This window comes from Nannobrachium achirus, assembly GCF_963921795.1.
Source record: "Nannobrachium achirus genome assembly, chromosome: 9".
In the NCBI taxonomy this organism is placed as follows: Eukaryota; Metazoa; Chordata; class Actinopteri; order Myctophiformes; family Myctophidae; genus Nannobrachium; species Nannobrachium achirus.
In genome coordinates this window covers 30,982,747-31,054,835 of record NC_137818.1, presented here as the reverse complement: position 1 = coordinate 31,054,835, position 72,089 = coordinate 30,982,747, and the positions used below count along the sequence as shown (strand labels likewise).

The window sequence follows — 72,089 nt, the reverse complement described above, 5'->3', positions numbered from 1 at the left end:
GAGGAGAGGAGAGGAGAGGGACTGTCTTGTGTAACTGAAGGAGGGAGGGTTGCATGATGCCAAAAAACGGAGGTGTTGTTGTTGTTCTTCTTCTTCTGCTTCCATAAAGGGAGAGGAGAGAGCTTGTTGTCTGAAGCCGGAGGAGAAACATCGGGACCAGTAGGAGGGCGTGTGCACACCAGTGCTGCAGTCAGGGCATCAATTTTGTATAGGAAATGGCTGTTGAGGCAGCGCGGCAACGTCAGCTGTGGAGCACTTAGGCCGAGCGCACTTCTCTCTCTCCCCCTTCTGTAACCACGGTCTGAGGGGAGGAGGGTTCCGCCTTCTCTGTGTGATGGGGGGGAAGAGAGTGTTGGCAGTAGAAGCATGTCTGCCTCCGACTCGAGCGCTACAGGACTCATCTGTAACAAGGTAGGCTGATGCGCCCCTTTTTTCCTCGCCTCTCTCTGTGACTAAGCCTGTGGATCTGTCTGTCTGTCTCTCCATCCATCCATCCATCCATCCATCCATCCACTCACTGTGCCTATTCTCCATCTGTTCTGAACTGCCTTCCCCTCTCTTTCCATCTCGCCTTTCCTCAGCACCCACTTTCTTTCTCTCTCTCTCTCTCTCTCTCTCTCTCTCTCTCTCTCTCTCTCTCTCTACCACCTTGTGTTTTCAAGCCCTATTTGTGTTTTATTTACTTTGTCCACATCGTGCAGCACCACTCCCCTCTCCTCTCCAGTACCTCCCTTTTTCCTTCTCTTCGGACAGTTGGGGACAGTTTGTTAAACCTTCACACCTGTTTTCTTTTATGTTTTAGCCTCATTGGGAGGTACATCTGTTGAATTCTCGATGAAGTTTGAGCTCAAACAATCTGGAAGACACAGGAAAGGTACAAGCATTGATATATAGCTTACACGCTGATTTCATAAGCTTAATCAGTTCATGCTGGAGTTTTGCTTTGTAGTTTTCATGATTTCAGGGCCTTCAAGCATCCATTCAAACATGGAAAAGGATTGAATTGTCAAGTGCTCAATAGTGATATACATTGGGCAAGAACATGGTAAAAACCTGACTCTAGATAAGGATGTTCAGGCTTATAAGCAGGACAAGTAGATAAGTGCAGTTACATCATATGCCTTTATTAATCTTGCATGGTAGAAATTCCCCAGCTACAAATCGTTTCAACCTTACTGGGATTTCCCCAGTCAAAATCATTTCTCAAAAAACTACATTTTGTTGATTTTCAGGACAGGAAAGCATATTTGAAAAAATGAAATGAAAGAAAAAGCTGGATCTAATTAGATACACAGCTGTACACACAATTACACATGATGGTCAATTACACAACAAAATCAATCTCACACACTGTTACAGGGCATGTAAATAGGGTGAAATGGAATGACGGAGAATGGAAACAGGAGAGCTAAGTAGAACCAGGCCACCAATCATTGTGAATCATTCTTTGTGGAAGTGTTGTTATTATCTAATGTGCTGGCAGTTCACATTGGAAAGGCAAGTTGACTCTAATGTGCATGCTTCCCCCTGCTGGTGAACATCTGCAATCACTGAGTGATGCTTGTGTCAACCTCTTTGCTAAAAAGAGTTAAAATTAGGATTAATTCCTCAATAACTTATCTTTTCCTTTGTATGGGGAAAAGTGTAGGTAGTTATTACTAGTCTTGGAGAGTTGGTTACTGACATACCAATCAAATGCTATCGCTACATAAGAGTGCTCGTTTCTTATGACATTACTCTGTAGGCCTACTCATAGTGGTTAGCAATAGTGGTTTTAGTTCTTTCCCATGAGGCCTGTGTTAAAAGCAAATTCTTGTAGGTGATTGTGAAGTGCGATTTCTGCAATCTGGTGCCGTAAAATGTTACCATATGTTTACCAGTGATAGAATATGACCTTCTCTTGTGGGTTGAAAAGAAAGTTGTTTTATTTATTTTGTATTTTTTGGTGAAAGGTCAAAGTTCAGAGAAATGTGTATACAGGTGTTGATAATATTTGTAATTATAACACCAGAGATACCATTACACAATTCATGTGATGCACCCCGGCATAGAGGCTTGCGCCATCCAATGGGTATATAGGCCTGTAACAATTATTACATAACCGTCTTATTACAAATATTTGAGACAATCACAATTATTTTTGCACAATCGTCATTAGCGTTTCCATGTCGTGACACGTTGTAAGCTTGTAGATCTGCTTTTTCATCTTTTTTCATATCAACATATCGTATTAATCAGAATTGTTTGATGCTGTGGCAGGGGACTGTGGGACATGGGCAGTGACAAAGTGTGAGTGTGAGTGTGCTGATATGAGTGTGTGTGAGTGTGATTGCGACCGTAGGTCGCAGTTTACTATCAGAACCGTCACAGCTTGTATCTGTCTGTCTGTCTGTCCGGAAGACGGGTAACGCCTGACATTGTGGTTCCCCTGACACTGTGACATCACAGGTGACATCACAGTGATGTCAGATACTCAGAGCAGGGATCTCCATATAGGTAACATGTCCTTAGGTCAAACGCCCTTTGGTCCGACCACCAAAACCTAAACTTAACCCTAACCCTAACCTCAGTAAAACTATGCCTAAACCTAACCCTAACCCTAACCTCAGTAACCGTGAAGTGGGTGATTAGCTAACCTGCCGACGCTGGTGAGTAGCTAACCTGCCGACGCTGGTGAGTAGCTAACCTGCCGACGCTGGTGAGTAGCTAACCTGCCGACGCTGGTGAGTAGCTAACCTGCCGACGGTGTTCGACCCAACGGGAGTTCGACCTATGGGGCAGTCCCCCTCCATATATGAGCATAAACAGGTGACATCACAGTGATGTCAGATACTCAGAGCAGGGATCTCCATATATGGGCATAAAAGGGATTCTGTGAGGGATCTCCATATATGGGCATAAAAGGGATTGTATCCCAGATGATGCCCTGTTAGGAGAACTGTAGCCTTCCCTAACTCAGGCTGATTTTGGTCTAGAGGGGGCGGATTCACCGGCTGAAAACAGCCGGTGGATCCTATTGGTTCACGATCTGTGCCATGGCCCGCCTCCCACTTCCTATGCCAGAAATTGCAGCAGGCTACCCCAGGCTTTTATTTTTCTTCCTATCGCCAAAATAAAAGCCTGGGTTTCCGAGGCTAGGAGAACTGGTGCGCCTTATAGTCCGGAAAATACGGTACATGTCACTTACATGTTGCCTATAGCTCACTATAAAGCCCCCAGGTTTACAGAGATGGTTACGCCGTTGACACAATGAGGGCGTAGCAGATCCTCCTTCCTGTTATAGATACAGAAGATGAAGAAGGAAGTGATACACTGAACTGCGTGTCACTTGTCATTGATTGGGTGGCTGCACAGTATCCGGAGTATTAATTTAACTCTGATTGTACAAAATGGAAAAGGAAATGGAACAAATCGACCCTGATGTGTTTACATGTGTTCACTCTCAGTGTTAAATGTAACTAGCCCTTACCCGTTCAAAGATATGAGCTCCAAGATGATGTGCAGTGTGTGGGTTATGGGATGTGCACTGTGCACACAGTATATGAGGGATGGAAAGTAACTTTAACTGGTGCTTGCATGATGTACTGTAGGAGCATCAATGTAAGAAACCCGTTTCGTTTAATGGCTACAGAGATACTGTCCCCCCCCCCCCCCCCCCCCCCCCAGCCCGCCCGCCCACCCGCCTGCACACACACCCGCCTGCCTGCACACACACACACACACACACACACACACACACACACACACACACACACACACACACACAGAGCTGGTTAAACATTTTGCCTCAAGCTAGATGCAGAATAGATGTGCCTCATGCTAGATGCAGAATAGATAGTAGATACACCATAAAAATGCTAATATACAGCATATGATTTGTGAAAGTGACAAACGGGCTTCACAGTTATGTCAGGTGTGTTCATATGCTTATGGTGATGCGATTTCAGATCAATTGCTCCAGCCACTGAGGAGAAACGCTGTGACACTCAGACACTCAGACATTCGCAAAATTATAGTATAGATATTTCACAGTGATTCACAGTACACTTAGGCCCATCGCTCCCAGTGGAGCACAGGACATCTACGACTCTTCTCCATCCAACACAGCCTTCGGCTGACCTTTTGGCCTCGCCCCAGCTGGTTCCATGTCTCCTGAGCTCTGCCTCAGTATCCCGCTGTTCTTAGGCCGCCTTCTCTTCCGCTTTCCCTGGGGATTCCAAGTCAGGGCCTGGCGTGTAGTGCTGGTTGCCGGTTTCCTCAAAGTGTGGCGTATCCATCCCCACTTTCATCTCCGGATCTGCTTCTCCTCCTTCATCAGTGTGATAGAGTTGATCTCAAATGACTGTGACGTAATCTATTGACTGCACACACAGCACACACACTGGTTTTGTTACACAGGAACAGGTTCCGTGCATAAGTGTGACTTTGTAATTGTTTCACACACACAAGGAGTTTATTTTCCTTAGATCTTAATCTACAGGCAATTATTGTCACAATGTCCTCATTATATAGGTTGTACAACACATGTAAGACACAGCCCTTACATCAGCATGCAATATACAGTACATATACTGTATATGCGCAGATGATATGAGGATATTACAGATATTTCAGAGCATCATCTTCTCTATCCATCTACAGCACCCAGAGAAACGCTATCTACAGTATGCTTTAATTAGGCTTCATTACATCCTGTGGTACAAGCTTTTTAGACTCCAGCCTCCCTCTGGCAGGCTTTGATATTTAAATGATATCCACATACTGCACTGGATAAAGCAAACCCATTTTTTTGGTGTAAAAAAGGATGGCATAGATTATAAGAGACGGAGAGAGAAAGGGAGAGAAACAGACAAGGAGAAGGAGAAAGGTGCAAAAAAAGGCTGCCGTTGTTTTGGAGCTATATTTGGCAGTTTTGTGTGGGTGTGTCCATCTAGCAAGTGAGGAGTCTGTCGGCTTCACAGCCCAGTTGGGACAGAGTAGGGTCACAAGGGAAATGGAGGCTGCAGTGAGGGTGGTACAGTATAAGCCCATGTACATATTATTGCATGCTGTCACCTCTCAAAAGGTGAGCGGCCAAGCTCCAAAGAGCAGGTTGGAAGGGTTTTGGTATATACTGTATCATTGGCTGAAAGAATGATTTCAGTTTAGCTGGCAAGGACCAATCAAGGCTAGCATTTCTTATCCATATCAAAACAGTGTAGCCTCTCTGTTCCACATCAATTGGATTAGACGACACAACTTGTTACATCACTTGAAATCAAGGGCGGCATGCAGACGGAAACATGCTTGAGGTGCGCCCAAGCAAGGTGGTAGCCAAGCAAGTGCCCGTGCTGAGCAATGTGATGGCCATGCTGTCCACTCAGCGCTATCCAAGTTGTATACCGATGCTCATATAACTTGACAATGAAAGAAATGTAGATTATACAAGCTGAATACGATAGGGTGGATTTGCACACAACTTGACAATGAAGGTAAATGAGACTACGTTGCATAGAAATGTTTATATTTATGCTGTCCCTGGCTGCCATAATACCTCTAGAAACTCTTAGGGGCGTGGTGAACTCCAGGGATGTGCAGGTGGATTAAGTTGCAATGAGAAGTCCAAATAGTACCTACAGATCTTCTGATACAAATTGACCATATTCACACAGTGGCAATATACATACAGTAAAGGGTAAAATGGCCACCATATGATAATAGACAATAGACAATGTCAGTTCATACATTATAGCACATAATGGGTATCCTGAAAAATATGCATATCGTGCATGTAAGATTAGCTTTCGACATGACAGGGCAGATAGTTTTCAGGTGATTTTCTCTTCTAATTTATACAGAAGTTGAGTTCTCTCAGACTCTCACTGATTGTAGTTCCTTTCTCCAATCTACATGCTCTAGCCGTCTAACGGCAATATTTTAGCTATATACAGTAATGTAAGCCATTCCACAGTCAAGGCTATGGATATTTGGGGGTCCTTGGCATGGTAAAATGTGGGAACCACTGCACTATAACATGAAAGCATGACAGCATAGGGAGTGATTTCATTTCCTTTTCTGATCATTGTGTCACCACTTGCCCCAGCATTCTCAGGAGACCCGAGTCTAAGGGAACCTAAGAGAACAATATTAAATAAAGACAACAGGGATGTAATGGTGCTGGTACTTGGTGTTGTTGCTGTGCTCACGCCTGCACACACACTCCCCAGAGAAGGCTGCTTTGGAAAGCAGCAGGAATTGCCAGTCCTAGTTGGCAGGTTCACATGGCTCCAAGAAATGACAGACTAGTACCAAACCAGTGTAACCACGCAGCAATATGATCTGGTCATATTACAAGAGAGAAGACATGAGTGACAAAGGGGTCCTGGGTGATGTTTCTTTTTTACTTTTTTGTGGGGTATCGACGCACATTGTGAAGCCACTTGCCTGACGATAAGCAAGTGTCGATGCACTTTCCTTTTTTATAGGGTGGTGGGCGGTTACTCCATTATGGCTGATTGACTTCACTTTCTCCAGACGATAGCAGATTTCCGTCTCCTCTGATCTCACCTCAGCTGTCTGTCTCCTCTGGTCCTCTCGCCAGGGTTCAGCCGATTCCTACACTAGTCGACCCTCGGATTCCGACCTGTCCCTGGAGGAGGACCCAGAGGCGTCTCGGCGTGAAGCCGAGCGCCAGGCTCAACTGCAGCTGGAGAGAGCCAAGGTGAGAGGACTGCTGCGGGACACAAACACACACACACACACACAAACTCACACGTGCGTGCCTGCATGCGTGTGTGTGTGTGTGTGTGTGTGTGTGTGTGTGTGTGTGTGTGTGTGTTTGCAAGTGTGTGCGTCCGGACCTCCGTCCGTCCGTGTGTGTGTGGGCGAGTGCACGGTGCACACGCGCATGTGTGTGCTAATTTGATTTTGGTGACCCCATGATTTTTCTTGCACTTGTTTTCTGTTTTAAAGGCAATGTCAGTCAGTTCAAAACCCTTTGGTCTGGTTGTACGTACAGTAAGAGTACTGCGTCAAGGCTTTTAGACTGTAGTCATACTGTAAGGTCAGTCTTGTGAAGCAGACCCAGAAGACAAGATTAGTCTCTGTGATTATGGCTTTTGCTCTAATGTTCCTTAGTTTAATGTCTGTGCTTTTTTTCCTGTCTTTCACCAGTCTAAACCGGTAGCATTTGCAGTGAAAACCAATGTAAGTTACTGTGGGGCCCTTGATGAAGACTGTCCTGTCCAGGGGGCTGCGATCAACTTTGAAACCAAAGACTTTCTACACATCAAAGAGGTGAGCAGGGCTGCTTGTGACAAGCCTAGTGTTGAAACTGACATGTCATTACACAAAAACAACAACAAAACAACAACAACAACTACACAACCTTGAGTGCCTCCAAGTCAGTTTTGGGGCCTTACGTATAGGCAACTACTCATACCTCAGTAAGAAATGACCCTGGAGCACTGGCGGAACAACTCAGAACCGGGCCAGTAGGCAATTGCCACAATGATTGCTCCCCCAACCCAAAATGCGTCCGACCCGCACCGAGGACCAAACCTTATATTTCCCACCGCTTTTGCTCCTCCTTTATTTTTCTTTGAGGAAGCCACTGATTTACACTGACTAGCAAACTTGTTCTAATGTGCAGTGCATGCAGCTTATCTGCTTGTTACCCTTAATATGAATATTAAGCCACACTGCGGCTTAATTGTGAAAGTGTTTAAATAGTATGTTGATTATTAAATAATAAAAATAATAATGTGCACTGCACGTCTGGACTCGCTGGCTGCACACTCATCCTGTAAGTTTCTGCGTCTGGAAAATAGCCGATCTGCAAGCTCACAACACGTCACAGATACGAGGCGTTGTGAGCTTGTAGGTCAGCCACTTTTGGCACAGAACACGGCGTGACAACGAAGTATACGCCAGGATTTACTTTGTAATGTGTGTGTTGAACGGACGAGGCTTGCACATTGCACTGCACACATTCACAACCGCCACACACATTACATAGCCACACACAAGGAGTTGTGCGCTGCGCGCATCATCAGAGAGAGTGCATGAATGCATGTCATGAGGTGGAGCACGAAAAGTGCATCTAAATCCTAGGTCCATCATATGATCTGACGGCCGACCCGGGCCCCAGGAGTCCCGGGCCCGTAAGCGGTATTGTCTGAGATTAACAAGAACCTAACATCACCACTTACATTTACATTTATACTATAGTTTTTTTTTATTTGTTGTTATCCTCCGGATTTTGAGTGATGCAAACCGCTCATATTTATAGCATGTTTCATACACCAAACTGCGCTTGGTGTATGAAACATGCTATAAATACACTTTGATTGACTGACTGACTGACTCTAACACTATGGGTTTCAAAGCATGAAATTCATGGTGTTAGAGTGTACACATCATGTGTAACATCTGTTGTTAGCATTAGCCTTAAATCACGCTGATTTAACAGGTCTATGACAAGTGTTGTTTCCTGTGTTGTGCAGAAATTCAACAATGACTGGTGGATCGGGCGGCTGGTGAAGGAAGGCGCCGACATCACCTTCATTCCCAGCCCTGTCAAACTGGAGGCCATGAGGATAAAACAGGAACAGAAACAAGCAGCACGGTCAGAGCACAAACATGCTCAGTCAAATGATCTGTTCATTTAACCCAGAGAGTGTGTACACATGTAACCAAATGCATCCTTAAGGTTACTTGACCTTCTTGCACCATCACTGTAAAGCTGTGGGCTTTTGGGCAATAGGCAAAGCTAAAGGGACACATACAGTGCAAGACAACTCCCAGTACAGTATAATATCACCCTCACACACTCATATCAGCACACTCTATTTGTTTCTGTCTGTGTACGCTGCTCAATCTCTCTTTCTCCACATTGTATACTTTCGTTCCTTTCTTTCTGAAAAGACAAAAAGGAGATATGGCTATAGTTCAAGTTAGGGATGGGACGATATGACAATGTCATATCACGATTATTGTGACAAAAGAAATCACGATTTACGATATTATCACGATAATCAAAATCCATTATCCTGGGGCGAAACATTTGCCAAAAAATAGCAGATCTACAAGCTCACAACGCGTCACGTTGTGACGCGTTGTGAGCTTGTAGATCGGCTATTTTTTGGCCAAGACATTTGATAGAGAGTGAAAAAAAGACTTTATCAAGTAGGTACAGTATATTGTAAGTACCTTTTACCAATTATTGAGGGTTTAAGTGGAACCGGATATGCAGCTCGGCAAATAAAAGGTGAATTGATCCCAGTGCATGATGGAGGACGATATCACGATACATTTTATCTCCACGATAGAAATGATCGCAAGTGTTTTTTTATCATGATAAACGATAATATCGCGTATCGTCCCATCCCTAGTTCTAGTTCACGTGTTCCCACTGTGGAAGAGCTTGCGCCACTAAATGGCCCCCCGTGGGGATTCTTGCATAATGAACCTTGGCATTGTGCTGCCCTACAGGAAAGCAGGGAATGCTTCATCTGGAGGCTGGAGGTCAACTCCACCATCTGCAGGTATGTGGGTGCATCTGTATCCATCCCCCATTCTTTCCCTATAGCACTGGTTCTCAAACTTTTACATTTCAAGGTCTTCCCTTAAAGCAGTTTTCTGCTGACATAAGCAGGAATCATGCAATTGCTTATTTTATTTTTATTTTATTATATTCAGGCAGCTAACAATGCTCCCTAAAACAAATCTAGTCTCTGTGGCGCTTCTAGGAGCCGCAGTCTGCCTACAAACTATTATTTTATCTGTAAGAAGCTCTGTCATTAGCAGCTCATTGGTGCATGAACCAGCCGACCGCGACTAAAAGGATTGACAGACAGGTCAACCAATCTGAACAAGAACAAGAGGCAGTCCTGATTGGTCTGTTATTTTGGATGGGCACCCAGTTTAATCGACCAATGACAGAACTTCTCACAGATAAAAATAATAGTTTTGGAGGCAGATTGTAGCCCCAGGAAGTGTCACACACACAAAACTTCTTTAGGAAGCATTGTTAGCCGCCTGAATAAAATAAAATAAAAAAATATTTTTTAAATAAGCAATTGCGTGATTCCTGCTTATGTCAGCAGAAAACTGCTTATTTCTGCTTTAACTCTGACAGTATACAAACGGAATTATACTGTTAGAGTTACAGACTCGTAAGGGTCAATTTAGACCCCCCTAAAGGAACCTACAGAGTCCATGGAATCCACTTTGAGAAAAGCCATTCCTGGGCAAGAATTAATTATGGTTACATTTATGGACATGGATTTTGAGCTGCAAGTATTGATTAATGTCTTGACGATTATTCCATTGATGAACTTGTTGATAAAATGAATAAGCCAGGAGCATGTTTTATTTTTATCAACTGTTTTAGTTGTTCTCCCCAATTTAATCGTTCCTCCCATGTTTGACAGTCCCTGTCACCAACCCTAATCCTAGAATGGCTGATATTTTCAGAATCTATACAGCGCATGTATTCCATATACCGGTACAGCCGTAGAACACTGGAGGGATTCAGCTAAGCAAGGTTACAAGGTTAAAAGATGTTTTTTTATTTGTTCGTCTCCTCAGCCATTGTAGCAGCATTGGTAATTTGTAGTGCATTGGTTACGATTTCCCAACAGTAGCTGCAACGCACCCGGCATAAGTGTGCCCCATATACTGTATATGTATACTCATTGAAGGAAGTTGACACGTGGTTAGTGCTGCTGTGATTTCCGTCCCTTTGTGTAAAGAGAATGTGGTCCATGTGAATCTTGTGGGAAAAGTGAGGATATTTGACTAAATACACATTTTCTGCCATAACAATGGATATGATACTAGATGACAAGAGCTGAGATGAATCCCTCCATGAAAATGCATTGCATGTTCTATCATGGCCTTTTAAAGTCTGAAATATCAGCCGTTGTAGGGTTATGCCAGCCATGCTGTTTGGTCTGGGAAGGGTGTAGAGTAGCTCTACCACGTGTTTCCTCCGATACACATGGTCACTGCTGCTTCTTTCACCTGACAGCAAGGAGTTTCACTGCCTTTGTCTAAAATCAGCATGGCATGCATGCATTCTTTACTAATAATCTCTTGAGGACTTAATCTATGCTCAAATTCTGTCTTCTGAATCTATGACTTCACCTAAATGCCATAGCTTTCCTGTTAGCTTTTTCTCCGCTTGTTTTAAATGATTGTCCTTCTTGTTTCTGAAAGCCAAACAGAAGCAGAAACAGGTATGTTTGTCACAGTGCCTCTTCCGCTGTGCATCAGAGCATTGCAGTTTTACACATCGCTCAATAACACCATCAAATGTTCTTCACTTTTTTATTTTCAAAAAATATCAGAATGTTTGAACATTCTGATGTTTTATTGTAATATTGTACAAATTGTAATGTACATAGACACAGCAACTATCACTCATTTCTAGTGTATAGGTCTTGTGTGTTTTTCTGTGGGGTAGGGGAGGCTATGCAGGTTGAAGCCATAGAAATCATGTGAACGGATACATGTACCATATGTTGCAAGGAATATTGATGTTTGGATGCCAAAATCCAAATAATAATGCTGTATATAAATGAATACAGTAGCCTACAATATGGCTAAACAAGTACAAGATGTCTTATTTTTTTAACACATACTTGTGTTTATGGCCTCTCCAGACGGAGCATGTTCCACCCTATGACGTGGTTCCATCCATGAGACCGGTGGTACTGGTGGGCCCCTCGTTGAAAGGCTATGAGGTAAGAATCATTTGATGAGTGACCTATTTGTGGGTCGCAGACAGATTTTTATGGGTCCCTTTATTTTTTGTTTCCTAGATTTTGTTTATTATTATTATTATTCAAGATATTTTCAAAAAACAATCCCAAAAAAGCTTTTCTTTTCATGAATTATAACATTTTGTTGTAATTTCATGAAGAAAATTAAAAGAAATTCCATAAATTATCAGTAAGACTCCCTAATCGGGGGATAAGCGACTGTCAGGTCGCATACACAAACTTTAGAAGGCAATCGTAGCCAATCAGGAGGGAATATTGGAAATGGGACAGATCCATGTTGATGACATGACTTTAGAGATACTGTGTACCGCTTTGCGTGACTTTAGGCCAAAATCTGTAGGAGCAGTGTCCAAAAATGTGTTTAGCAAAAGTCGGCCTGATGGTAGCGCTGACTGAATGACTTTTTATAGTAACTGCGACCTGACGGTCGCAACAACACAAATGTTTAAGAAGTAGTGAAAATAGCTCAGAAGTGAGCTTGTAGATCTGCTATATATTACACTAGTTTGGGTCCCGGGCAAAGGTCTTTTGGGTCACAGGCTAAAAGGTTTGGGAACCACTCATTTAAGGAGTAGTTCACCCAAAAGATTATGTATTTTCTATCAATATTTTGCTTTTGTCACATTCCTAAGCCAATAATTTGATGACCGGCGGAGACTCAATTGGGTCTCCTACTGAGTCTACTGACCGATGACTCTGTCAATCTCCATGTATTGTGTATTGATAGAAAATATGTATTTTTGGGGAGTGAACTACTCCTTTAACCACTGATTTAAAATCTGTGCTATCATTGTCATTATCCTCCATGTGCTCAAAGGGGACCTTTATCTGTAAAAAAATTTGCTTTGCAGTTCCAAATTCATCCCGATCTGACCAAGTTCTCTCCAGTTAGATCAAGTGTGGTCATTTTGGAGTCATCTGGTCCAGCTTAACTTGATCATGTCCTACCTTTTATTTTCTTCTCTGTTAGACTGGTCTGCTCCGGTTTGATCTAGAGGAGTCTGGTCTGATCGATAGGGAGAAAACTCCCTCTCTGTTATTCCATTAGCACTCAAACCAAATGCCATATAGCCATAGCCTGATGAAATTACACCACATGCAATAGGAGGACTCTCACACGGTGCCACATGTTTGGGTCCAATGGCGATTTTGGAAAGTCATACTGTAGCTAGACGACCGATTACCGATTTCGAACGACTAGATATTCAGGCCTTCAAATCCAGTCCTATATTGCGCTGATAAGAGCTATGGTCACCGAGTTATATGGCCATTTAAAATGTTAGACACTGCTGTAACAAGGCTGTAGTGCCCCATATGTGTTAAATTTAGTTTTTTTGGTGACTATTGTCATGGCAGACCCCTGAACAGCATTTGTGCCATGTTTGGTGAGGCTGCCGGGCTGGTGTGACCATTTGCTTGCTATTCTGATGGAAACCCCCTGATAGTGCGGGGCCTTAAGGGGAGCAAATGCTCATTTCGTGCAAATCAGTCTAAAAGCGCCAAACTTTGCACAGATATAGCCCAGGGCTTGCTCTAATGATTTAGCTAGGGTGCCCGAGTTTGCAACCTTCGGGGTCACCAAAGCGGCCAAATCAAGTTGAGCCCCCAACGACTTTCTATACAGGAGGAAATTACCCAGAAATAAATCTGCTTTACAGTAAGTAGGATGTTAGGGGTCTAACTAGGGGTTTGTCATGATGCTGAATACATTGCAAGCATTTGTTTTGCACAAAAAACATTCCTTGGGCTACAAATGGCCCCACAAAACGATGGTTTTTGTGGGGCCATTTCTCGCCGACTCGGGAGCCGACTCGGGCGGCCTAGCTAAATCATTAGAGCATGCCATGGGTTACATCTGTGCAAAATTTGGCGCTTTTAGACTGATTTGCACGAAATGAGCATTTCTCCCCTTAACGCCCTGCACTATGAACAGTGTTGTCACATTTGTTAAAAAAAATCATAAAACATCGGCTGCATAATTGCTTATACTGATGATATTAAAAAAAGTCACATTATGGCCGATATATCGGTTTGGCTCTACAGTAGCTGTCTTATATATGTGTCTTAGATCACTGTTCCAAGATCTCAAATCATGACATTTGCTTCAGTCGGCCTGCAATTTGTTCATTTCCAAGAAAATGGTGCATATGAAGTTGCAGAAGTGTGTGGTGTGGTATAATTGGAATCTCAATGCTCCGACCTTTTTTTCTGCCTCCCTCTCTCCTCTGTGACTGCAGAGGCTGTGTGCCAAGCCGTTTGTTTTGTATATGAGGGTGTGTGTGTGTGTGTGTGTGTGTGTGTGTGTGTGTGTGTGTGTGTGTGTGTGTGTGTGTGTGTGTGTGTGTGTGTGTGTGTGAAATATTTATGCATTGCTCTGGTGATGTGCTTTGAGGATGCTCCAGTGGTGTACGCCAATATCTCTCTCTCTCGCTCTCTCTCTCTTTCTCTTTCTCAGACTATGGGAGAACGGCAGCTCTCTCCCACTCTGCCCTCCTCCTTTCTCTCTGTCTTTTTCTCCTCCTCTTCTCCTTCTGAGACCATGGTAGAGCAGAGGCCCCACAGCTGGCACTATCCACCATTTCACAACACATCTATTTTTCAGGCCTGCTTGAATATAGATCTCATCTCACACAAGTACACACGCACGCGCACACACACACACACACACACACACACACACACACACACACACACACACACACACACACACACACACACACACACACACACACACACACACACACACGTACGCAGATGTAGCTAAACGTAGTCTGGCGCAGGACTCTATCCATGTCATCCTCTGCCGTGCTCATTTCTATTTAGGTCCACTGTCAGATCTAGTCATATCACCATCACCACATCATCACAATGAGGGGGAAGGAGAGCACACACACACACATTCCACTGCTCCTGGAAGAGAGTTCCACAAACACCCTACTAGTTAGCACCCTGCATTTCAGTGAAACTTCAGAAAATAAGGTGCAGCATAATTAAGTGTTTAAGCTGTTCCTCATTTTGCTGGGGGAGCCCCTGGAACCTCCTCAAGGACTCCTGGGGGTCCCCACCACTTAGAGAGCCACTGGGGTGTGTGTGTGTGTGTGTGTGTGTGTGTGTGTGTGTGTGTGTGTGTGTGTGTGTGTGTGTGTGTGTGTGTGTGTGTGTGTGTGTGTGTGTGTGTGTGTGTCACACAGGTGATACCATTACTTGTCACTTGTAAAGTGCTGTCATTCTGCCCTCTGTCTCCTAGGTAACAGACATGATGCAGAAAGCGCTCTTTGACTTCCTCAAGCACAGATTCGATGGCAGGTGAGTACTGCAGATTACTGGGTATGATCCTTCTCTATGCCAGTGGTGGAAAAAGTACTCACATGTGTTACTTAAGTAAAAGTATCAATACGGCAATGTAGAAATACTCTGTCAGGGTGTCCTCACACCAAAATACCTATGAGAGTGGAATCCGCGTTCGGCCAATGCATTTCAATGAGAGTGAAACGGTTTCATGCCAGCAGAGGATTTCTGCAAAAAAACGCTCCCTTCTCATTGAAATGCATTGGCGGAACGCAGATTCCACTCTCATAGGTACTTTGGTGTGAGGGCACCCTCACAAGTAAAAGTCCGGAAGTACCTGAGTAAAGCTGGTTGCACACTGCTGCGTTTTTCAGGGCAAGGAGAGAGAGAGAGATAGAGAGAGCAAGGGACAGAGTGGTGCGCGAAACGGGCGGCAGTGTGCAAACGTGACTGACATAACGTGAGGTTGATTTTTTTATTCACGCGCTCCGAAATTCACTCCGATATTCGGCCCAAAAAACGCAGCAGTGTGCAACCACCTTTCAAGTACAAAAGTATTGGTATCAAAATGTACTTAAAGTGCCAAAAGTAGAGAGTATGAATGTCCCATTTCATGTTTTCAAATGTATGAATGACGTGAAGTAAAAATACAATATTTGGATCCGAGATGTAGTGGAGCAGAAGTAAAAGTATTGGAAATTGGAAATACTCAAGTAAAGTACATATAACTCAAAAGCGTTACACCACTGCTCCATGCATTCTCCAACGTACTGCAGCACTGACAATTGCCCCGAGAGGACTCTCGTGTGGATTGTGTTCCGTATATCATATTTCATGGTCAACAGGACACATATGACAGTGTATTTATAGATGTATGAGAGCGTCCATGGGTTCAGATCATCCTTTGAACTGGAGCAGTTGTGGAAGTGATGTGATAAGGCACCTCTTCTGCAGGATCTCCATTACGCGGGTGACTGCTGATCTATCTCTGGCCAAGCGCTCCGTGCTCAACAAGAAGGCCATTATGGAGAGGTCCAACACGCGTTCCAGTCTGGGTGAGTGTGGCATGACGTTTCTCCCAGGCCTGTCCTGGTGACCGGTGAATACTTAAAGAGTAGAAATATCCCTGATCATTTTGATAAAAGGTCTGGACTCAGATGAACACATAAGTGCTAAGATTCATCTTGTGTACTTGTAGCCCTTGTAAAAGTCCCCTATAAAGTACATGCTTTGCCATAATTGTTGTACAGTTCCAATGTTATTATGGTGTCCAACTGATGCATTTTATATATACCATTTGAACCAATAAGTAAAAAAAACACACTCACCCAGACTGGAGTCTATTGTCTCTCAATGAGCCAAGACCATTTCTTGTTGTCTGTAATTGTCGTATAGAAACACGTTTCCTCACACGAGCATGCTTTGTGAATATGATCTATTCTTGCATACATATCACAACTCTACTGTGTGATTGCAGCTGAGGTCCAGAGTGAGATTGAGAGGATCTTTGAGCTGGCCAAGACCCTGCAGCTAGTAGTCCTGGACGCAGACACCATTAACCACCCTGCACAGCTTCTCAAGACCTCCCTGGCTCCCATTATTGTCTACGTCAAAGTCTCTTCACCAAAAGTAAAACTCAAACTTCATAATAACCACAAAAAAACATTCCACACAATCTGGTTTATTTATTATACCCTATTTAGTACGGTTACTCTCGTAGTTATTTGTCATGGAAGTACAATGGATTGCATCAATTTTCCTGAAGACTGGGTTTCAAAAGTCAAAGTGTATGTTGGTCTTGCTGCCTACAATATTATGCATTATGGGGGGGGGGGGGAGTAAAGGACTTATGCAACACAGTGGAAATACACTTTTTGAGAATATTTTTTATGATGACGAATACAACCTCCATCTATCATCATCATCATCTGGCCTGATTTCTAAGGCTTGATTTATACTTAGTCGCATGCGGGTGTCACACACCATAAATAGCAGATCTACAAGCTTGTAGATCAGCTTTTTCTTTTGGTGTGTGACATTATAGGGATATTTCACTTTAACATGTTTGGGGTAATTTTAACATGTACCCAGGCTTTTGTGAGCACCCCATGAAGCTTGTTGTATTTATATTAATTTCATCATACAAACCCATATGCCTATAAAAACCCTAGACAAAGCCGGATGCACCACAGTGGATTCGAACCCACAACCATGGTAGTGGGCAGGGACTTTACCACTGCCCCACCCAAACACGTTTTTTCATTTCTCATTTCAAACACACACACAGCCCACATACTGTATTAGCAGGACAATATGTGTGACAAGTGAGTTTTTGATGGATCTATCATGATTAAAATGGAGTTTGAAGTTAAAATTGGTTTGGAAGGGGGCGTGTCTGACAAAGTTAATATCAAATATCTTGATACTGAATCAACAACTTAAAATCTGTCAGACGTTAAAATGACCCCAAACAATGTTTGAAAATGAAATATCCCTTTAAGCATAAATCAGGTGAAGGTGTAACTGTACTGTACAGTACGAGTTTTCTTTTGGTTTCTATTTTAGTTATTTTCATCTCTGGCTAATCTCACAGGTTCTTCAGAGGCTGATCAAATCTCGGGGGAAATCACAGAGCAAACACCTCAACGTCCAGATGATGGCGGGCGACAAGTTGTCACAGTGTCCACCTGTACGTCACTCTCCATAATCTAACCTGTATTTCGTCAATGTCGGATGGAAATCTTGTATGTCCAAAACCTTCCTTTTTTGTTATTATTTTAAAAACGAAGATAGCCGATCTACAAGCACACAAGGCGTTGTGTGCTTGTAGATCTGCTATTTTCACAAGTTTTGTGCGACAGTCTTGTATGATGAAGCAGGGCTTTACGTTACGCAAAAAAACATAAAAATCTGAAACTTGGAGAAACAAGGTTTCTGCCCGACAGTGATGATTTATATTGAAGACCCAGAACAGAGCTGTATAACCTGAGTTATACTCGAGGCGCTTGCACACAGAGTCAGATTCTTTTTTTTTGTTGGCACAAACAAATCGTAGACGGCTTTATAACAACAAAACAAAAAAATTATCTCAATTCAAAGTGTGCGTCTCATACGGAAGCTAAAACTGTATGCATGCTTCTGTCTCTCCTATTAGGAGATGTTTGATGTCATACTGGATGAGAACCAGCTGGAGGACGCCTGTGAACACCTGTCGGAGTATTTGGACATATACTGGCGCGCCACACACCTTCCTGGAGCCGCTCCCCTCAACCCCTTGTTGGACCAAAGTGTTGTCACCCCACCCTCAGCTAACTCCAGCCAACAGGCAAGTTGAACACTTAATTGAGCGCATTTCTTTAGAGAAAAGTGTATTCCCTATGCTGATAAACTGACCACTTAGTGTTATTATTATTATTATTATTACGTGACTATTGAACAAACAAGGACATTACTTGCGCCAGCAGAGCGCACCAGTAGGGTGATGAGGGTTGTCTTTGGGTGGGTATGTGTGTGGGTATGACAGCTATCATCACCCTACTTGCGAGCTCTGTTGGTCGCACTTGTCGTTTTCTTCAGAAAGTGACACGAATTACCAGACATATTTGGCTATGAGTGCACAAGAAGCAAGTTGGCACATTCTTCTTCTACTTCTAGTTTTCTTCTTTGATTAATGATTTCTAACACCTGTCTTGGTGTGTTTTGCAGTTCTCTGAGACTCAAGAGTTGATAGAATGATCACTACCACAGACAGACAGGTGAGACAGAAAACAATGTATGCTTAAATTCTCCCTCGATCACACAGCAGCGACGCCTCCGCCTGCTTGTGTTCCACTAAAATGTGTCCCCCGCTGCCCTGCAGGAGCAGCCTGTGTTGTGGGCTGGGGTCAGATTAGGAGGTCATAGTGCACAGGGACCAGGGGCCCACCAGGGGGCAGCAGCAGCAGCACTTCCAGCTCCTCCGTCCACACCCTCAAACAAGTGGCCCCGACTGGGGTTCGAGAAGAGAACAGGGTGAGCGCATCCTCGGAGAGAAAGAACAGGAGGCTGATGTCCTGGATGCAGAAGAAGAGGGGGGAAACAGAAGAAGAGACAAAGAAAGAGCTGACCGGTACAGCTGCAGAAGAAAGGCTCTCCACCCCCCCTCCCCCACGCCTCACTGCTGCCCCCTGGGCGAGAGCTCCCTGTTTCCCACCGACACGCGACTCAGGGCCGCTTCCTCCCGCTGCACACCTGCATTATTCACTGTAATCAGTGCAGAAACCCAGCCACTGACCGACCACTAGCATGCCACCCTCTCCCTCATCCTGACTCCAACCCTAATCTTAACCCCCGACCTCTACTGCTCTGAACATAGAAAACCACATGCCCCTACTGCCAAACCGCTGAGCCATCCCACGTTTGCCCAGACACCCAGGGCTGGTCCAGCTCTCAAACACACACACACGCACCCACGCAAACGCACACGTGCACACACGCACGCACGCACGCACGCACGCACGCACGCACGCACGCACGCACACACACACACACACACACTCACACACACACACACACACACACACACACACACACACACACACACACACACACACACACACTGTACTGTACTGTATTGTGGCACAGCTATCCTAATAGTAATGGGCAGTTCAAAACACAAAGGTGAGTAACTCTCCCTTTGCAGGGTTCCCAGAACTCCCGTCTCTCTGTCCCACACCCCTCCCTCTCTCAATATATAAACCTGGCTTCTGTAAAGGGGACAGAAAAATGTACACACATCTTCAGTACGTCTTCCATCACCGCACTTCTCTGTGAGCCGTCATTCCAGTCCGACAAAAATGTTCGCCGAAAGGCACACTAGGCTGTAGCAGAGTGGACACCTGCCCTTCGTGTTACTTGGGACACTCGAGGGAAATGTATGTTCTTGCACTTCCTTTATTGCTTGCTTTCTCTACTGCTTGCATTTCTCTAGCCTTTTCTTTTAAAACCACGTTCAACCTGGTGTCCCTATAGCCGATCCACAAGCTTGTAGATCTGCTATTTCCGCCGTGCGACGCCATCATACGACAAAGAATGAATCAGGCTAATTGTGTAATTGAGATTTTTTTTTTACTGTGTCTGTACTGAATTCATATCTAGGCTGTCGATTGCTTTCCACATATCCATAGATACTGTATAATGGTGATTCAAAACCCATGCATGAAAAGCACAAGCACATCAACAGCTATGGTTCATACTGTATGTACTGTACCTATCATAATTGTGAATGTATCAGTGCTTAGTCTGGTAGCTTAGAAAGCGTTGTGATTATGTTTTGGGCACAACCCAGGGCAAAACCCACAATCTGCTAATTGTTGCTCAGTACATGGTGGTTGATGGCAAAAATCCTATAACCTAGCTATACTGAAGATTCAATATTAACCAAATAATGTATTTTTGATAATTTTGATTCCCTAAGACAAAATAGCTTTTTTCAACAAATGACACCCAAAAGCAATACAAATCAAAGGCATAAGATGTCACATTTTGCCTCAAATAATAATGAAAGTTATAGGCTTGTTTGCATGCTTATGGAGTCATTTCGCAGGTACTTTTTTTGTTTTGTTTAAAACCCCCCCATCCGTTTAGTGGGAGATTCATCTAGCTTTAGATGTTGTAGGTTGTGTAACCAGAACGTATCAAGATCTAGCAAAATTATGCTGATTATGACATTTTCTTTATGGCCAAAAAGAACAATTTATTACGCGTAACAAATAAATACTCTTTATATATAAGTAGATTTCTAGAAAATGTCTAAAGTATAGAAATAACATAATCATACTATCGGCTCCCACACTGGGAAGCTTGCTCTTATCAGCTGAACAAAACACTAAATACTACAGTCCAGAATGTATTGTTGCATGCCTTATCACCATATCAGCCTCCTGTCTGTGGAAATACACTTTACAATCAAGTACTGCTACACTACAGCACTACACTGTCAAATCCTGTGTTCAAATGTTCATTTAACTATGACAATGTTGCAAATGTTAATTTGTCAGGCAAGCACACAGTGTTTAAAAGTGCAACAAACAAACCAACAATTATCAGTTCTTCCTTAGTAAGATGAAGGCGAAGCTGCAAATGAACACTGAGGATTTTACTGTGTACTGTACACAATGTGCTACTCACATTTTTGCTTTTGTTATAACCCCAAATAAGCCTTGTTTATAGTTTCATTAGCTATTATTAGAACTAGACTTTCACAAGGTTTGATCTGGTTTGAAGGACAGTGTTCCATGGCAAACATATAACTGTGTAGACGGCGACCTCTGGTGGTATAATAATGTATGAATTGAAATAAGATTTCAGTCCTTCAGCCACAAGCCAACAGTTTCAATGTTCTCATTGTCTGGTCATTGCTTTCCATAGTTTTTTCTTCATTTTTTTTTGCCCGCACCTTCTCATCAAATTGCAAAAAAGAAAAAAGAAGGAAGAAGACTGTCCAGGATATAATGTCTCAACAGTACACAATGAAAAAGAATTATATAAATTGACTGACAACACAAAGGTTTCATTCAAAAATGTGCATAGTTTTTATGCAATGTCATGGCTTTACAGTTTTGTCACAAGCATAAAACTAAACTACATCTCAGACAGTACAGCGAAAAGAACCACTAACTATTTCATTGTCCTCGAAAAGGTGCATAAATTCAGTAGTTAAAACAGCACATATACCGGTAGATAACATTCAAGATTCAAGAGGGTTTACTTGTCACTTACTCTTACAGGTAAAAGCAGTGAAATGTTGTTGTGGCATAATTGATGTGATGATCTATGTGCATAACATGACATATCATATTCATCTAACATCACAAGGGCTTATCGGGACCATCCCCACATGCGCTTGTCACCTTTTATTTAACCAGGAAAGTCATTAAGAGCAAATTATCATTTACAACGGTGGCCTGGCAAAAAGGCAAAACCTCTTGGTTTGCTCATAAATAAATCAGAGTAAATCAGTACGACTTGTATAGCCAATCACATGTATGCAGAGTTACTACTTATTTGTATTTGTATATATTGTATATTCAATTCTCAGTTCTTCCTTAGTAAGATCAAGTTGCACACAAAGAAAAAAACAGCGAATGCTGACAGTAAATTGAGAGGGTTTTGGTCACTGTACTGTAGGCTACATGTTTCTGTCTTCAAAGAAAGCATGCGTTTGTACATGTATGTATATGTAATTTTCTCTGTTTTATTGGTACGATGCACTGCACAATTATTTGGGACCATCATAAAGATTGCTTCCACTGACACTCTCATGTAGATCTGAAGGACCATGGTTTAAGTCAGGGGTCTTCAACAGGGGGTCCAGGAGTCGGGACCCCTAGGAATTCCTCAGAGTTATTACGGGGAGGTTGCCAAATCTTTGTGTAATGGGATTTCTTTATTTTTTACATTAAACACTTGAACCCTAGCATCCCTAATTCTGAGGGGAGCATTAGCCGAAAATAGCAGATCTACAATACAATAGCAGATCTACAAGCTCAGAACGCCTGCTGTGAGACGTTGTGAGCTTGTAGATCGGCTAATTTCGGCAAAGAGGTGAAGGGGGGAAAAGTACAAGTTTTCTAAACGTCACAAGAAAATACTGAATCCAACACAACCCTACATTGACAGTGCTCTACATTTGTGTCAAACAAGTCTATAAAACAATCTATGAAAAAGTTTAATCTGCAGCAACAATTTCATCTTTCAGCCTCATCTCTCTCTCACCTAAGGGGTCCTTGGTCTGAAAAACGTTGAAGACCCCTGGTTTAAGTTATATAACTTACAGTGAACGATAAACTATAAGCACATCAGCGGGTGCTGGGTAAAGCGCAGAACATGACTTTTAAAGATAGCACACGCACACCGACCTATAGGCCTAGTTAAGACTTCTTTATTAATCAAACAAAAGTTTGATCCATGGTGGATCTTTGTCTGTTCAGGAGTATAAATTATCGCTCGGTGTAGAGTTCTATCTTTAAAAAAGGAAGGCCATGAACCCTGGGCCTATAGCATACCTACAGTATTCTTGGGCAAACACTGCGAAAGCAGCAGATCTTCAAGCTCATGAGCATGTAGATGTTCTAGGTGTAGAGGTAAATTCTAGTGTCCCTAGTATGGAGCCCTGGGCGACCCAGGTTTAGATGGATAGGTTATTTAACTCACACACAACCAAACCGTCTGTCATTAGTACCAAAGTCAGCTCCTCCTATTTAACGATTAATTTCTCCTGCAGGAAATTTCTACAAAGGAATGGAAGTATCTTTGGACACCCAAAGCACAATTTTTTTACAATTATGATTTCCTGTTGATTTGGGTTTCACATGCCTAAATTATGTATGCAATATAAAGTCTAGCATCAACGGACACTAGCCGAGACTATCAAGATATCTCCTGTTATGACGGAGTATAATTGCACTACTTTAATTTGTATGTCTGCTTTGTAATGCAATAACTGCACTAAAAGTTATGCTGTACCCACCTCCAACACTGATTATGGTGTCTGGTCTCATGGTAAAGATGATGTCCATAAGTTCCATGGTTTCAAAAAGGCCAAAATTATATCCAACTATGTCTAATAATGTTGTGTACAGGGTGCATCTGTTGTCTATAGCACAGTTGAAAGGGGCAGTGGGTGAATAAATTGATAAACTATACATTTTACTAATGCTGTTCTGTCTTGTTTTTATCTGGGGTGAATAAGCATGAATCACCAAGACAGTTTATGAATAGACTATAAACTGGGGGATTCTGGTTTCAACCCTATTTGCACAGTAGTGTTATGTGGGGACCTCAGGTAATTTAGAAATGACCCCCTGGCGTCAGTGTTTTTTTATGGCGCATTCGCACTGGATAAGAGAACTCTGTATTTTACTTGAAATTACAGACATTAAAGGTAGGGTAAGGGATTTTCCTTGGTTAAAATAAGTGTTACATATTACTCTATATACTCTATATATACTGATAGTACTCATTGCTATAGGGTGTTTGTTCAGTAAGAGGAGTCTGCATGTCTCTCCAGCTCTTTATTAAACATAAAATGCCTTTTCCAGTCAGGATACCAATTTTATCCAACTAGGAAAGAGACAAATAAATACTCTCTCCTGATTGGCTCAATTGGACGGCGACTTCCAGTTAGCCGCCATACAAACCTCTTGAATGGAGTTCCCTTACGAGAGACCCCACGAGGAAGAAACTCCTCTAGTGGAATGGGCTTTAAGGCCTGCAGGCCGAGCCACCTTCGTACTATCATAAGCTAAGTGAATAGCTTCCACAATCCACCCAGAAAGAGTCACCTTGGTGATCTGATCTCTGTTTTCTTGGTGGACTTGCCGTGGGAGACAAAGAGACAGTTCAACTGTCTTCGACCCTTTGTCCTCTGACAATAGGCCCTATGCCTTCAACGCCCGGACCGGGCAAAGGCAGTTTCACAAAAGAATAGTTTTGTGTGTCTGTTTTTAGGCCAAGGAATGTTTTTCGTACCAAACAAATGCTTGCAATGCATTCGGAATCATTAAAAAGATTTTGGGAGGTATTTTTTTCCTTTATAGTATAGTGTATAGTAAATGATGGGCCCCAAACCTTTACCCCCTATAAAAGAAATTGCTCAATGCTGACAGGCGTTCAGCAAGTGGATTCATGATTGATATATAGACAATATTTTAGGCCAATAAAAAAAAACTATATACCAAATGTCAGACCCCTCCTCGGGGGCAGCCGGACTATTATGTGGCAATGCCTAAGTGGTATGCTTGGACCAGTAGGCCAGCTGGCCCCCCTGCACATGCAGCAGTTTTAAGGTTACAAGTTACAGAGAAGTAAGAAAAAGAAAAAAAGTAGGTCTACTGTTGTGAACAGTCAAAAAAAAAAAGAAAAAAGCAAGGAACAATAGAAAAAAAATATATATAATATATATATATATATATATATATATATATATAGTCTATATATATATATATATATATATATATATATATATATATATATATATATATATATATATATATATATATATATACATAAAGGGTTAGAAAAGCTAGCACAACAAAAGAAGGATACATAAAGTGTAAAAGAAAACATTCAGTGCTCATAAGTGTCACAACACACACAAATAGCAATACTTAATTCACAACTAAACAATGCAGCGCCAAACAAAAGTGTTCATAACAGTCAATGCTAGTCAGTGCAACACAGGTAACCTATCTCACCGCCATGCCAACACAGCAACAGCACTCAATACCAACACAACCCAATAGTGCAGGGCCAAACAATAAGTGTCCATAGTGAGTGCAAATAAATCAAGAATAAAAAATAAAAAAGAATGAATGTATGAATGTGTATTGCTGAACTTAAACATTGGGGGATATTTGTCAACAAGAGGCTGCTCTATGACAGATATGCCTACACAGGGGACATGTGATGGAAAGGCAGTTTGTGAAATTAGCCCCAGACACACAGGCAGACTCACCAGACCCATTTCTAGATCCAGCTGTTGTTGCCTCCCTCTTCCAACAATGTCCAAGCTACAATAAAGACATGCATTATAGTGTCCCGTCCGGAGCCATCTGCTGTAAATAACTTAATTGACAATGTCATCCCGTCCCAGACTCCAGGTATGTTCATCGTTTCATAAATGCAGACAGATTGTTCAGGATTAAAAGTGCAACAATGGTAACAAGTATTTGCATGTACTTTAACAACTCTACCAACAGAGGGCAGAAGTGCAATATGTACTACACGTGCTTGAAGATACAGATTCTATTTTGTAGTAAAAGCTCATCACACAGTTTGGAATGATGCTTAAAGCTTCCTAAGAATTATGTTTAAAAATTATTCTCAATCTATGTCCTCGCCCTGTCATTCACAGTGTTTTGAAAGAATGTTATGGAACCATTCTGGTTACAATGTTCCCTAGACCTGACACTTGCAGGCATGTGCACACATAGACATCAAAGGGGGCTCGAGTCCCTGCCCTTTCATCCATCTGTAAATAACTGCCCTCTCCAGATCATGAATTCAGTTTTTACTATTGTGAAAGAAATGCAAATGCCCTCTCTTTCCATGCCATACCTGTAGGCAGGATTCAAGAGAATTGCCCTGTCCAAACTCTCCTGAACTTGAAAGAATTGCCCTCTATGTGTAGAAATTCATACCGTTATGCCACATCTCCAGTATTGACTTGATTATGCTTAGTTCAGTGTGGTATCAAGTACCGAAAATAGCCGACCTCCAAGCTCACAACCTGTTGCATCTGCTGTTTTTTATGTTTTCACCAAAAGGCCCTTTTAGAAATGTCAGCCTCTGCCTCTCACGTTTTCTGCACGACCCTATAGTTGAGAGTGAAACAACATGAGCACTCTCATGTCTCTGTGTATACAGCTATGAAACCGCACCAAATCAGTCCATAGCAGTTAGCACTGTACTGTTGTTGGTGTGGTGTGCTAGATCCTGTTGTCCCAAAGGTACATATGCCCCTCATTCAGATTCAGCTTATGCTCTATTTCCTATCAGAAGCAGAGGCCTACTACCGTCCCTATGACCATTTCCTCATGATAACCATAGTGCCCCATCTGCCATTTACTTGGGAATGGCACTGCAGTCCTGCCATAATATGGCATGACAATATGAAAGAAATATTCATTTTTAGGAAATGCACAGGTCACTTGGATTCTCCAATGGGGATCCATCGATCGACTGAGTGACAGACCAACCAAGTGACCGACCGGCTGACAGAATGTAACCAAATGGACCCTTGGAGGTCATTTGTTACATTTGTACACTCTCAGATTTACAATTACACTATCTGAGGATTTTACCGTGTGTGATTTATGTTACTGTTGCCGATTAATTCTTTGGCATAAGAACAGAATATAATTGTGTTTTGTCACATGTATACTGTACTATCACTTTCCTGAGCTCACTTGAGTGCCAGTCAGGCAGTGTTGATGATTATTACAATCACTGTAACCAAATTATGTCAGGGTGTTAAAGGGTTAAGGTGTCACGGCTCCATCCTGACCGTGGTCACAGCTCGGTGACATCCCCTTCCTTCGCCCCCCTGGCCCATCCACCTCCTACTGTTGTGTCAGCCATATTGGAAGGTGTCACTTTATGCCTGCTGATTATTCACAGCCACCTGGCTGTCCCTCTCTGGCCCATAACAGGGGGCACTGCAGTGGTTACACAGGCATTCATCTCTGCACCACTGTGTTTCTGTTAAGGGTTAGCAAGAGTTCAGTTTCTTTTCTTCTTCTCTTCTTGCTGAACAATACCTGCATGTCCAAAAGTATATTTATTTTGGTCTGAACAATAGTACTGCTGTTAGGTACAGAGAAACATACAGTACCATGCAAGTACCCTATGACAGTCTATGATAGTCCTATCGTGACCGAAAGTGATACAGTTACCCAAATGTAATAATGTCATGGCTTCTATGTGGATCTTGGATGTCATGTTGATGATGTTATATTGACACCAATGATTGACCATATAAATACAGTTAAATACTTTCAACAAAATGATGCAAACAATATTCAGGCAATTATTTCATCTATTGTCAGAAGACATTTGGGCTTTGATTGGGCCAGTGGTTTGCATTAGCCATGTTTTTCCACCCTGTATATTGTACCTTCAATTGGTTGACTCTTGTCTCTCAGCAAGTATGGTAAACACCACATTGTAGACTGATGTCAGTACTATGCAGGGTGAATGATATGGACTGTCGGCAAATTACTTTTCACCAACCCAGGACAATAACTTTGCAAAGCACACTGATTGGTAAAGTTACGTAAATTAGCCAGCAATCTGCTAGACACTGTTGAGAGGTCTAGGATTGACTAATTGACATTTGTCTTTTAGTTCTCCTTTATCTGCAGTGAGAACCTCTTCCCATGCAGTAGTAATAACCTTGAGGCTGTGAGTCTCATAGTGTGTCTGCAGTGTCAGGCTTGTACCAACGAGAGGCATGACCTTGTGACCTCCGAATTGACCTATGTGTGTGGCCACTCGCAGGCTGTCCATCAGGGGGCCTGACTCTGACTTCCTGTGACCACACACCATCCCCCTGGATGTCAACATGGAGAACTCAATATAGGCTCTACTACAGGGGTCCTCAACGTTTTCAGGCCAAGGACCCCTTAGTTGAACTTGAGAGAGAGATAAAGCAGGGACCCAATCTTTTCATATATTCCATATAGTTTCATTGTTTGACAGCACAATCAACAGTTTATTTTGGATTCATGTCAATTTGTGTTTTCAGATATTTAACCACTTGAACCGTCAATAAATAAACTTGACCTTTCACTCTGTATTAGTCTGTTCCTTTTCCCCTCTACACACCAAAGCTCTTTCTGCGAGGCGTTGTGAGCTTGCATATCGGCTATTTTTGGCTAAAGTTCTCAGAATATGGACGCTACTCACGCCAGGGTTCAAATGGTTAATGGAGAGAAAAAAGTTTCTATCACTCAAAGATTTGGAGGGCCCCTTGTAATACCTCTGAGGACCCCCTAGGCGTCCTGGACCCCCTGTTGAAGACCCATGCTCGCCCATTATGCACATGTGATCATGGTTGTTGTTCCTTTCTCACTGTGGTCATAGGTTTGAACCACTTTCAATCTGGCGTCCCTTTTGTGGGCATTCAAACATTTTCAAAGGTTTTCACAAATTTTCAAAAAATGTCATTGCAATGCAAATTGTGAGCTTGTGGATCGGCTATTTTCGTATAATAACATTGTAATACAATGTATACAATTGGGTTATGTGGCTAATCCAATTTTTTGGACAGCTAAGGCATTATTTGCAATTAGTAGGGTTTACATGCATGGTCCCAGGGCGGGGAAATAGACCCCTAACACGACTGCCAAATACAGACAACACAGCTTCAATGCAAATTTGGTTTATGGCAGACTTTAAAATTGACAACCAAACAGTTACAAGATATTTCTGACTGTTAAATGTTATCTCTCTACTACTACTAACCATCACTGACAGAATAAAGTGAGACAAAGATACTGGTTGATTAGACAGAAAGGGTAAAATGAAAATGGAGTTGACATGACCCTGCAGATGAATGCACACCAATTAGTCTACAGAGGAATGTCTTAAGAGTCACTTTGTCCCTATAGCCCATGCTATTGATTTTTAGGGAACTATGTCAATGAAATTGACTGAGATTGTTGCAAGCTAAGCAATAAATGCAAGAGCCAACAAGTGACTTAAGTCTAAACTGAACGTTGTCTCTATCTAATTTATGGCAGAAAAACAATTTCTAATATTTATATTATTCATACTATATATCATATATTAGAGAATAAATATTACAGACACTTGGACAGAAAACATGTTATATTATGTTATACATAACACAAAGCTGAATGTAATTATATGTTTGTATAGTATGTGTGTATATAATATATAGTCTACTACACTCAATATTATATATGATATGATAATATAGGCTATATGCGCCTATAACTATCGGGATCCTGAAATGAAAAGACTATCAGTGAATCAGGCTATGATGATGATGACTCATCCTCCTCCACACAAACACAATACGTGTAATTCCCCGCAGGGATGCATTTGTTTCTTAAAATACAATCATGGTCACAATAACTTGTTTTTTAGACGACTGTGATTTCACGTGAACATGATTGTGAGCACAGTTAAAAGTGATCAAAGCCCGTGGAATGGAGCTCTCCCATTGGCCGCTGCTGCCTTGTATAAAGACCCGCAGTGGCAAATTCAATCAGATCATCCGCAGGCTTCCTCAGAGGAAACACTGGAACGCGTTCACACTTCGCACCGGGACGTTTTGGAGCGTTTCTCTGTGGTGTTGTTATTATTATTATTTTATTTTAACATTCTATGTGAAGCATCGGGACGTATATATTTACACCATGAAGGAAAGGAGGAACACGCAGCCGTTGGTGGTGAGATGTAAGCTGGTTCTTGTAGGAGACGTTCAATGCGGAAAAACGGCGATGTTGCAAGTCCTGGCTAAGGACTGCTACCCAGAGGTATGACCATGTTCCTCTCTTATCATGTGTGTGTCTCATTTATGTTATAGCCAGTGATATATAGGGAGGGGTATAATAGCTTATATATATTTTTTAAATCACAATAGTAGTAGCCTAGGCTATAGCTAGGTTGTATTATTCTGTTGTTTGTGGGCAAAATGAAGATGTTCTTCCCCCGGTAAGATGCGAGCCTATGTCAAAATGTCATTTTTGGCACAGAAAATACTCATCACAGCTCACAACGCATAGCAGCGCGACGCGTTGTGAGCTTGTAGATCAGCTATAGTGTGATGCAGGACAGGTGCAGGCTGGTAATTTTGATGCGCAATTTTAAAGATGTCATTATTCTGGATATAGGCTATCCTATTAGGCCTATGTGTTATTATTTTGCGCCATATAAAATGTTCTATTTTCCTTTCGCATCTATATGACATTATATTGTTTAGCCTATCTAGGCCTACTATCTATGATAGCCTATTTATAGTTGTAGAAATACTATTGAACAGAAATCTAATTAAAGGCAGTGCTTGTCAAACGTGCTTGTCAAACGTTTTCATGTCAAGGACCCATAAATTAATCTTTATAAATATTTGGCATTGCCATTTTCAAAGAATGTCAAGATGTTTTATAACTGATATATTTATATACAGGGCCATACCCCACTTTGGGAACCCCTGCATTAGACCACTGACCACCATACCTCTGAGCGTGTAGGGAACCAAATCATTTGGGTTAGGGTCCATTTGTTTCCCAACTATACATAATTTATCTGGGGACCCCTTGAGGTCCCCAGACTCCACTTTGAGAACCAATGAATTAAAGTAGTTAACCCCCAAAATGACTTTTTTCCCCTATTGATTGGTCACACCATGGAGACTTGAGTTCAACACATTTTTTTTTTGTATTTGTCGCATTCCTAATACAAAAATAATAATAATAATAATAATGATTATAGTAAATTTACCCCCATTGATTCTGGAAGGGGACCCAAATGCAAGTGCCTGAATGGGGACCCAAATAAGGCGCTGGATGGGGACCCAAATGCATTTGGGTCAAGTAAATTTATCCCGATTGATTCTCACACAAAGGCATTTGGGTCCCCATGCAGGGCCTTGTATTTGGGCATTTGGGTCCCCATCCAGAATCAATGGGGTACATTTACTATAATCATTTTTTTGTCTTAGGAATGCGACAAATACCAAAAGATATTATTGAACTAAAGTCTCCATGTTGTGACTAATCAATAGAGAAAAAGTCATTTCGAGGGTGAACTCCTTTAAGGAAGTGACTGTGTCGAGTAGGGCTGTCACGATTATGACATTTTACATGACGATTAATTTTCTCTCAAATAATTGCGATTAACGATTTAATTGTGTTTTTGTCGTTGACAATTACATTTCTGTTTGGCTTGTAGGCTTTGAAACTGCACATGGCAGATATGACACATAACCTTAAATATTCAATGAAATTACTGACATATTTGACAACTTTATACTTAGGGTTAGGGTTAAATAACATTGATAGTGGAAATAGCCGATCTACAAGCTCACAACGCGTCGCATTGCGACGCGTTGTGAGCTTGTAGATCTGCTATTTCCACTATTTTTGACTTTCTTAAAAATATATGAACATTTTTCAACATGGAAACGACTATGACGATTATGAAGAATAATCACGATTATGTCAAATAATCACAATTAGACGATTATGTAATAATAATTGTGACAGCCCTAGTGTCGAGCCCAGACGGTTATGTGTTGCTGCTACATTCCATTACCTGTGGCACCAGTGTGGCAGCCAAGCCAAGCATGTTGGCTGACTCTGAGTGACGCCTCTCAGCACTAATGACACCATGTTGCTAATTGTCCCACAGACGTACGTGCCAACGGTGTTTGAGAACTATACAGCCTGCCTGGAACTGGAGGAGCAGCGCGTGGAGCTCAGTCTGTGGGACACGTCAGGTAAAACTGATTCCACCGTGTTTCTTCTTGCCTCCCCGCCAGCCAGGGGTGTCGCACCAAATTCTGGGTCCTGGCTGGGTGCTTTAACTATTGAAAAATCACACCCGTGTGAACTGAGCGGTGGTTTACCCACCTCATAGATCATGTGTACCGATTTTTGTGACATTTGAAGAAAAAAATCACACCCGTGTGAAGTGGAGCTGTGTGTGTGTGTGTGTGTGTGTGTGTGTGTGTGTGTGTGTGTGTGTGTGTGTGTGTGTGTGTGTGTGTGTAGATCATGTGTACCGATTTTTGTGACATTTGAAGAAAATATGTAGGAAAAGGAGCAAAAGGTGTGTTTTGGAGAAAATTCAAGATGGCGGAAAATCTATCCTGGCGCAAATGGGCGTGTATATGAGGAGATGCGTCATGACCCAAGGAATCCAGGGAAAAGGGAATTTTAATTTTCCGACCTACGGTTCAAGAGTTACAGGCCGAAACGTAAAGTGGACTGTTATAGCGCCACCATGAGGCCGAGTGACGATTTTTTTTTTTTTAATCCTTGATATCATTATAAATCTCCTCTCCAAGTTTTGTAACTGTAGCCCCTATGGTTTGCGAGAAAAAAAATAATTGAAAGTGAGTTTTTGCCATTCCCATTATAAGTCAATGGGGAAAATTAATTCACTAATAAATTAATATCAATTAAACGATACAACTTTTCTCTTAGAAAAGTAATAGCACACGATTCCCGATGAAGCCGGTCAATTTGACATATGGCGCGAGTGTGTGGTGCAAAAACTGTGGGACTAGTGGCGTGCCGAAGTTTAGGAAGTTCAGGCTACATACACACAGACAGACAGACACACACACACACACACAGACAGACCCACACAGCCACGTATAGGGAGCCTGTGTTTCACACAGCTCCAAAAATGTAGGAAAAGGAGCAAAAAGTGTGTTTTGGAGAAAATTCAAGATGGCGGAAAATCCATCCTGGCGCAAATGGGCGTGGCCTATATGGGGAGATGGGGAGATGCGTCTTGACCCAAGGAATCCAGGGAAAAAAGAATTTTAATTTTCCGATCTACGGTTCAAGAGTTACGGGGCAAAACGTAAAGTGGGCCGTTATAGCGCCACCATGAGGCCGAGTGATGTAATTATTTTTCGATTCATTCTTAAAATCATTATGAATCTCCTCTCCGAGGTTTGAAACTGTAGCTCCTATGGTTTACGAGAGAAAAATACTTGAAAGTGATTTCTTGCATTGTCCCATTATAAGTCAATGGGGACAATTAAGCGTCGTTTTTTGCCGATTACGTCGGCATGGTAAGGCGGATCGGAACGAAAGGTAATAGAACACCATTCCCGGCCGAGCCGCACATTTTGATGTATATATTGCGCGAGTGGCGTAAATGGTGCGGCACTAGTTACGCGCCGAAGTTTAGGCTACATACAGACAGACAGACACGGACGGAGACCCACACACACGGCCACGTATAGGAGCGTTGTGACCACCGCTCAAAAATAGCAGATATACAAGCTCACAGCGCGGCACCGAGTGCCACGCTGCGAGCTTGTAAATCTGCTATTTTTGAAAAAAAATTGAAAGGTTTTTGGAAAAACCTAGGTTTCCATGTCAGTGGTCTGTGGTGCTCAAACCTTTTCATGTGAAGGACCCCCAAAATGATATGTATTTGGCCACAGACCCCCATCTCAAAATTATTTCCAGCCCCCCCCCCTGAAGCAAAATTTGAGTTACAAATGTTCGCTTAAAAAAATACATATATTCAAAGATTTGCACACCTTCACAACCTTTCAAAAATAGCAGATCTACAAGCTCGCAGCATGCACTGTGAGCTTGAATATCTGCAATTTTTCAATAGCTAAAGTATACAATAATTAAGGCCCCTCCACTTTGGGCCCTGGTAACTCAGTCCCACTTTTCCCCCCTTGTGACGCCCCTGGTCTCCCCAATGTCCGCTGTCTGTCTGTCTGTCTGTCTGTCTGTCTGTCTGTCTGTCTGTCTGCCTCCCTCCCAGACCCTGCAGCATGGAATGTAGGGATGCGCTTTGATCTGAGACGCATCTGTCTCCATCTCCAGCTGAGCTAGCAGACTGACTCTGATAAAGTCGCTTTGCAGGGTTGATGATCCAGTCTGGTCTACTAGGCCAGTGGTTCTCAACCTGTGGGTCATTTTTTTGGGGGGTCTCCAGATGATTGTGAAACATTGTTTTCTCACTCAACAGTGAACAAACCTACCGTAATTGCTGGACTATAAGCCGCACGTGAATATAAGCCGCACTAGCTACATTTAGAACAAAAAACAAATGTTTACATAAATAAGCCGCACCTGACTATAAGCCGCAGGTGTCCTTCCTGCTTCCCACTAGAGCGCCCCTGGTGGCTGTTAGCTGTACAAATCTATATATAAATCCTTGTTAAAGACCATTGTAAAACTAACTAACTGGCCGTTTCCTGTAAAAATCTTTATATTAGCCGCACCGTTGTATAAGCCGCAGGGTTCAAAACATGGGAAAAAAGCCGCGGCTTATAGTCCGGCACGTGTCTAAAGTGACAATTGAAGGACTTTTTAATTCCTCTAAAATGACAAATTATACATTGGTCAAATTGATATTAGAGGCTGAAATTGTAAAATTAGCCGATCTACATGCTCACAACGTTGCGAGGCGTTGTGAGCATGTAGATCGGCTATTTTCACAATAGAACCATGTTATACTAAATGTAATGCCTCAACTCTTACTCGTTAAAATGTGATTATTTTGGAGGTCACATCCTGAAAAGGTTGAGAACCACTGTACTCTACTAGGCCATGAGGTGAACCTTGAAAAAGTGACTTTTCCACATCTGGGCACTACTTTTTAGACCCTTGTGGATTAGGTTAAATGTTCTCCGCAAAAGTTCCTGCAGTTTTTTTGCCACGAGCCATTAATGTATTTAAATGTGAATTACAAAAAAATAATAATCTTTTGGTGATTGTTTTGCTTATAAATGTATTATTCATGTATATGTATTCATTGATGAAATGTATTCATGAAATGCATTCATTTTGATGACAAAATCTCTCTCAACCTGTAATTTACGTGTACCTAACATACTCGTGTACCTAACATACTGTATATGAGACAAGTATTGGTATACCGTACTCACATGGGAAATTAAACTATGAAATATAGCAACGCTTAAAAAAAAAGGCTTCAACTTGAGTGATTTGCACCTACAAAATAAAACATAACACATGGTAAGTCTTTCTCAACACACATGTTTCATACATTAAAAATGTCACTCAGAACCTACTGTGTAATAAGAGGAAGAAAAATAAAACAGTACACTTTGACCCCAAATGGCAGAAATCAATGAAAATGCTGCCACGCTCCCAAAATTTCAAATAATGCCAAAAATGTACAATACTAGAATAGATCCATTACAGCATGTACTCAAGAATGAGTACACACTATATATAGTCTACTATACAATATGTATTGCAATAAATCAATGTGTTAATGTCACAGCATGTCTCAGGAGTAGAACAGAACCCCCCCCCCCCCCCCTCCCTCACATAACTGGACAATTCTACCATAATTACTACTCAAATTCAGCCCAAAATATGGTGTGCAATTATGTGTTAGTATCACAGCATGTCTCATCAATAAATATATGAAATCATATCACCCACCACCCCTTCTCACCCCATCTCACCCCGCATCCCATTGGGTGCCAATCATGCAAGTCAAGTTGGTGTTTTTACATTCATGGTCTAAATTCACATTTGAGTACACTAATGCATCAATACCAGTCTCATATTTTAGGTACAAATATAAATGACAGCTTGAGAAAGATTTTGTGATTTAAAAAAATTATATCAAGAAAGCAAATCCAGCAGCATAAGATTTTTGTTTTGCGTTTATATATACATTTATGGCTTGTGACCAAAAACTGCACTTACTGTAACCCAAATTCCACGATGCCTAGACATGGAATTGAAATTATTTTTCTACGCAATTTTTCTTGGTCACCAGACGGCCTATAGAGACCTGATATGGAAACGGTGCAGGTGTGTGTGTGTGCGTGCGCACACTAGACCACATTGGTCAATTTGGAACAGAACACCAGGCATTCTGATGCAAGGTTAAGCTGAGCAGAGTTTGCTGTGCACAATGATTTTTAATGTTGTTTCTGGGTAGGCCTATTGGTTTCTGGGCCTGTTATGATATGCATGAAATGGCCCACATGAGTTATTGTGTAATTGTATGGTGATGTGCTCAGCTTTACAGTAGGCTACATGATCATCATCTTATTATCGTATCAATGCTGAGACTGGGAAATAACAGAGTAAGGTCAGAGAGCATGGACCCCAAGGCAGGAATCAATGGCATTGCTTAGACCCCTATTGTATGACTGTAGCCTTTAAAAACCCTTGAAGAGCAACAGTTTACAAATGTATACCATACAGAGGATATTTTGAAATGCACATTTCAAATGCAAGGTTTTGTGTTTGATTTGTCATTTTTCAAATGATGATCATGCTCATATAGGTAATCACCTTGTCTGGGGACGGTACTGGTGCTTTCCAAATACAGTAAAAACACGCACGCACGCGCGCACACACACACACACACGCACACACACGCACGCGCACACGCACACACACCTCCTACAGTACATCACCAAAGCTAATTTGAAATGACTTGAATGGGACGTTGAATGGGGAAGAATAAAGATCAAAAAGCACATTCCCTTCAGCAATTTGTGTGACTAATATGCTCCAATGCATGCTGTCAGATTGACACTGCTTCAGTAGTAATTATCTACTATCTCTAATTTAACATCATTTCTTTTGCTTGAGACTCTAAAGAGAAATTCTGCCTCCCCTGGACCCAAACTAGTGAAAAACAAGCATGTTGCGATGTGAGTTTGTAGATCTGCTATCTTCACCACTTCTTTCAATAACATTTCTTCTTTCTTTCTATTAATTGTATTAAAATGTTTGATTTTTTAAATTTAATTCAGATTAAAAAAATATATCTTTCAAAATAAACAAAACATAGGAAAGGGAAAAAACATATATTTTTATCTGCAACCCTTAAAAATGGGTCCACAGCCCAAAAATGGGTCCCGACCCAATGTTTTAAATAACAGGCCAAGGACCCCTTAGTTGAGAGAGAGATGAAGCAGGGACCCCCACAACCTTATCATAGATACCATATACCGGTAGTTTCATTGTTTGACAGCACAATCATCAGTATATTTTGGATTCATGTCCATTTGTGTTTTCAGATATTTAACCACTTGAACCATCAATACTTAATAAACCTGACCTTTCACTCTGTACTTTGTCTGCTCTTTTTCACCAAAGCTCTTTGCCAAAAATAGCCGATCTACAAGCTCACAACGCCTCGCAGAGCTTTTAGATCTGCTATTTTTGGGTAAAGTTCTCAGAATATGGACATTAGGGTTCAAGTGGAAAAATATAAAAGAAGAGAAAAAAGGTTTCTATCACTCAAAGATTTGAAGGATCCCTGTAGTAACTCTGAGGACCCCCTAGGGGTCCCGGACCCCCTGTTGAAGACCCATGGTGTAGAAGAAGGTCAGTGTGTCATGGCGGCTTGGCCCTGGGGTTGAGTGGTGTGTAGTGTACTGACCTGGATACAGTAAACCTGCGTCTGCTCTGCAGCACCTGTCTGATTCCCTCCATGCTTACTGCACATCAGACCCGCATCCTGTTCATCCCTATACAGGCATGCATGCTGGATGCTGCAAGCATCTTCACTAGGTCACCATGGCTGAGTAAACATGCCTGTGTACATCCACTAGTCTCTCAGGGCAGACGCGTTGTTGTCGGCCACAATTTTCAAAGCTCTGAAAACGAGTAGAAAATAAAGCAGACTGCCACGTCACAGACTGCCAAGTCGCATAAATAACTCCTGCTGGAAACCAAATTAGTCGAAGAGCTGGCTAGGCTTTGACTAGGCTTCGACTAGGTTTCGACTTCCGGAAATGGAAGTTCAGAAACCTTTTTATTTTACAGATAGCAGACAGCTTCCTGTTCTCAACTTCTACCGTGTGGAATTACAGACTCTGTCTGTAGCATTCGAAGATTGTGAAAGAGATATCCTAGCTTGAGAGACTTTTTATATCGTTGTTGTCGGGTGGAAACCTTGTAGGTCCAAAACTGTTTGTTTAGTATTTATCATTTTAAAAAGCACACATGTGTGCTTGTAGATCAGCTATTTTCACTAGTTTTGTTCGACAGTCTTGTATGTTGAAGCAGGGCTTTACTTTTACAAAAGAAAAAAACATACAAATTTGAAAAAGATTTCTGGCCGACACACAGTAAAGTCTACAGTGTTCATTCTCTGAGAGTGTATAATTGAAAACAAATGGACCCGTATGGGTCGTGGGAATTTTACTGTATGTATGTACGATGCTGGGCAACGCTTATGTGCGCTTGCATTGTGTGTACTGTATACGTGTGTGTGTGTGTGTTATGCAATGCATATTCATGTAAGTGTGAATATACTGTATGTGCATATGCCTGCGTGGGCGTGTAAGACCGCCTGCTAACAGCAAAGCCCTTATGTAACAGACTCACTTGTATGTGATGAAGCTGTTTACCATGCTCTCAGCATTTTCTCCATGACCTGAAAGTTGCAGCAGTGGTACTAGTACAACTCATGTAATTCCCTGACCAGACCAAATCCCCCCTGTTTTAAATCCCAGACTCTGGACATTTGGTCTGGCTAGCATGAGCAGGTTGGGCGCCTTGGGATGTGGGGAAAAGGCTGACAACAAGGAAGGTTTCTGGAGCAGACAGCGAGGCAGGAGATTCGGAAATGATTGTGACCTGCATTCCCCTCCATATGCTGCCCTGGGTCGGCCACACGAGCAGCACAATGCAGGGGATTAAGATTCAAAATGGGAACGCTGTGCTGTACTGGTGACTGGCCTTAAAGCGTTAGGACTGCTTCCTCTGTCCTTCTGTCGCTGAACATTATACACACTGCTCGAACCTCTAGTCATCTAAAAGTCTCTGGCATCATTTGCCATTCTTTTCTACAATCCATCCCCCTCTTGTCATTGTTTTTCCTCCATCCCCCTTTACTTTCCCTGGTTGAGGGGGGGGGGTTGCCCTCAACCAACCCCCTCTGCCTCTATCGCTCTCTGGCCTGTCTGGCTGACCACGGGGACCATATTGCAACCACCCCCTCCCCAAGTCTGCTGGCCGAGACGGCTCACACATCCCACGACACTGTCCCAGTGATGATGAATGACAGGCAGTAGGGGCTAACGGATGGTCACACACCATGCAGTTTCACCTTCTTACTATAATCTGCTCTAATTGCATGGAGCTGTGCCGCTGTGGGGCCCCACCATGGCGAGTGGGTCTCCTCGTTATCCCGGTTCGTCTTCATTGATTGGACTGACCTCATCGCTGCCCCCCCCCCCCACCAGCAGGCTGCTCTCCCTCCCCTCCCAACCTCAGGACCCGTGGATTTACTGACCAAAATCAATCCGCTGGATTTAATCAGCCCGTCCCAATCGGACATGCGGAGGGGGAGAGGGGACAGAGAGCAGTGGGGGCTGGGGGGAGAGGAAAAGACAAGGCAAGGAGGGGAACCTAAAGCCTGAGTTATACTAGCTGTGTACGGGTGTTGCGCACCGAAAACAGCAGATCTACAAGCTCGCAAGGTGCTGCGCAGTGCGACGTGTTGTGACTGTGAGCTTGTAGATTTGACGTTTTCGGTGTGCAACACCCACACGCAACTAACTATGCAAACTATGCTGTATGTCAGGCTTCACACTGTCCAGTGGCTGTAACTCATGATGGTGAATAATGCATCTTGTCACAGTATATTGTTAGGGAGTAATAAATACTAGTTTGAATGGACTTGCTGACACATGGCTTTGTGTTTCAGTCCATGCACATAAGGATTACTTGCATGATACATGGATGAGATTGATTTGGAATGAGCCAATATCCAATTTAGCTGATGGAACAATCTGTTCCAATCTGTAAAACAGAGCCATCATTAAAAGATGATGAAAAGCATCATGCTAATGGTCATATATCACATACTGGAACGGTCGCCTGGTTATAACCACCCGGGGCAGTATACTATTTATGTTAGTTTTAGCATCAGGGAATGCTTTAAAAAGGGTAAGCCTCCCTAGAGGAAAGGGTGTATTGTTATTAGAGAATAGAAGCAGCCACAGTGTGAATTAATGTCCAATCAACCATGTGGTCATTTGCAGTGTTATGGGCAAAAGAAGGCAAGGTGAGCAGAGAGTTTGGGACAAAGAGGGCCCATAGTAATTAACATTTATATTTCTCTTACCACAGCACTTTTGCCCTTCACACATTGACTCTGTGACAAGTAGTGATATTGCATTCTATCACGGCATGACTCCAAATGTGGGCAAGTTTTCACCGCAACCCCGTTCAATTCCATCATAAAATGTCATATTTCAAAAAGTGTAAAACACATATTTGTGTACAAAGTTTGGCACTCTTCAGTTCAGAGGTTTGCGAGATCATCTCCGCGCACGCACGCACGCACGCACGCACGCGCACACACACACACTCTTTCCGGGTCCTCACTGGGTAGTAAGAACGGGTACACACACACACACACACACACACACACACACACACACACACACACACACACACACACACACACACACACACACACACACACACACACACACACACACACACACACACACACACACACACACAGGCATTGATGCGGCTACCCTCTTGTAGTTGTGAAAAGTATAGAGTTGATTACAGGTTGGAGTTTAGAATCTAACCAGGTTTGTTTCAGCTTATGTTTTCTTAATACTCCTTTTTTGGCCAAGTGTTGTTTTAACTGATATTGTTGCCATGTTTAGCCCTTTGACTATGACTCACAGTTTACTTAACACTACTGCAGATTGTTTTCCAAATCATACTGTGGTTTGTTTGCTTTTCGAGGAAGACACTGGATTCCATTAAAACCACATCAACCCTATACCTATTCTGGTGCGAGCATTCGAAGCTCACAACACATCACAGCTGAAATGTAAGCTTCGGCTATTTTTGGAGAGAGATTTGGTGTAGAGGGAAATACTACAATAGAGGCCTGGAACGGGGGACCCCTGTCAACTAAGTATATAGGCAGGTATTGACACTAAGGCTTGCCCACCTGCCCCCGGCAGGTAAAAAAAAGCTTTGGGGCAGGTGGAGTTTGCTTTCAGTTTGCCCGACAGGGCAAGTACTTGTTTGATAGGGGACGTAACTGTCTATAAGCAAGATACTGTATCTGTCTAAACAACTGAACATGGCAAGAGCGCTCTGTCTCCTGGTCTGGAATGTAAAATAAGAGCACTGTTTACCTATAATGTGCTGTTTTCACTGTTAAAATAACCCATAGTCATATTCATAGTTATGTAGGTATTTTGCATACAAAATTAGGTATGACATTTTTAATTAAAGCACAGCCCCAGGAAGTAAAAAGAAAAGTGTTACATTGAACAGTAATTAAATGTTACCTATCATTTTATAATTGACGATTTACTTTTTGGGCAAGTGGGCAAGAACTTCGGGCAAGTAGAACATGACCTGTACTTGCCCGACGGGCAAGTGCCTCTGAGACCTTAGTGTCAACCCCTGTATAGGGTTTAAACGGTTAAACAGCATCAGTGACGCAGCAAGCAGCCAAGTAAAGTATAAATCAGGCGTAATGTAACGAAGAGTGTTTTTCTTTTGGATGGCCTGCCAGCTACATAGTTAGCATCTGCAGCATTAGTACAGCTCCTGGGTACAGAGATGGGGCTGCAAGCTACATATGTAGTTAGTACTGTAGCAGCTGCAGCACCAGTAAGGTCCTGGGTTGTGAGATGGGCTGCATGGGCTCCTCTCATCCCTAAATCTGTGAGTCATCCCATGTAGATTATGAATCTGTCTGACCTCTGCTTTCTCTCCACTGGAGATGTGTGATAATGATGTGCCTAATAAAAGCCTGATTTATAACAGCCTAAATCAGGCGCATACAAGCGCTCAATTCATCGCATTGTAGGTCTGCTATGTTCGGTGCACACCAATGTAGTGCGACAGAGTATAAATTTAGCATAAGGCATGTCATTTAGTTCATGTAGGGCCAGCAGTGGCTCAAGGGCAGAGTGGCCGGTAGAGCGGCTGATGGAAACCGAGAGGTTCCCAGTTCGATCCCGGGCCCCCAGAGCTAGTGTCCAAGTGTCCTTGAGCAATACTTTGAACCCATAATTGCTCCTGATGTGCAGGTTGGTGCCTTGCATGGTTTCCTCCACCATCAGTGTATGAATGTATGTATTTGTATGGGTGAATGTGAAGCACAATCTATGTAAACCCTAGCAGCAAACAATGTGGAATTGCCTGACCAAGAAAGTGAAGTAGATCTCTTGAAATGTCTTTACATGGCTTGGCTGAGACTGGGAAGGAGGAGGAAGTAAATGGAAGGGCTTCTCTGTGATGTAATGTCAGACTGCAGGGAGGGTGAAGGATTAATGACAGCGGAAGACTATGTGATCTGCCTCAATAGAGTGCATTCTTCCTTTCTCTCCCCCATAGCAGGAACAAGCTATTTCCTCAAGGATTTGAAATCAGGCGCAGGAATGTGGTGCCACTGCACCTGTGCCACTGCATCTCCGTGCGCGCACACGCACACGCACACACACACACACACACACACACACACACACACACACACACACACACACACACACACACACACACACACACTCTTTAACTTTGATGTATTAAAAAAATGGACAGAGAATGATTAGGCTTGTGTAGCCAGACTATATCACACTGCGTGGATATGAATTCGCTGAGGGCATTTTTTTTTGCACCTGCAAATTCGTCTGGTTCCAGGCTAGAGAATGATACACAAATAGAATTTTCAGCGTTTAAAAATGGAAGACAGAAGAAATTGCTTATGTGGTGTTGAGACAAGAGAAAAACAGCATGAAAGGTCTGAGATACCCCCCCCCTCCACTCCTTGGCAGGGTGACCAATTTGTCAGCTTTAATTGAAATGGCCCCCTCTGGACCCTTGTGTGCCTGTCCATCGATTTGTGCATTTAGATCAGTGTCCATTTAATGCAGAATCACACCCGGTCTCCTGGCTGTGTGATGCCCCCAGCCAGGCAGGTACCACTGTCTGTCTTCTCTCTATCTCTCTGTCTTTCTTTAGCTTATGTCTCTTTCTCACTGATGAGAAATGTGTTCAAGAGGTTATGACCGTGCTCTTTCTCCCCTAGTTGAAGGTGCAAACGGTGGTGGTGAGACATTCAAAGGCTGGTGAATTGTGCTATCTTTACGAGGGAATAAATGTTAGATGATTGTTCTTAAACGCATTGTTTGGATAATTCATTCCCTACAACAACAAACATTTTTTTTCCCCCAAAAGCACAGAAACAGAGATGTGATGCAACAAGCGTAAACCTTTGTTCCTTCAGCGGCACTGTTTACTTCCTTCGTTCTGGACATTGAGCCCTGAGGAACCACAGCTTGTCATTAACGTTATTCCACTCACGACTCCCCAGCAGCTGGCAAATTCAATTTTACCCTTTGATAATGTAGAAAATCATTAACTATTTATGAAGCTGATCTATATGCACACATGGCCATGTTGTATGTTGCTCTTTTTTTTTAGGGTAGCTGCCATATTATTTTGTCTGATGCGATGTTCTTTTTTCTTCTACATTATAAATCAATTAGGCACCTTATGTAATATCTGATGAGTGATTACACCGTGCGGTTGTTATCCATAGCCACATAGGAAAGATAAATCCCTACTGAGACACGTATGGAACCTGAGTAAACATGTTAATCCCCCTGAGACACTGTTACTCTTTCATGTGAACCAAATATGGTATTCATCTCTGGCTGGTGCCGAACTGAACCAGACCGGGGGTTTTGCTGCGGTGGTGGGTGAATGGTGATGATTTGGCTGTACGTCTACAGTCTCCACCCCTGTTGTTGAAGAGAGGAATGTCCTCGGCAGTAGGTGGGCGGGCACTTTGCGGTGTAAAATGATTGATTGGCAGTTAAGGCAAGCCTTTATAGAGGGGTGGGAGGAATGCTTGATGCAGATGGTGGATTCCAAGGCTGTTGCTGTGGTAACAAAGGGACCGGAGGTATTGCGCGCGGCGCGCGGAGGACTTTAGGAGCGGGGGGGGGGGGGGGGGGGGGCTTACTTAAGGATTCTGAACATGAGTGGGAGCGTCTGCCTGCCGCGAGCCCCACTGTTCCACTTGCGTAATCCACTGCTAGAGACGATCAATGAGGATTTAGTGCTCGATTGTCATCTTCTCCCCCTTCCGAAACGCCAATAGAGGATAGAGGAGCCCCGGAAAGGACAGGGCCGTTTCAGGGATACCAAAGTAAGGCTCAGCATGAGAAGTGATGCCTATCAAACATAATCCCAGCTTTTCTCTCCTTCGCTCCTCGGCCTCCCCATTTCCGTCCCTGCTCTGCCCAAGCACACGTGGTCACAGCAACCAGCGCCAGATATAGTCTATTCTCCAAATTAATTAATTAATTTCTCAGCCCTGGAGCCAATTGAAGAAACTAATAGTCTCACCCAGGCTCATTAGAATAAACTGGTATGCTTGATGTATGCTGAGCCCCCAGAGACGTCCACGACCCATTGCAGATCCCATCTTACAACTTATTTGCGTTTAGGCAAACACAAATGCTTAATTTATGCTTCATCGTGCTATGGTGTCACAAGCTGGAAATAGCAGATCTCCAAGCTACAATGCGTTGCATCGCGTGATGCCATCATGCAGAACCAGTGCGCAACAGTAGCATGTGATGAAATATAAATCAGGCTTAAATTGAACTGATCAGCTTCACAACGATATCTGAACCAGCTTGAGATGTGTGCCTTCAGTTGTCACTCATTTGTTGTGTGCTGTTCCACTGATTTATCCCTGTGTTATCCACATTCAATATTTTCTCCCCTTCTTCCCCTTCAAGGTTCTCCGTACTATGACAACGTGAGGCCCCTGTGCTACAGTGACTCTGATGCGGTTTTGTTGTGTTTTGACATCAGCCGCCCAGACACCGTCGACAGTGGACTGAAGAAGGTAATAATGATAAACATAACAAACATAACAAAATCGCATTGGCACATAAACAGAAGAAATCCTCGCACGAAATAGCTCCTTTTAAAAGCAGGACAACCAGACTAGCCACGCTAGTCCTCCCACACTTTTGGTGGCATGCACATATATGTCAAATCGACCGGCTTCATCGGGACACGCAGGAGTTCATTTTGCTAAGAGATATGTTATATAGTTTAATTTTATAAAAAAAAATTCATTCATTCATTTTCTACATTGACTTTAATTCAAAATAAACTTTTCCGAAATATGGAGATGACTGACATTATAGAACACATGACACAGTATGTCCATAAATATGGGCATTCCAAGATATGGGCTTAATATTGATTACATCAGGGATCTCCATATGTGGGCATATGCATGAGACAAGTACTGACACAGAGATCTCCATATATGGCCATTAATTTATTAGTGAATTAATTTTCCCCATTGACTTGAATTTCAATGGTAAGACGGAATTCATTTGCAGGTGTGACTCTCGTCACGGCAACCACACTTGCAATTTCCAGTTGCATCTTTCTAGTTTAATTTGCATCAGTGGTAACGTTTGGAGCCTGCACACAGGTTCAGAGATAAGGTTTAAATTATTTCACTTTAGTCATTAATTTGATAATCAATTTAGAAAATTCCTATGGATTTATAGAACTATGACAGACTTCTAATTTATGATTTAGCGTAAAAGCGTGCAAATGTGATATGTCACTCTCCAATAATTACGTATTCTCAGCTGAAATGCATAACACTTTATCGCCAAAGCATAAATTTGGCTTTAGTGTGTTGGTAATCATTAGCAAGTTGGCATCATAAATCCATCGCAAACATGAGGTGGGGTGAATATCATCACTTTTGGGGGCGGAAAGTTAGTTCATGTTTTTTTTCATAAATGAGTGCCCTATTACAACAAAAGTAAAATAGCTGAACTATGAGCTCACAGCGCATCTTCACCTTGTGTTCTATTTTCACTAGTTAGATAGCCTATTTCTGTAAATCTTAAATAAATAAGGCCATGCCCAAAATAGGGATGCAAGGCTGAAAGTGGTTAAGTCTGTCTCTTTATTAATAGTCTGTCTCTTTATTCATAAATATGTAACCAGTAAAAAGTATAAACTAGTAAATGATAACAAAATAACAAATGGATACAAAAGTAACAGTTTTGGACATACAGGTTTCTACTCGACACGGCAGTGACACATATTAAGGCCCTTTACGCACTTTTATTTCCACACTATTTACGAACAGCCTAGTGAATGAGGCCAAATTATCTTCTATGTCCACACAGTGGAAGACAGAGATCCTGGACTTCTGCCCCAGCACCCGCATCCTGCTCATTGGCTGCAAGACTGATCTACGCACTGACGTCTGCACGCTGATGGAGCTGTCCAATCAGAAACAGGCACCCATAACCCACGAGCAGGTGAGAGAGAAAATAGGGACTTTAAGCAAGGACCGCTACGGCCGTCCGCTCCGGAAACCGGAAATGGATCAGTGCTCAATAGATAAACCTGCTATCGCAGCCATTCCTACTATGGCAGAAACTACCTTTCCACGTAGCGTCTACAACGTCTGCTGCATAGACGTGTCACCATGGGAACCAAATAGTTCAGTAAAAGGGGTGGGAACCCGTCGCCGACGGCTGTTTGCTTAACGATTTTGACTGCTACAGCGATTGCATCATAGCAGCTGTACTTCTGCCTAGCGGAGCCTTCCTGAAAACCGTACTTGCTTGAACTCCCTAAATGTAACATTGTTTTTTTTCCCCCCTTGAACCCCTGATCTGCATAGATTGCACTTGTTTTGTACACTTAATAAACAGTATGCTTTGCTACAAATGATACAATAACATTTTCAAAGACAGTTGCTCAAAACAGCTGAACATGAACTCACCAAAACCACAGGATACTAGACAAATGAACAGGTCTCTCAGTGAGGCAAACATACTTTTAACAGCTGATCTACTATCTCACAACGCATTGCATCTGCGTCACGTTGTGAGATTGTAGGTCAGTTATTTTCTGGTTCAGTTATTTTCTGTGTGAGACACATCATGCGATGAAGTAGAAACGTTTCTTGTTGCAAATCTCTTGGCCGAACTAGGCTTAAAATAAGGTTTGTTACGCTTAATTGTCTCCACCAACCGAAGGCATGGGGGAGAGTATGTTTTTTTTCGCCCCTGTCCGTGCGTGCGTGCGTGCGTGCGTGCGTGCGTGCGTGCGCGCGTGCGTGCGTCCGTGTGTCCTCCAGTTTGTTACCAGCTAGTCTCGCGTAGCCAGACAACTATTCCACAATCTCCGAATGCTATATAGAGTCTGGAACGGCAGCTCCCGAACGGCGAGTATCGGAAGTAGCCACTGCTTCACTGAACTGTAGTCCCACTGGAAACATAACAGAAACACAATAGCTCAGACAAAGTCATTCGAGCGGCCTATTCTTGTTATGGGTGTATAATTTAAGAAAACGTTTGAAAACATCATGTTATTGCTACTGCACCAAGGGAGCGGTTGCGTCACATCCGCTTTATCTCGCACTCATCGTTTCTATTTCCGTTTGCCAGACTGTATGCCGGGAGCATTTGCCCAAATCACGGAGGCAACAGTCTCGCGAGACTAGTTACCAGCTAATCTCCGGCACCGTTGGCCCGGTCGCTGCCAAAATGAGCACACACACTCCCTGGATGCCAATTCAGAACCTCTGCCCCACATTTTTCAAATGGCCCTGTTCTAGCGCCACCTAGTGCCACATTTCTGTACACTACTCTTAGATATTTTGTCCACAAATCCTACAAATCGGTAGACAGTATCTCTACAGTCATGTGATCATCATGGATATGTCCGATTTTCCATATTCCATCCTGATTGGCTACAATTGGCGAAGAACACATACCACCCTTTTTACATTGGCCTATATAGCACCACCAGGACGCCTGGCCTGGTGGAGACCTGTGCTCGGAAGAGCACGGCTTCTAGTTTAAACTGATCTGTAAGCAGATCTGCAAGCTCACATCATGGCATATTGAGTTTGTAGATCGGCTTTTTATCCCCCAAGCTTTTTATTCCCCCGGCTTTTTATTTCCCCGGGACACCGTTGTACGACAATCAGGCTTTAGACTGACACACTCCCTCCTTCCCTCCCCGTCATGCTCAGGGCTCTGCCATGGCCAAGCAGCTGGGTGCTGAGGCCTATCTGGAGTGCTCCGCGTTCACGTCAGAGAAGAGCATCCACAGCGTGTTCCGCACCGCCGCGCTGGCCTGCATCAACAAGCTACAGCCTCTCCCCAAGCCCAGCCCCACCCGCCGTCTCTCAAAAAGACTCCTCCACCTGCCCAGCAAGTCGGACTTGCTGTCCACCACCTTCAAAAAGGAGAAGACCAAGAGCTGCTCGGTCATGTGAGTGGAGAGACACCCCCGCCCCCCACTTCCCTCGGGGGGGAGGGACACTCCCCACGTGTGACTCCCAAGCCCCCTTGCCTATTTTGGTCTCGGGGAAGGGGGGGTGGGCACGATGGCTTTATCAGAGAAGGGCTCCCTGCTGAATCCTTCCCTCACCCCCCCGGAAGCCAAACTCCGCTCAGTAGAGGTGGATACCCCGCTGTCCACTTGCTCCTGAACCTATCAGCACACATCGCTTTTTTTTTTCTCTCTCACTACTCTTCATCTTGCCATTGAGCAAACGATATCAATCAAGGTTTGATCATCAAGCTCTTATTTTCTTTCATCATGATCAGTTATTGTTATGCAACCTTAATGGCGTGATATCGGCCCGATATACTATCTTTAGGCACAAGTTGATTTAGTCCAAATTGGAAATATGTGCAACGTTTGACGTTTAATCTTGTTATGTAAAATGCCTCTCTCAGACAATTCAGTGGATATCTTTCTAATTACAAAAATTAAGTCTAGCATGAAACGGGCATTAGAAGAAAACGCTATATTCTATATCCCTCTTAGTAAGGCCAGCGAGGTGTGAAACGGCACATCGCTCCCTGTTTAGGCCTGTGGGGCGGACAGGAGTGGAAGGGGAAGTGGTACAAAGTAAGAGCTGTTACACAAAGAGCCTTCCTGTGTCTCATCGTCTCCGTGGCGATGAGAGCAGGGAGAGAGGGAGGGAGGTGCTGTTAGTGTGGGCTAGTGTGCACACACACACCCGTCTACACTGTGTCAACCTGGATGGGTCGTTGACGCCAGGTTGTGTACGTAGGGAGAAGCCCACTCCTCAGGCTACGTGTAGACTGAATGGAGGTTTGGGATAAAGAGGCTGGTACAGTATTATGTACAAAGCAAAATTAAGATGAAATGAGGAGCGCGCAAAACCTTTCGTTTTTTTTTTTATTAGGGGCTTCCAGTGTAGCAAAATGTCGTAGCTGGCCTCTCATTCGAATATAATGACGTAATGACGAGACAGGCCTTTTTTTTAAGATGGGACATGGTACATGAAGCTTTTGTTGTGACCAGAAGCACAGACCGATGGCTGAATGCTGAGCTGTCGATTATTGTGGGTGGTGTCACTGATTGCTAGCGCCAGTCTACGTCTCATGAAGCTTTTTTTTTTTAAAGGAATTCTACAAGTGTAGGATAATGCTTATAAGCATCAGGCCGATTTCCAGTTTTAAACAGAGTTGTAGCATTACATTGTAGGTACTTCATCAGCAGTGCTGAAATGGTATGCAGTTTTGAAAATGCCTTTTTCATATCATGTTCCCCAAGTTCATTCAAGACCCTTTGACAAATATGCCTGTGGATTTCTCTTATTGTCAACAATCCAATGTAGCACTCTTTGATCTCTAACTTTACTCTTCCAAGATGACTCTCTGTATACACTCTTAATCTCCTTACCTCCAATAAGCAGCACTTATAGTAGATTACAACAAACATGGAGGGGAAATCTGCCTTTTCCTTTTTAAGATTAAATCTTTGGCTTCATGGTAATGTGTGTGTGCAGCATTTATCTCATGCTTTTAACCATGAAAGCAATAACGATTTAAGTGCTTGTGATGCAAAGTAACCTGTGTGGCAATAAACATGCAGCTTTGTGATTATTGTCATGTTATGGCGCTCCGTGGACATCCATGTTATGGCAAAAATGAGCTAAAATCATCTCTGCTGTACAAAGAAGCTGCTGATCCGTGTTTGTCTCTCCTCTAACCCTAGTAGCCACTGTTATTGACCATATAACACAGTGGCCATTTTGCTCCTACCGACGTCACACTCGGGTAGGTGGGAGTATGATGTAAGAGAAACATGGTTGATGTGTGAATATGATCAATAGAGTAACCGATCACAAAGTGAACTAAATCTGAACATGTGAAAAAGGGTGAACAATATAATTTTGAAAATGTTAGTGGTATGAGTTTTACATAACATTCATAGTAGGAAAGTGTTAAAGTAAAAAGATGTGGTAACTCAACGGATTAGTGCACAGAGTAGAAGACCATCATGCTCCTTGGGAGCCATGTGGATCGCTGAGTTAGATTCACACTCCCGTCTCTCTGCCCTTGGTTTCCTGTCTCTACACTCTCCTATATTAAGAATAAAACATAAAAATGCTGGAAAACAACAACAACAACGACGAGAACAATAACAAAAGGCAGCAAGACATGTTGAATTAGTCTAAACTGCTTGAAACAAGTTGACCATGCAGTGTTTTACATTGGGGAATTTACTTGGAAACATTCAAATGTCTAAAAATGTACTTATGTAAAGGGCTAGTGTGTGGGTAGAAAAGGAAATTCTTGCAGGTGTAGAACAAGAAATTCAAATGCACAGGCTGGCCCTGTTCAAAGAAAGATATTTTTCCATTGCTTGTGTCTTGGTTTACTTGTTGTGTTTTTACTTTGGTATTTAACAGCTTGACATGATCCTGAGTGTTGTGTTTATAAGTGTACCTCCCGGGGATGACTGTATTCTAATGGAGGAGCTGTGCACCGCCCTTGGTAGATAGAGGGAGTGAGGGACTCTAAAGTGCCGATCTGCACAAAGGCCCCAGTCCATGGTTCACACACCAAATTCCTGAGCCTTGCCTAGCAACAATTCATCATAGGATAAAGACACTCAGGGTTCGATTTGTTTAGGGGCGGGGAGTGGGGGAATCCTGCTTTTGGTATCAACGCCTCTGGTCATTAATCTTAATCGGGCCGCGGTGGGGATGTGTTTTATGCCTGCTTCTGTTCAGACTGAAATACATGCATTTCCTTCTGGGAAATGTGCTGCAGACGGTCTGATGTGTTCGATATTCATGTTTGATCACGTATTCTGACCACATTAACCCATCTTAGGGACGCCAGGGCAAAATGTGTCAATGTAAAAAATAAAAATTTTAAATCAAATAATTCACAACAAAGCTCACAACACGTTGCAATGTTGTTCTTTTTACAAATCGAACCCTGAAGACACTAGTTCTTGGGTTGGATGTACAGATGAGGGTTGACTCACTCAAGACGTCTACCATCCATTATAGCTTCAGTTCTGCCTTTATCGTCAGGCCTGATGATAAAGGGTTAGGGAGCTTATTGCAGACCTTAAAAAGAGAAGGGTAGAAGAAGCAGCTCATGGACCATGTCAGTTAACGCGCAGCCTTTGTGTTGTAGTCAGTGTGTGGTGCAATGGTGCAGTCAGACTCCTAAGCATGTCCTATTAAAGTTGTATGATTGTACATATCGTATCTTGTTTTATAATCTTTGTAAGAATGTCAAATAATTCCAAAAATGGAAAGGAAAATGTTATTGTTGTTGTGAATATTTAGCAATTTCTTGCCATTTGTTACATGTCCAATGTTTACATTGGTTCTCTCTCTCGCTCTCTCTCGCTCTCTCTCTCTCTCTCTCTCTGTGTTTAATAAAGCTTGCCCTGTCTGGCACCCTTGACAATTTCTTTTGCCTTTTAATTTAAACATTATGCCATCACCTCTACCAAAACCATGCCCTCTCTTTGTTGGATATAGTATTTCATCTTAACTACTCAACCAGCCACCTTGAAGAATGTATTTGTGAGGATTAATGTACAAAGTATATCTTAGCTGTAGTGTATGCAATAAAGTTCATCACTGGTGACTACAAATGTTTGTAATGGATATATTTCATATTGAATTTTTTCCAAATCCTGATATAGCCTGCTGACTTTCGATTTTGGCACGTTAATTATAGACTTTCTGCTGACTGTAGCAACTTGTGCAGTTTGCCCTTTAAATCCCATTGGCTCACAACTACAAAATCCCAGTCTTTTTGTGTACCAGTCTGAAATATTTATTCTGTTTTCAGTAAATGACTGTCACCTGGTAGATTGTCAGTATTTTCCTTGCTGAATTACATAAATATTTCGACTATTTTGCCAGTTATCATGGCAAGGTAACTACACAACGCAAACCTCTTATTGGCATCAAAATATACATATAGTAGCACAAATAAAAGTACTCATTATGCAGAATGACCCATTTCACTATCACATTATTGCTTTGTAATTATGCATTAATTAAGCATTAATGCTAATTTGAACGACTATTTGCTGCTGGGTGTTTAACTTATTACATTACATCAATAATTTAACAAAGTAGCAGTAAAAACTAGTAACTTAATATAGAAGTACCGTAAGATTGTACTTTTACAGTAGCCTACAATACTTCAGTAAATGTACCTAGTTACTTTGCACCACTGGTGTATAGTCGGATTATTCCAAAACAAATTGGTTCAATATTGAAATGAGAAAAGTCTAATCAAAATAATGCACATGTTTCTCCTGATGGAATAACACCCCTACCCCCAGTCTTTATCTCTCAAGAACATGAGCAGCCTTCAAGGACAGATGGATAGGCAGACAGACAGGCTGTGTGCACTTGGCACACCTTGCTGATAGAAATCTTCACTGCTGTACTGTCGCCGCTTAAGTGGTGCAGGACCGCTGCTCTCATATGTCTACCAAACACACTCCACATCTGGCAGGGTGGGCTGCTACGGAGCCAGCCGCTCGGTGGGCCCTGAAACTGGCTTGATGCCATGACATGTGGCACCAACGCCAGCCCACCAACCAGCCCACTTGCCCTGACATAGCCTCTGTTTAACAATGCTGCCATAGGCTCCCACTTTCCCTAATTACTTCCTATGACACAGTGCAGTGGGGCACATCTGAAGGTAAAGGCAGTGCTGCAGCAACGTCTTTGTATCTGGTTTCATCCCCCTAAACATTTTTCGGTCTATTAGACGTCTAATATATGTCTAGATTTGAACGTTTTTTAGACGTTTAAGCTTAGACAGTCTATATTTTAGACGTCTAATAGACGTATATAAATAGACCGCGTCTATATATAGCCGTTGAAATAACGTCTAATCAACGTCTAGTCTAAGCTTAGACGTCTAAAAAACTTTCAAATCTATACCTCTATTAGACCAATTTTAGACCAACGTCTAATAGACGTCTATTGCTCAGTGGGATATACCTGCAGGAATCATTACTATCAGATGTCGCCATATTTGTTGTGTGCCACAGTGGCACTCATCGAGTCCTTGCCATGTGTGAAACTGTGCTCCGCAACACTGACTTCTGTTGAAATTCTATTTGAATCTGAGAGAGGAATTTAGTTTCTCTGTGTGTGGATTAATCCCCTTTACCAAAGCATGATGCAAATCCTCCCACTACACATTTCATGGGTGGATACCACTTATCACTTTGTTCCTGCAACCAGGGAATTTTGAGTAAAACATTTGTGAACATGCTTAAACAACTCTGTTCTGTCCCCCACACAAGACTCAAGACACCTACAAAACACTAATCTACTGGGCCTGTGCCGCTGGCGCAGCAGTACAGACAGGGGTGTCACAAGGGGTAGGAAAGTGGGACTGAGTTACTGGGGCCCAAGGTGGAGGGGCCCTAATAACCTTATCTATTGAAAAATAGCAGATATACAAGCTCACAGCGCGGCACCGAGTGCCGCGCTGCGAGCTTGTAGATCTGCTATTTTTGAAAAGTTGTGAAAATCTTTGAATATTATGTATTTTTAAGCGAACATTTCTAACTCAAATTTTGCTTCTGGGGGTCCCTGGAACTAAATGTTTTGAGATCGGGGTCCGTGGCCAAATACATATCATCTTGGGGGTCCTTGACAGGTTTCTTGCACACATTTTCAAGATTTTTTCAAAAATAGCAGATATACAAGCTCGCAGCGCGGCACTCGGTGCCGCGCTGTGAGCTTGTATATCTGCTATTTTTCAATAGTTAACATTCATGGGGGGCCCGCAGTGAATCCTTGTACCCAGGGCCCAGAATTTGGTGTGACGCCCCTGAGTCCAGATACCTAGGCTCAGTGTAGCCTGACAGCGTGTCGATCCCGACGGCCTTGCTCTCCCCCATTTCCTGTCAGCCTGCTGTCTATCCCTATCAATAAAGGCATAAAAGACACATTTAAAAGAAAAATGTTTTTTGAATACTTTATTTGTCAGAAATGTAAACAGCATGTGGTACAGTAAGGCATTAAGGCTAAAGGATAACACAAAAGAGTCTTGAATACTGATTATTACAGGAAAGGTCTTTCCTGAGACCCACAGCATACAGAGTGAACATTTAGTACCCGAAATGTACGTTCTCATATTTTCATTTGTATATATGTCTATGTAAAAAGGCATAATTAAATATATACATTATTTATTTATTTTTATATATCAGAAAATGGGCTTTAGAGGTCAGGATATAACAGACCTGACGTATACCCATCTTGATAACACCTGAGGTAGATGCCAGCGTCAATGTAGGCCTACTCAAGCTGGGTGCCAGGGTATGTAAATGGGCCACATACGCTGCTAGTCGTAGCAAAATAGGCCAACATCTGGACAGACACAGAGAGTTCAATTGCCCATTCAGCCATGGCTTGTACCTCAGGGTTATAGTTAAGGAGAACTGGCATCATGTCGGGACAGTCAAGCAAGCTTTGAAGATTGGCCCTTCCATTTGGTGAGAAGATGTGGTCCAATATACTGTCGTACTATACTAGTATAGTGCAGCCAAAATAGCATACCTACAAGCTCACAACTGTGGCACATTATGAGCTTGTTGTAGATCGGCAATTTTTGCTGATTGACTGTCGGGAGTCACCCATTCTACTACTAATCTAAATGACCACATTCCCAGAAATATATAAGGTGCATCAATTTCCAACAATACAGTAAAATGCTGCATGCTAACAGCATGATGCTACTGTACAAAAATACAGCAACATGATGCAAGCTAGCAGCGCAAGGTTACTTTATTCATGTGTATTCTGTTTCTGCACAAGCAGGTACAAATCTGCTGGTTGGCCATGATGACCTATTAAAGGGTTGGGTGTAGGCCCTAGTACATACACACCTTTGCATTGGGATTATGTGACTGCAGGAGAGTGAATGGTACAGTACATGCACATCTGTACAGAAATGGGCTCATCTTTGATCACGATAACTGATGAGCTGATGTCTGCACAGCTCTCTCTCTGTCCTGCTCTCTTACACAAGCACGCACGCACGCACGCACGCACGCACGCACACACACCTCATTCTCTGCCGCAGTGCAGCGCCAGGCCAGCAAATCCAAAGGTATCAATTTCCAATTCAGCTTGTTCCTCTCATAAAAAGATACTGTAACAGGGTTCAACAGAGCATGACGGCAGAATCACTGTATGTATTTTATCCTTACTCTCTTTATACAGTGCAAGCTCCATTATGTGCAGGTTACAGTGGGTCCTTCAGAACCTTGTATTCATGCCTTAAGTGAACTGAGTGTAAAGCAGTCCTCCAAATAGTCTCGTATTGATGCCTACAATACATACTGCTCAATATCACTTCACTATGCTTAGTAAAACAGACCTGATTTACGTTGTGACGTGTTATGAGCATGTAGATCGGCTATTTTTGGTGAACCTTCTCTATCTCCCTAACCTTCCCTATCTCAGGTGGAAAAACCACCGCTCAGTTCACACGGGTGTGATTTTCTTTTTCTTACACTTAACCTGTAACTCTCTAACCTTAACTGCTGTGCCGCCTCTGGCGACTGAATTTCTACATCAGCATTTTAGAACAGCGATTTCATGATTTTTTGGGGGGGACTTTGCAATTTTTTCAACGCATTGCACTGTGGCACTTTGTCAGCTTGTAGATCACACACACGCACGTGCACGCACACACATACGAACACACAACCCCTTTCATCCATCCTTGCTCCCATAAGGTGACCTTTGACCTCTTACCCCACCCACAACTCCACCTAACCCTGGAGCTCCCTCTTACTCATTGGTTGAGGCTCGCTGTCAACTTGTGACCAATTGTTCAATGTTCCTCGAAGGCCCTGTGTGGAAAGGCACAAACTTTCATTCAACCTCTTTCAACCTGCCGTCCCCATTTTGTCATTACAGGAGAAGATTTTCGAACATTTTCACAAAGCGTGAAAGTAGTCGATCTACAAGCTCACAGCGCAACACCATGCCACCAATGCCATCGTACAATAAGGGTTAAAAGGCTAAAGGGTGTATACATTTATGCACATGGGCCGTGCATTTGTACAGCTTCAGAGTTAAAGGAGACATCCTGACCAAAACACATAGGGTTAAATATGCCTTTTATCATACCCCTTCATACCTGCTTTAGTCAATTTTTGGAGCTGTGTGGAACACAAGCTCCCTATACGTGGCCGTGTGTGTAGGTATGTGGGTGGGTATGTGGGTCTGTGGGTCTGTATGTAGCCTGTATGTAGTAACCCTGGGTGACCAGAGAGGTGCTGTTGAGTCTAGCCTGCCCTGAGCATCAACTGCAATACACACACACACACACACACACACACACACACACACACACACACACACACACACACACACACACACACACACACACACAGCTCCACTTTGAACAGAGGTTCGATTTTTTCATAGCTGCCCCTGTTGCTTATATTTCGGCTGCCCCTGTTGCTAGATTTCGCGAGACCTCTCATAACTAACACGGTGGATTGTCCTCCCGCTAGTGCGGTTATTTCTTTGTTTCAAAGTTAGTATTTCTTTATTGGATTGGGTTTACACAACGTCCTGAGACCAACCAAACCGCTGTTCTGACCTCATAGGCCACCCTTACTTGTCAAACAGACGAGAAGCTCCTCTGCTTCTCCCCTCCCTTTCTAAGCTCTCCTCTCTCTGCTCTGGTGCAGAGCAGAAGCCGTTTGACAAGTAAGGGTGCCTGTGAGGTCAAAACAGCGGTTTGGTTGGTCTCAGGACGTTGTGTAAACACAATCCAATGAAAAAATACTGACTTTGAAGCTAAAGAAATAACTGCACTAGCGGGAGGACAATCCACCGTGTTAGTTATGAGAGGGCTCGTGAAATCTAGCAACAGGGGCAGCCGAAAACTAGCAACAGGGGCAGCTATGAAAAAAATCTACTAAAGCAGGTATGAAGGGGTATGATAAAAGGCAGATTTAACCCTATACGTGTTTTGGTCAGGATGCCTCCTTTAAGCCTAATCTATGCATCCTGAGAGCGTTGTGAGCTTGTAGGTCGGCTATTTGGCACGTGGCAACCATTGCACGACAAAGTTGTTATAGACCCATAAGTGTACATTTGGTTACATTTGTACACCTGCAGAGTTAAACGAACACTCAGGATTTTACAGTTCAAGTCATTCCCCTGAAAGCGTTTTGTTTTACAGCAGACGAAGTGAGGATTCACCATGGTCACTGTCGGGTGGAAACCTCCTACTTTATGACACAAAACCATAAACCGTAAAAAATACTTTTACAAAGTGCTTGTAGATCTGCTATTTTCCCAACTTTGTGGGACACTCTTGTAATAATGAAGCAGGGCATTGATTTACGAAGAAAAAAACATAAAAAGTTGAAATACAGAGATATGGGGTTTCTGGCCGACGGCAACGCTGTGCTTGTTTCTAGGACACATCCCACTGCATTAGGCGGGACGGGGCCAAGAACAACGTCTGTAGAGCAGTCAAGCAAAGAGAGCTGCATGCAGGGCCAGGATGAGTAATCATCCCTGGTTCATTCTAATCCTGGAACAGCGCTGGTGCGTTTACACTACCTGCCTTTATTTGCAGGCAGAAGCAATTTCCGACAGTCTCATCTACTTTGGGAGGGTTATTTATTGGTGGAAAAGAACATGTGTGTGTGTGTGTGTGTGTGTGTGTGTGTGTGTGTTTGTGTGTGTGTGTGCGTGTGCGTGTGTGCATACCATACACCTGAAACACATGTACACACTCAACAGTACATCTAGTACACTGAGAGTGTAACATAAGACACGCACCGTGACGCACGCACACACGCACGCACACACACAGGGCATTTATTTGTAATCATCAGCCATCCGCACACAAATGCAGAGGCGTGCTCGGTGTGCATAATGTGACACTGTCTGAGCTGGAGGAGTGGAAAGCACGCACGCACACACGCACACACACACACACACACACAGTAGATTTGGCTGCGATCCACATTGTGTGTGTGTGTGTGTGTGTGTGTGTGTGTGTGTGTGTGTGTGCACGCGCCACACGCGCATGTGTGTGCATGTGCATGTGAGTGTGTGCTCAAGCCAAACAACATGGAAGCTCCATCCATCCTCTCAGCTTCATCGGTGGAGACAGAAGCAGGATCTGCTGCTTTGACCTTCACAGCAGCAGCATGCAGCCTGCTGATGATGATGATACAGCTCCACGTTGTGTTGTTGCCTCTTCCAGCTTCCATCGTGAGCGACACACACAAACAATCATTGGAAGTGGAGCAATTCATTCCTATGGAGGAATCACATGTCCCCGTCAGTGTGTGTGTGTGTGTGTGTGTGTGTGTGTGTGTGTGTGTGTGTGTGTGTGTGTTTGTGTGTGTGTGTGTGTGTGTGTGTGTGTGTGTGTGTGTGTGTGTGTGTGTGTGTGTGTGTGTGTGTGTGTGGTGTATGCGCGCGCACTCACAAAATGTGCCAGTGTACGTAGTCAAGCTCCCCAGAGGCTGTGCAGAGCAGAGTACTAGTAGCAGAGGGGGTTGGGAGGAGAGACAAAGGGCGATGCAGGCAGCACTCTGTCTATCTTTGTCTCTGTTACTCCTCTGTAGGGAACCATGGCTACAGGCTGCACAGAGCATGTTGTTCCAGGCAGCATGCGATGATGATGTGTGTTTAGCTGCTCTCCCCTCGGCCCAGGATACACACTCCACAAAGTGGACAGAGCCGGAGGGCCATCCCGCTGACCAGTGACTCTGTTATGGCCTGATCTGTCTTGTCTGCGGGGGTTAAGTTACCAATGCTGCCAATTCTAAATCAGTGATTTTCAATCTTTTTTTTTTTTTTTTCAGCGATCCCCCAGTTTGATATGCATTAGCCAGTGCTTCTCAACCTGTGGGTCGGGATCCCCAGGGGGAGGGGTTCCCAAATTATTTTGGGGGGGGGGGGTCCCCCAGATGATTAACTTAATGTGCAACATTGTTTTCTCACTCAACAGTAAAAAAATCGAACCTCTGTTCGAAGTGGAGCTGTGTGTGTGTGTGTGTGTGTGTGTGTGTGTGTGTGTGTGTGTGTGTGTGTGTGTGTGTGGGTGTCTGGCCTGGCCTGAACAACAGCGCCCTCGTGTGGTCACAAAAGGTCCTGTAGGCTACAGACAGACAGACAGACAGACACACAGACACGGCCACACACACGGCCACGTATAGGGAGCTTGTGTTCCACACAGCTCCAAAAAACAACAACATAAGATTTAAGTGTATAAGGTATCTGCACATTTCTAAAGTGACAATTCAAGGACTTTTTTTAATACCTCTAAAATGACAAATTAAACATTGTGAAAATAGCCGAGGCGTTGTGAGCATGTAGATGCTTGTCAGGGTAGGGGGTCCCCAGTTAAAATATGATAATTTTGGGGGTTGTGGCCTGAAAAGTTTGAGAACCACTGCATTAGGCCACGGATTTATTTATTTATGTATTTATTTTAATCTATGTGCTGTAAAATCCTCAGTGTTCATTAGATCTCTGAGAGTATTATGGTCATTTGTACACTCTTGGCGTTACAAACCCTTAAGGGTCCACTTGGCTCCTAACTACTATATCAAATATTTAGCTTGGGTCCCTCTGGAAACATTAACGTATTTCATCCTGAATTGGTCTGGAATGGATTCACAATGGAAGGGTTATGGAAAGGTTGCGTGGCAGAGCATTGTGTTCGCTATAGATACTGGGGTGTCGTGTGTGACTGAAGTCACAGTCGATTGGGGGGAAAGAAAGAGGGATGCCGACCTATTGCAGTGATCTCGAGCAAGGGAGCCGTAAGACAGCGCCTTCAAAGTTGTGTCCAGGGACCCCCAGGGGTCCTTGAGGAGGTACCGGTTAAATTAACCAACCCTATTTTACGTATACTATTCAAAAATAGCTGATAATAATAATTGAGTACCTGAGACGAATAACAGTTTAAGTCCATATTTTAATTTTTTTGAATATAGATATTCTTTGATTTACCAGACTGTAAACCACAAACTAGTCATTTTTAATCTGTTAAATTGTTAATGCACTCCTCCCTCACTTTGTTCAATTGTCTGTTTTAATGTTATCTGCTCCCTTTGTCTGCTGAATATTGCTTGTATGGACTTAGACTGTTGTTCCACAAACTATTGGAGATATACTGTTTTTCCACTTTCCATGAGTATTATGTCGTATAATTCCTAATATATATGAGTTAAGTAAAAAAATCTAATTCAACAAAATGAGGGGGGGGTGCATTAAGAATTTAACAGATTAAAAACGTATAGTTTGTGGTTTACAGTCTGGTAAATCAAAGAAATATATATTCAAAATGTTTTTCGACGCAGGTACTCAATTTTCGACTATTTTCTAAATCTAAATTGCACAAATCTTCTCTGGCACAAAATAATTTCAAATGGGTGTCTGTGACCAAATACACAGCAACTTGTGGGTCCTTGACATGAAAATGTTTTGAGAATCATAGCCGTGAGAAATAGCACTCTAAATACAGACACACTGGAAGGATGTTCTTGAATGTACTCAAAAGGGTAAGTGAAGCATGGAGCCAATGAAGATTACATAAGAGCTGCATTAGGAAGAAGCAGGGGTGTCACAAGGGGGGGGAAGTGGGACTGAGTTACCAGGGCCCAAGGTGGAGGGGCCTTAATTATTTCATAGCTATTTAGCTATTGAGAAATAGCAGATCTACAAGCTCACAGCGCGGCTATTGAGAAATAGCAGATCTACAAGCTCACAGCGCGGCAATGAGTGCCGCGCTGCGAGCTTGTAGTTCTGCCATTTTTGAATATATGTATTTTTTAAGCCAACATTTGTAACTCAAATTTTGCTTCAGGGGGGTCCCTGGAACTAAATATTTTGAGATGGGGGTCCGTGGCCAAATACATATCATTTTGGGGGTCCTTCACATGAAAAAGTTTGAGAACCACTGACACAGAAACATAGGTTTTTCAAAAAACCTTAGAAGGATTTGAAATATTCAAAGATTATTATTATTATTTTTTTTTCAAAAAATAGAAGATCTACAAGCTTTTAAATCACAGGGACACCACAGTGAATCCTTGTACCCAGGGCCCAGAATTTGGTGTGACACCCCTGGGAAGAAGTCTTTGCTGGCAGCATCCCGCTCCTCACAGGACGCTGAGCACAGACAAGCTGCAGATGAGTGTTTCAAACAGACTTTCCTGCGTTTTTAGCTGCCCTCCTTTCTGTCGGCCAAATACACTCTTTGCTATTAATGTAATGACTTATTGATGGGGCTGTTTGCTCCAGTGGTCTGCATTCTGCGGTAGGGGTTTGTTGTCATGACTACATCAGGTATAAATCAAACAATGTGATAAGAGCACTTTTCCTGTCCTTCATTTCTCCAATACAGAATCCACATGATGGACTGGAGGAATCAGATACATTGTACATTTTTCATGTTCAATGATATTGAGTCACTGATGCAAATTGTCCCCAATAGTTTTGCACTATATAACCGAATAACGATATGAAGGAAAAACAAGACATTCTTTATTGCGATCGTAGGTCGCAGACAGTTAACTATGGAAACCGGCACATCTTGTCCACGTATCTATGTCTGTCTGTATGTCACACCTGACACTGGTTCCCCTGACACATCACTGTGACATCACAGGCTCAGAGCAGGGATAACGCTTAATACTGTGGTTCCCCTGACACATCACTGTGACATCACAGGCTCATCACTTCCTTCAAAGGTGTTACCAATGACACTAATGAAGGCTCTGTTCCATTTCATGTAGCACAGCGGTTCCCAAACCTTTAATTTCAAGGACCCTCATAACTCTGAGAGTGTACAAATGGAACCAAATGGACCCGTACACTCTGAGTTATACACCTTTTAAGGGGTCATTTGGAACCCCCAGGGAACCATGAGGGTCCCTGGATCACACTTTGAAACCCACTGGTGTTTCCAGTGAGCCAACATGCACAATATCAGCAGCACCCTAACTGTGTATGACCAGAATCGATCAGAGCCTTCGTTAGTATTATTTATTGGTAACACCTAATAAGAAGGAAGTGAGAAAAGACCCAGCTTCTCTCCAAAATGGCTGCTGTGCATATAGCCTATTCATTGTTCAAGGGCCCTCCCAGAAACTTGTAACTGTCCACAAACTCAACCACCTCCCTGTGTACAACGCTGTTGACCGGTGGAACCCATTTGCGCCTGCGTCTGTCCACAACAATTTCCTTGGTCTTACTAGCATTGATCCATGGCAGTTCACCTCACTCTACCTCACGAAGTCCCTCACTACCTCGTCATGCTCACGTGGTGTCGTCGCCGGTGATGCACCTGACAAAGACGATTGTTTCATCTGAGAGCTTCTGGAGGTGGCATGACCTGGAGTTGTAACGGAAGTCAGAGGTATGCTGTGGGTACATGCTGTGAACACTGAACAGTGCCTGGCCCTGGGGGCACCCGTGTTGCTCACAAGCACGTCTGACCTGCATCCCTGCAGCCTCACGTGCTGCGGTCTGTCTGCACAGTACAGTACAGCATACTTTAAATCTAAGATCTAACCTGTCTGAATAAAGAGAGACACAGGATATGCTGCTGTTCCAGGAACACAATGACTGCTTTCTTTGAATGCTCACATGCAGAAGAGGTGTTATTGGATACATTTTCCCATTACAAAAGACCTAGGCTCTAAAATTGGCCGATTGCAGTTCTCTGGAATACAGGTTTGTGTAACTGGGGATAAATGGTTCCCCTCTCTTTGGCATCTGCATTGGGACTAAGCTATGACACCTTATGGTCCATCATAATAGTACAGTAGGTAAGGATGGAATATCACCTGATGAAGAATGCATGTCATTTATCAAAGAACCCTACTCTGATTTCCAAACCAAACTGGAAGAGGACACTGACTCCTTGGAATGGATATCTCCGCCAGGCTGAGTTGCTTAGCAAGGGCTGTGTATGCATTGGAAGCCATACAGGCCAATGACATTTGCAGCGAGAGTAATTGGCCAAAAACACAAAACAGCATGGACACTGGGGTGGAGTGTCTTCTTTGGTCTACTCTACTAGGAGTTTGCGTGCAGATCAGTCCAAGGTGTCCGAGATTAGCTGTGCATGCACAGACACACACTCGACAAAACATAATCTTTCAACCTGGCGGAGATAAAGTCCATTAAAATGGGAAAAAAGCAAATGAAAGTCGTTTGTTTTAGCTGTAAAGGAAGAGAGACCCTGGTTCATATTCTGCAGGGAAAATGAAAGAAAGCTTATATTAGTTGCCATGACAGCCATAGAAAGCTGCTGTGATGTGTGGCAGGCTGAGATTAAAAGTGCTTGGGAAATGTATTTACTGGACACCATTTTCACCTCTCCCTCAAAGAGGAAGGATGCGAATGTGGCTATTCTCATATCGTGGCGACACTGGCTGTCACTAATGAAGAACAGCTTGACTAGAGCCTCCAATCTGTCTTGCTGATAACCCAGCCAAAGCCTCAATAGTTGCCAGCACTGCTCTTGTGCCCCATTGGTGAAGTAAGTCGTTAAATCTGTCAGCAATACTAAGGAAAACAGAGGGTCTGTTCTGCTAAATCAGGCATACAAAAAGCCATGTAGCCCAGGCCATGAATCAGAGAACAGAATGTAAGAAACAGTCTGGACATGCGTACACACAAACACACATCTGTGTGTGTGTGTGTGTGTGTGTGTGTGTGTGTGTGTGTGTGTGTGTGTGTGTGTGTGCGTGTGTGTGTGTGTGTGTGTGTGTGTGTGTGTGTGTGTGTGTGAGAGTGTGTGTGTGTGTGTGTGTGTGTGTGTGTGTGTGTGTGTGTGTGTGTGTGTGTGTGTGTGTGTGTGTGTGTGTGCATGCACGCACGCACTCCTGCACGGCACGCACACACACATTGCGCACATTGGCTCGTGCATTTCCATACAGTACATACTGTATGGGCACAGATGCAGTCAAGGGCACACAGACAAAAGCCACAGGCACCCATACACCCACCTTCACTTTGCTTTTCTTAAGCAAACAGCCTGAGGCAGAGTGGATGAGCATGATGGTGTTGTGGGCTGACATTCTGTCATATAAAGAGCTTGAATGGCGACAGATGCCTCCCCAGCCTCCACTAGTCAATTTACAAAACATGCAGTCTGAAATGTTTTTTTTGTTTGGGTCCCTTATAGTTGGGATAACATGTTATTCCAGATAGCAGAACATTCTTGCTTCGCCAGTCAGTGGTGATTTTAGACACTAATAATAAGAGGGGACTGATATATTTTAAAAATAAAACATCAAAGGTATTCAAACATAGCTATGTCTGAGGGAATGATCCTCATTAGAGTGAAGGGGGGAGAAGAGGTGCATGCCCTACACCCCGATAGACAGTGACAGTGCTTTAGGAAGAGAAGATGGGAAGACAAAAGCAGAGGCAGAGACAGACAGACAGGCTGTGTGCCAGCCTGCCAGGGCTCTCCCCGCAACCTGAAGCACTCTAATTAAGGAGCACAGTGGGGAGAGGGGGCGAGAACTACTGTACAACACACACACACACACACACACACACACACACACACACACACACACACACACACACACACACACACACACACACACACACACACACGCACACACACACACACACACACACACACCTAAAATGTCTCCCAAATGCAGATAACAACACCGTAGTTCATGTTACAACAGGGTTTCTGTTGAGTGGCAAAGACATCCAGATTGTCAATATTTGCTTGTCATCGCCTGTGAGGGCAGTGGGAGGTGGAGACGGACGTTGGCGTCCGTCCCCAAGTACTTCCTAATAGCCACCTTCGACCAATGTGATTTTCCAGAGCTTCCATCTCCCAGTAACGTAGCCGTGTATGGAGGTTTCTGTGCACTGGCAAGTTGTGGCAACATTTGACAGACAGGAGCTCCAACGGAATGTAATTTCCAGCAGCACCTTTAAGTTATTTCTAGAGTTAGAGCCACAAGTGCATGACATCATCTTTACGTTCTACGAATTCAAGTGCGCCTCTGTCTCAAACTACTGGAGGAAATGAAGGACGGGAAAGTCCCGATCTGGCGAAGCCCGAACTGGCGAACAGGGGAAATGTCCCCTACCGTAGCGATCTGGCGAAAAAACAGTCATCGTTTTATTGTCTTAAACATGGCTCTGTTTTAAGGCATTTTTCGTAGTTATTGAGTGCTTGCGCATTGGTCTCGCCTGTTGCCCGTGGCGTTATTGTAAATGACGCCACAGCTCCAGGCGGAGCCGCTCGGTTGTCCACGACACTGCAAGCGGCGCGAAGGCCAGCGGACCTTGGTCCTGCGAAGAGCGGGCCAGGGCCGCGCGGCCGGCGGAGCGCCGCGCGAGTTACGAAGCCGTGGTGAATGCAATCGTTATATTTATGCAAGCGCACGATAAACGCCCTGTCCAGAAGGATTAAACGAAAAAGACGAAAAATATGCAGAAGGTTTTTTTTTCCCCTTTCTTTTTCGCCAGATCGCTACGGTAGGGGACATTTCCCCTGTTCGCCAGTTCGGGCTTCGCCAAAAAGGTACCTGCCCATGAAGGACAACCTTCTGCTGGACATGTATCATGACATGGCTCCTCATGTCAGAACACTGTACACACAGATCAGGAACAGAGCTCTATACATAAAATTCCATTTTGTCCATCACTCAATGGACTTCTTAATCCACACTATTGCTCTGCATAATCATTAATACATACTTATACCTACATTACAATAATTTCATACCTATACCCCACTAACCCAGATGGATGGAGGAGAGACGAGGACTGAGTAAAACACACACACACACACACACACACACACACACACACGTGTGTGTGTGTGTGTGTGAGAGAGAGAGAGAGAGAGAGAGAGAGCATGATTAGATCTTTCAAGTGCAGGATAAGCTATTACATTTGATTTATTAAAAAGAGGGATGCGGATTTGCACTGAAACGACAATGGATGAATAATGTGAGTCACATGGAAGGATATATTATGGAAATACATTTCAGACTGTCAAAGCAAGTCCTTGATGTTCAAATGTAGGTTACATCAAATGAATGGGAAATGGTCATGGAACACAAGGACTATTCGTTTTATCCTTTTAATGGATAAAAAAACAAATGTCCGACTGTAACTTGTGCCGTTTACATTTCTGTCTAATAAAAGTATTCAATCAATCAATCAAAATGCGTATGCCCCATGGTCTGTTTGAAATGTGCAGATAACAATACAACTACTGTGGTGTTCCACTTTGTTTGTTCATATATAGAACAACAGATGGAGAAGAAAGTGGGTTACTGACATGGACAAAAAAGGAATCTAATATGATAAAAGTAGGATGACTTCTGGGACCGATGGATGGATAGATAAATTAAAAGTTAGGAGAGGCAGAGATGACCAGATGGGTCCTGCCCTGCTCTTTCAGGACAGCAGATGTCCAAAGTTCCTGGACCACAGAAATGTCAAATGCCCCTGCCACCTCAGTGCCATGGCACTCAGGGGTGTCGCACCAAATTCTGGGCCCTGGGTACAAGGATTCACTGTGGGCCCTAGCCTGGTTCCAGCCCATAGACCCGCCCACTCTCAGAGTGGACTGTTTCTCTGGTCTGGTGTTGAGTAAATGAATCGGCAGTTTACCGTCCGAAATGTCTGCTCCTCCAATGAGCGCAGGGGGTGGGGGTGGGTCTAACGAATATCCAATATGCGCAGCAGTTGAAACGATTACATTTCAGTTCACACACACACGCACGCACGCACGCACGCACGCTGATTTCACCAAGCTGTTAATGTTATTACATGTTTCTGGTCACAGTTCTGTGTGGAAGCAGTCACTGGCACAGACAGAGACACACACACACAAAAGCTGGTAGATCTGCTATTTAATTTTTTTTAATCTTGAATATTTGTGCAAGTCTTTGAATATTTCAAATCCTTCTAAGGTTTTTTGAAAATATATGTCAGTCAGGCGTGCTCAAACTCTTTCATGTAAGGACCCCCAAAATGATATGTATTTGTCCACGGACCCCCATCTCAAAATATTCAGTTCCAGGGATCCCCCAGAAGCAAAATTTGAGTTACAAATGTTCGCTTAAAAATAAAAACACATATATTCAAAGATTTGCACACATTTTCATGGCTTTTCAAAAATAGCAGATCTACAAGCTTGCAGCGCGGCACTCAAGTGCCACGCTGTGAGCTTGTATATCTGCTATTTTACAATAGCTAAAGTATAAAAGAATGAAGGCCCCTCCACCTTGGGCCCTAGTAACTCAGTCCCACTTCCTCCCCCCCCCTTGTGACGCCCCTGGTGCCATGGCACTAAAGAAGCCAAGCTACATAACGTTGCCCTGTCACATCCCCTTTCTGGCACTGAGAGGGATGATATAAATATACTGTATACTGCAGGGTTCCCCAATTAGTTTTCCTCAAGGGCCGAATCATGTCTAGGGTACCAAGCCGAGGGCCACAACATTGCAGGGGGCGACGGCGGCGTTCCCACTACTCCAGCGACTGCGACAGTTCAGATATCGTCGTTGTCGGGTGAAAATCTTGTATGTCCAAAACCATTCGTTTTGCATTTATCATTTTAAAAATTATTTAAACTAGTGAAAACAGCCGATCTACAAGCACACAACGCCTCGCACGAGGCGTTGTGTGCTTGTAGATTTGCTGTTTTCACTACTTTTGTGCGACGGCCTTGTATGATTTGCGAAAGGACGTACACATTTGGAGATACGAGATTTCCACCCGAGAACGACGATATACTAGTGTTGTTGCTGCTCTTATACCACCATTATTACTGGGGTTGGTGGGGGCCAGACAGTAGCCCCCCGCGGGCCACAAATGGCCCGCAGGCCGCCTATTGGGGAACCCTGCTGTATACTGTGTAGAGTGAGAGATTAAAATACCCTTGATCACCACTGGTGATCACAGATGGACAGAGTACTCGAGCCCAGTACTTGAGTAAGAGTACAAATACTACCAGTCAAAATTAACTCTGTTAAAAGTAAAAGTAACTCAGTCAAAATGTTACTTGAGTAAGAGTAAAAAAAGTACTTGCTTTTAAACGTACTGTTAAGTATTCAAGAGTACATGCTTTAAATTTACTTAAAGTAAAAGTAAGAGGACGAATACATCTTATTTTTCCCATTAATTAATGTTTCACAATTAGGACCTTGTAACTCTTGTTTCAGAGAATGAACTCTTTGAAACCACCTGCACTGATGTGCTTGCTTGTAGAACCACATAGTTATACAAAGCCTGCAGAAACACCTATAAAAACTATTCTTTCCTACCTTCCAACAAAAACAAAAAACAAATAGACAACCCTTCCTAGAAATTTACTTGAGTAAGAGTGAGTAGCGAAGATGTATTTTTTATTTTTACTACAGAGGATAGGCTGAGCAGCCTGGGCTACCGCGGCTGTGAGCGCAAGGGCTCATCATCGGTGACATAGCGTTAAGGAGAACTCCTAACGCTATGGACCAGAGCTAGGTGAATAGATAACCATAGCGTTTAGCAGTAACTCAAAGAGCAAGCACTGTGGTCAGAGTCAGTGGGCTAGGTCGATTGCAAAAACTAAACATGTTGCCTTGCTGAGTTGAAATCTTCGATGAATTGATTACAAAGGACCCCAATGGAAACAAGCCATAGGCTTTCTTGGGTTTAAATCCTCTTAGCAGACCTTGTATTGATCTGCACTTTCCTGAGCTTTTTTCTGCAAACTGCTAATTAAGTATTCAATCAATCAATCAATTCGAGATCTGAATGCATAGCACACAGGTGGTGAGGTCCGGGGCCCCATTTACACAGAATCAGATCTGTCACATCCAGATTGGAATCTGATTTGTTCCATGTGACTATTTAAACCAATCGGATTCCAATCTGGATGTGGCACAGATCTGATTCAGGCCACCCTGGCCACAATAGGCCATATAAATGGCATGAATCTGCAGACACCGGAAGTGCCGTGGTTAACAGAAGTTACGTCATGCGTTGCAGTCATCTGGTGAAATTCTCCCGGCGGAAGTAGCACCATTTCATGCCGTTTCAGCCTATGGTCGTAACCAGGGTTTCTCTTCGCAGATGAGTAAGCCTGGCTACGCGAGGCTACATTCAGGCTCAATTTGACTGCCAGTGTAAATGGGGCCTAGTTTCTTTTATGGGGGACATCTCTTGCTACAGGATGTGAAGGCTTAAAGGCCTGTCAGGGACAAGATATTTAAACTCTGTAATTACCGTAGGCCATACATGGGCAACTGGCGGCCCGGGGGCCACATGCGGCCCCCACCTTCACTTAATGCGGCCCGCAGGTTAATATCAGAATACTGATATATTATTGGTTTCAGCTGTTACAATTCCAAACATGCAAACATGACCATTTTAATTACTTCAGTCTATCTTAGTAGCTTAATGACTAGTATAGTAGTAGTACTAAAATGTTAGTCTTTTTTTCATATCCAACATATTTGTATTTAGGTTCATAAAGTTAACATGAGTATAACTAAATGCATTTTAAATTAAATACAATTGTACATTTCAGGATTCCAATTAAAAAACAAAAAATAAGTCAGGATTCGAATTCAAAAGAAGCAAAGATAGCCGATCTACAAGCTCAAAACGCATCTCAGCGCGATGCGTTTTGAGCTTGTATCTGCTATTTTTGTTTCTTTTGTATGAGATAATAGAATGACAAAGTAGGACTTGGCAATATGCAATGTGGCCCTCTGGAGTGACGGTGGAAATATAGTGGCCCTCAACATCATCAAAGTTGCCCATCCCTGCCGTAGGCTATATGCATGTGCACATAACCAACTTCACTGAATAGACAAACAGATGGTCCCGTGAACACTGGTCTTTAATCCATCTTTACATTTTTCAACCATGTCTGTCTATGCTTACAAATATACATAGCTCATTTTAAGACATTACCACACAAAAATTATAATATGTTACCTCAACTTGATAACATAAATGCTGTCTCTGTCGTACACTGTAAAGACTGCCACAGATAAAGCTGCCCTGATCTCCATAGAAACACATGACTCATCCTCTACAGCAGATCGTCACTGTCGGGCAGAAACCTCAAATCTCCATGTTTCAAATGTGTATGTTTTTTGGTAAGTTAAAGCCCTGCTTCATCATATAAAAGTGTAGCACAAAAGTAGTGAAAACGGCCGATCTACAAGCACACAATGCCAAGCAGTGCGTCGTGTGCTTGTAGATCGGCTATTTTCACTATTTTAAATCGTTTTTAAAATAAAAATAAAATAAAATAAAAAAGGAACGTTTTGGACATAGAAGGTTTCCACCCGACAACAACAAGATGCTCTACTTGTCTCACTGACTTCAGGCAATAAGGCTTGGGTGGTGCTGTAGGGAATGTGGGGTTGCACTGATGATACAGCTGCATGCATACCAAACAGAGACACCATAGCTTCACTGTTGTATATTAGGGGAGCCCTCCCCCTAGTGGACTATAAGAGAAACTACAAGATTGAAAATACAAATATATTTTCTTTCAGTTTACAATACTGATTTGTTGCATTTGGACTTGTACATAACGTACATTATTGGACATTGATTTGGCCAGTCATTTTATTATATTGTTGGAAAAAATCTATAATAATTGTCCGTAATGCAGTAATAGCTCGATGTCTTGCAACACGGCACTCCTCAAACAATGGCTATGACTTAATGTCATATGGGACTGAACTGAAAATCTCTGTCTGTGGACCATCTAAGGCGCTTTAATACATTTTCCAAAAGCTGCAGTGCTCTTTGGCCGTTTCCATGACCATTAAACTACCGGTAAATGTAGTTAGCCATCCTCTGTCACACCTTTGAGGCGGAGCTCTTCTTGCACTCTGGACAGGTAATCTGGGTCTGGATAACCAAAACTGTAATAGAGAAGGAAAGAATAATAAGATAAGAGAGGTCATGGACCATCAAGGTCTTGTAAGACATCACTGCTGCCCGGCAGAGACCTTGTATCTTTTGATATTCTTTTCCATGCATGCTATGAATGCTCCATTTCAGCGCATCCAACTCGACCGCCGCTTATTTCCAGGTTGTGTGTGGTGGCCGCTGGGTGGGTCAAGGTGGGTGTGTTTTATTTCATGACAAAAATAATGTATTTTACAGAGTGGGTGGGGTGCTGAGAGGTTTCCCACCGCGGAGAATAGACTTTCAATGACGCAAAACTACCTTTGGTTTGGTGAGTAGTGAAGTAATTTAGTTTATTTTGACTGAAGTTGAGCCGTCGTAGGGCCCAAGAAATCCTGGTCTAGTCTTTTAGCCAGGAGTCTGTCAGAGCGTCAGTGCAGCTGATGCTCTAGACCAGAGCCAGTCGAGACCCAAAAGAGAGATTAGACGTTTGACCGGGACCCAAACTAGTGAAAATAGCAGATCTACAAGCAC

General features: G+C 43.0%; 2 protein-coding genes across 2 annotated transcripts; both read left to right on the top strand.

Annotated features, from left to right (window-relative positions):
• Positions 1 to 366: 366 nt before the first annotated feature.
• On the top strand, positions 367 to 18,788 carry cacnb3b (calcium channel, voltage-dependent, beta 3b; the record flags this gene model as incomplete). Its single annotated transcript, XM_080733383.1, has 13 exons — positions 367 to 411; positions 6,581 to 6,700; positions 7,153 to 7,275; positions 8,484 to 8,605; positions 9,472 to 9,524; positions 11,200 to 11,219; positions 11,646 to 11,726; positions 15,013 to 15,071; positions 16,008 to 16,108; positions 16,531 to 16,682; positions 17,647 to 17,742; positions 18,208 to 18,378; positions 18,759 to 18,788. 13 exons carry the CDS (start codon positions 367 to 369, stop codon positions 18,786 to 18,788), a joined length of 1,173 nt encoding a protein of 390 aa, XP_080589509.1.
• Positions 18,789 to 29,977: 11,189 nt separating this feature from the next.
• On the top strand, positions 29,978 to 48,599 carry rnd1b (Rho family GTPase 1b; the record flags this gene model as incomplete). Its single annotated transcript, XM_080733424.1, has 5 exons — positions 29,978 to 30,097; positions 31,971 to 32,058; positions 45,064 to 45,173; positions 46,492 to 46,626; positions 48,354 to 48,599. The coding sequence occupies 5 exons, from the start codon at positions 29,978 to 29,980 to the stop codon at positions 48,597 to 48,599; spliced, it is 699 nt and encodes a 232-aa protein (XP_080589550.1).
• Positions 48,600 to 72,089: the final 23,490 nt, after the last annotated feature.